This window comes from Chrysemys picta, chromosome 2 (assembly GCF_011386835.1).
Source record: "Chrysemys picta bellii isolate R12L10 chromosome 2, ASM1138683v2, whole genome shotgun sequence".
Classification (NCBI taxonomy): Eukaryota; Metazoa; Chordata; order Testudines; family Emydidae; genus Chrysemys; species Chrysemys picta.
In genome coordinates, this window is record NC_088792.1 from 110,866,047 (window position 1) to 110,938,135 (window position 72,089).

General features: G+C 46.6%; 1 long non-coding RNA gene across 2 annotated transcripts; it reads right to left on the minus strand.

Moving 5' to 3' along the window:
* Positions 1–4,459: 4,459 nt before the first annotated feature.
* On the minus strand, positions 4,460–34,337 carry LOC135981114 (uncharacterized). 2 transcript variants are annotated; one of them, XR_010598080.1, is made up of 5 exons: positions 34,110–34,337; positions 33,451–33,532; positions 11,715–11,845; positions 7,650–7,831; positions 4,460–5,248 (listed from the first exon to the last, which is right to left on the minus strand). It is a non-coding gene; the product is annotated as an uncharacterized LOC135981114 (long non-coding RNA). The 2 variants fall into 2 exon arrangements; XR_010598079.1 differs by lacking the exons at positions 11,715–11,845; positions 33,451–33,532; positions 34,110–34,337 and adding an exon at positions 11,460–11,540.
* Positions 34,338–72,089: the final 37,752 nt, after the last annotated feature.

The following is a 72,089-nucleotide window of genomic DNA, read 5'->3' on the forward strand; positions in this document are numbered from 1 at the left end:
GAATTTTTTGCACACGAAAATTTGAGATTTAGAGAGAGCCCCCGGAATAGCCAGTAGCTGTAGAGTCAATCTCTTTCAGTCTCTCCTGTTGGAGCTGTTCCACTTTGTATAAGTAATCAAATCCTCATTGGGCCAGAATGAATTAACTGTGAATAAAATATATTTCTGTTCACTAACATTTTACAAAAAAGAAAAAGGGGAGCAATTTGTTGAATAAGATATTCACTGTGAACTATTTATTAGGCTCTCCCTGACAGACATGACAACCAATAATAACATGACTGAATTGCCTATGCAACTAAGGGCAGAATTTGGCTCGTAATAGTTAAAAGAAAGTTTGAAATTCCCACATGATTTGCTTCTCTAGTCTTGTCATATATCCACTGGTACCGTCTGATAACTTGAATAAAAGTTCTTTTATTCTGAGACAAATGCACAATGCATGTTGAGTGATGTCCTAAATTAGGCTTTCTGAAATTACCCATGGTAGGAAGGCCATGCACATTCATAAGTGTTCACAGGATCAGGTATTTATATTTCAAGGGCTTGATCCAAAACCCACTGAAGATCATGGAAACAGGGCCGGCTCCAGGCACCAGCTTAACAAGCAGGTGCTTGGGGCGGCCAAGGGAGAGGGGCGGCACCTGCGGCAATTCGGGGGCGGCAGGTCCCTCACTCCCTCGAAGGACCTGCCGCTGAACTGCCACCGATCGCGACTTTTTTTGCTTGGGGCAGCAGAAATGCTGGAGCCGGCCCTGCATGGAAAGACATACATTGACTTCAGTGGGCTTTGGATCAGGACTAACCATGACATTGATAGAGACAAGGTGGATGAGGTAATATCTTTATTGGACCAACTTCTACTGGTGAAAGAGACAAGCTTGTGAGATCCACAGGGCTCTTCTTCAGCAACAGCAGTTGGTCCAGTAAAAGATATTTCCTTACCAACCTTGTCTCTCTCGCACAGCCTGGGACCAACACAATTACAACAACAATACAATAAACAAGGCATTGTAAGTTTTCATTTGGGGAATAAAACATAAGATGTCAGTGGAGCAATATATTAAATTACAGTTCAGTTCCTATCTTGCCAAAAAAAATAGTAGGACTTGGAAATCTTTTGGGTCTGGGGAGGAACAGATGCACATTGCTAACAACAAAAACATACGTAACATTCATAGTATAGTTGAACAATGTGAAGTGTTACTTGTTATTTTGTAATCAAAGGAACAGAAATAAATTACAGCCAAAGATCTCTAACACAGTGTAAACATTAATAAGCAAATACGGAGAGGAAGGAAAATATTACACATGCTATATAGTTGTTTTAAAAAAAACTAGTAGTCAGAAGCATTGAATTATGGAATTAAAAATAAATAAAAGGGCAAAGCTAATTCATGGACTACTCTTTGATAAATACTATAATTGTTTATCGGTGGGTTGGTGTCTAGTAGGACTCTGATTGGAAACAGCTTAAAACAGCTCCCTCAAACAAAAATGAAAGTTCAGGAAATTGCTGCAATTTTGATATACACATTATATTCATCATGCAAATTCCATTCTCAGAGTGCGAAAATCACATGAAGAATTGAATTTTTTTTAAAGAAGTACAAGCTCCAAATCATATAAGATTTGAAATGCAATAATAGGAATAAGTCCTTTGATTCTTCAAAATCAAAAGCAGAAAGGGTGAGCTTGTGGGTACTTCACAAAGAGCACCTAGAATTTCACTGTGTAATCTGGTAAGCAGGTAAGATAGGGTTATCATATTTAACAAATAAAAAAAGAGGACCCTCCACGGGGCCCTGGCCCCGCCCATTCCCCCAGCCCCACCCCATCTCCGCCCCTTCCCCGCCCCAACTCCGTCCCCTCCTCCCTCCCACTCCCAGCCACGCGAAAAGGGCTGCCTGAGAGCTACCGGCTTCACAGTTTGCCGGGCAGCCCCCAGACCCTGCGCCCCCGGCCGGCGCTTCCCCAGCGCAGCTGGAGCCCGGGAGGGGAAGCGCCCAGCCGGGGGCGCAGGGTCTGGAGGCTGCCCGGCAAACCGTGAAGCCGGTAGCGCTTGGGCTTCGGGCAGCTCCTATGCCTCCGGACCCTGCGCCCCTGGCCGGGCACTTCCCCTCCCGGGCTCCGGCAGCACAGGGTCCGGAGGCATGGGGGCTGCCCAAAGCCTGTAGCGCTCGGCTCTTAAACAGAGCCGAAGAGTCAGGGGAGGAGCACAGCCGCCACGGCCGGAGGCTCTGCTCCTCCCCTGACTCTTCGGCTCTGTTTAAGAGCCGAGCTGCCCGAGCGCTACCGGCTTCAGGCAGCCCCCATGCCTCCGGACCCTGCGCCGCCGGAGCCCAGGAGGGGAAGTGCCCGGCTGGGGGCGCAGGGTCCGGAGGCAAGGGGGCTGCCTGAAGCCCATAGCGCTCAGGCAGCTCGGCTCTTAAACGGAGCCGAAGAGTCAGGGGAGGAGAGCAGCCACGGGAGGGGAAGTGCCCGGCCGGCATTTTCCCGGACATATTCGGCTTTTTGGCAATTCCCCCCGGACGGGGGCTTGATTGCCGAAAAGCCGGACATGTCCGGGAAAAACCGGACGTATGGTAACCCTAGGTAAGATGTTCCACAAAGTTTCTGAATACAATCTTTCTCTGGGGTTAGCAAAGTAATAGGATCATATCACATCTAGAGGCACAATAGAGGACTTTAAGGTAGGTTTTGCCACCTGTGTTCTGAATGTGATACAGCATGATTTTTTGCCATTACTGTAAATTGGCTTGATTTACAGCATCTTTTGTGCCTCAGGGCATGTCTACACTACAAACTTTTGCAGACACAAGTTATATTAGAATAAAGCCATCACAATTAGCATATTGCTTATGTGGGTGCACACTTGCCTACTTTCATTGACACTGAATGCACTTACCAAAAGTGCTTGTTTCAATGCACAGTGCACCATGAGTAGGTATCCCAGTGTGCAACTCAGCACCGTACAGCATGCTGCTTTTTAGGAAGTTTAGGCAATGGTATGGGGCAGAAACAAGTCATGCAGGGGTGACTGGGACTGCAGGATTAAGTTCCAATCATGCTACTTTCTCCACCCGATAATGTCAATTCTGTCCCATAATTTTCACACCTATTTTGAAAATTCCACAAAGCCATGCGGCACTTGTCACTGTCACCATCTCTGACAGATTCATGGACCCTGCACAGCTCTGCACGATAGTCATGAGTATTGCAAGCAATCCTCCAGTATTTGCAGAGCCACAAGAACAGCCACATGGAACATGACAATTCCCTGGAGCGCAGATTGCTATGAGGCATAGCAAGAACCAATTCAAGATTGTTGGTAGCATTCACAGAATAGCTACATATGATGGAGCACTGCTTCTGGGCCTGAGAAACTAGCACTGACTGATAGAATCCTGGAAAGCTTGGAATGATGGGCAGTGGCTGCAGAACTTTCAGATGTGCAAAGCCACATTCCTGGATCTGTGTGCACCAGTCCTACAGTGCAGGGACACCAGAACGAGAGCCTCTCACTGACAGTGGGAGAAGAGAGTGGCAATTGCACTGTGGAAATTTGCAACACTGGATTGCTACTGGTCAGTGGGAAATCATTTTGGAGTTGTAAAATCCACTGTAGGGGCTGTGCAGATCCATTAATCATCTCCTGCTATGTAGCTCTGTGACTCTCAGCAATGTGCAGGACATAATGGATGGATTTTCAGCAATGGGGTTCCTGAATTGTGGTGGAGCAATAGATGTCATGCATATGCCTACTTTGGCACCAGACCACATTGCCATAGAGTACATCAACTGAAAGTGCTACCTTTCTATTGTTACAAAAACACTGGTAGATCACCAAGGGTGCTTCACTGATATCAGTGTTGGCTGGTCAGGGAAGGTGCATGACACACACATCTTTAAGAACACAGGATTGTTCAGAAAGCTACAAGCAGGGACTTTCTCTCCCTACTGACACTTATCATTGGTGATATTAAAATACCAATAGTGGTCCTAGGGGACTCAGCCTACCCTTTATTCTTCTGGTTCATAAAGATGTACCCCAGCCACCTCGACAGCACCAAGGAAAGATTCAGCTACCAGCTCAGCAGGTGGAGAATAACAGTTGAACTTATTTTTGGTAGATTGCTGAGACGCTGTCATTCTTTACTCACAAGATTGGACCTCAGTGAGAAAAATATCCCAATGGTTATAGCTGCCTGCTGTATCCTGCATAATGACTGTGAAGCAGAGGAGGAAAAGTTGCTGCCGGGGTGAAGGGAAGAGGTGGAGTGGCTGTCTGCCAAGTCTGAACAGCCGGTCACAAGGTTGTATCGAAGAGCTCAGTACGGAGGTCTTGAATAAGCACTTTAACAGCGAGCCACAGTAATGCGTTTTGGTGGACTGTGCTTTACCGGGGCCTAATAGGAACTTTGTGGTGCTTGGTGCACATCTATGAATATAACACTGATAATGTATCTATTAATTTTGTAGTGCTTACTGTACAGTTATGATTATTACACTGTTTGTCACTGATCCTGTGAGTTGTGTTACAGTGTACAATAACAAGTAAGTGGGTGCTTTCACTATTGCCAGGTATTCTGAAGCCTATACTGGGCCCTAATAAAGATTAATTATTTTTCTAACAGACTTTTATTCAGTAACAAAAATACTTCAAAAGTTCCGTGCAAATTAAAAGCAAATATATTAAAAACTTAATACATTTATGGGACACAGTTTAAAGAAGGGGATGGAACATTTGCATCCATTTTAGTTATACACACATCAACCACAGTTCTTCCAAGTCAGTATAGGTGAAGCTGTAGTTGTCTTTAATTTCCCCTGGTGTGGAGTGGCAGGGGTAGGGATGCAGCCCATGATGCTATGTTAAGGCGGGACATAAAGAGATGCTGCAGTGGAGTTCTCCATGGACTGCAAAGGGAAGTGAGCCCTGAACTCTTGAATCTGGAAGTCCACAAGAGTCTTGCAGCATCTGTGCACGCTGCCAGAGAAGCCCCATTTTGTCCTGTTGCATCTCCCTCTCCTTTTCCTGAACCTTTCTCCTATCTGTCTGTCCTCTCAATACAGTCTGCAGCATTCATCCTCCAGACCCTCTGCTCATGGTCTGATGTAGCACTGGCTTGCAGGATCTCACTGAGCATGTCATCCAAAGTCCTCTTCTTTCTCCTTCTAATCTGGTTTAGGCATACTACAGGTGTGGAGAGGGAACCCCTCACGGCTGCAATGACAGCAGCTACAGCTAAAACACACAGAAGTACCATTGTCAATATAGTCACAATTGAAAGTGAAAATTAAGGTTCAGAACTCCTTTTCCTTGCTCCCCTAAAGTTTTAAACAAGACATGCCTTTTGAAACTTCTGCCTCAGAATGTGCTTGTACAACACCTCTCACAGTACAAGCCATGGTGAGTATGACCCACCAGGGTTAAGGGAAATGAAAAGACAATTGCTCTGTTACATGAAGCTATGAGTATAGGGCATTGGCGCTGAATACTGGCACTATTTTCCATAGGCAGTGGTGATTTTGGCTGGTGTCTCGCTCCTGAGGGTAACAAAGGCACAGAGACCATGGCTGCAACTGGCATCCTGAAGCTGCCCACCTATGTGGGTAGTCTGTGTGCTGCAATGGTGCCTGCTGAAATTATCACTGACTGGTGTGGGAAAGTGTCCCACTGCGAGGAAGAAATAAAGCTGCCATCCCTAGAAAGCTATGCGAGAGAATTTCAGAGTACTTCCATGAAAGTTTCATTGAGATCTCACAGGAGGATTCAAGGGTCATACCCGTGTACATAAACAAACTACTCTGCATAGTCCCCACCCCACCCCCATTGCCTAATGCTACCTCTCTTTGTTGTACTACTACCTCTTCTACTACAAGTAAATTAATAAATAGTCGATAGCCATGACTGTTAATTCGGGGGTGTCATTGTTACATCATTGTAATGGGAAATAAAATTACACATTTACCCAATGTTCCTTTCCCAGCATCGGGCTCAGCTGTGTTCGACTGCTATGATTGACTGGACCATGGTGGAGTCTCAAACACATCCTGGTTTAAGACATAGCTGAATCCCCCAGTCATGTCCTCCTCCTCGTATTCACTGATCATACCAGAGGCCTGTGACTCGGGCTTCTCAGAGGTATCTATCGCACACTGAAGTTACAATCTTTGCCCAAGCAGGTTTCACACATATAGTCAGTTCCCTGTTTCCCTTGGTTGAAGGATCCACCTGTCTCAGATTTCAAGAGTTCTGGCCTCCTGTGTTCCTCCGTGACGGATGCCAAAATGGTTCTGTTTCTGATTATATTTTCCAAAGTCCATTGTCTCTGTTCCAAGAGCCAAAAAGACTTCATCCCTCCCTCCTCATTGTCATCGTTAAGTGGACATCTCCCCCAGTTGCTTGTTTGATAGCTTTGTTCACCTTCTGTGTACATGTACTTCCACTGTTTCTGGCTTCGCTTTGCTCAATTTACACTGGAGACACAGTCAAGCAGGTGAAACTATTTCTTTGTCTGGGACAGGTAGAGTTTCTGAACTGCTTGCCAAACACCTTTTCAGAACATATTTCCAGTACACATCTATAATTCCTTATACATCACCCAATAATTTTAATGTTACCAGTTTGCATATGATACCTTACAAGATAGCATGTAGATACAGGTTATGACAACAGTAAGTTAGGGCAATGAATGTGTCAGGCCTGATGTGAGTTATGGTATGGTATGCCCTCTGCAAGGTGGCCTTGAGGGACTCCCTGGGTCACAATCACAAGAGCCCAAGGAGCAACTCTGCCTCAAATCAGCTATATCAAAATGCTGATGTTATCTGTGAAACTTGAACCTACACCATCTTACATCTTTCTCTGGCTCCTTAAACTATCTTGGCCCTCCTGGAACATTGGGTACAAATAGGTCTATGGGAGTCCAACTTACATGTAAGTTGGTGAAAAATAGATCTCTTTCCACTACCTTGTACATTACTCCTGAATTTGAAATCATGGTAATGAAACCAGTGGGGAATTTAAAAATAAATGTGAATACTTTCTCTGGGAGCCTTTGTTATCCACTCTTCTTTTTTGAAGGAAGGAGAGGATTTTGTTTTTAGTGCCAGGAAGATTTAAATTGATATTAATATTCAAAAGGTGGACAGTTTTGTTTTGCTACTGTGTGGAGTTTTTTGTTGTTGTTGTTGTTGTTGTTTTTAAGAGGATGGTCCCAACTTGCAGGGTTACTTGTATTTTCAAAAGTCTGAGGGGCATATACTTTCCCCTCCCATCAACCCCCTTTAAAATTAATCAAAGTTAGATAGATGCACTGTAGGCAGTCACTGGTTTAAACTTGGGCATTCTAGTAATTTTCAAATTGGTGAAATTGTGTGGAAGGGAAGAAAATCTGGTTGGCTTTGAAAAGTTTTCCAGTCAGTAAATGTCAGACTCTGTAAGCCACACATTTGGCTCTGCCACAACTGCAGACTGTGGGAGCCCTGAAAAATGCAACAATTGTGGGGTTTCCACAGCCTTGCACAAAATCTAGCTGAATGTCACCAGGCTTTGCCATAATACATATGATACAGCTTTGTAAAGCCAGGGTTTCAGTTTGGATTTGCATTTCAGTGGATTTTTTTCGTGACAAAAAACAAACCTTAAGGAGTTTCCATTCTTTATTATTTTGTTGGGTACGATGGGTTTTTTTCCCCCTTTCCCCTCTCTCTCTGTCTCTCTATTTCTCTGCTGTTTTCCCTCCTGGCACTTGCATCTCTGCTGCAGAGCAAGCTTTTTCCTCCTACAGTGGATCTTGTTGTTCAGAGATAAGCAGAGATGTTCCTGTAAGGCAGGAAAAACAAATGTTTCTAGTGGATGAGGTCTATTATCTGCCAAATGGCCCTTGAAAATTAATGAGAAGTCCTCACACTGGATCATTTTCCTTAAATGTAAAATCATCTATAGAATTTTTATATCTGTTCAAACATAAATTTGATTTTATGACCTGAATTCTTTTTAGGTCCTTGAATTAAGGTTGCACATGATTTCATTGCTGCTTTTCCCACTGTAGTAAATTGTCACTTTAGCCTTGTAAAAAAAAAAAAAAAAAAAAAAAAAAAATCAGGGTTTTTATCTGTATTGCAGTAAACTACTGTAAGTTATTTCCTTTACTTTCAGTATGTACCACAGTAACAATAGAGTGTGATGGCTTGTGTATCTTCCTCAGGATCAGTGGAGATGCGTGGACTACTCTAAATAATTGTCAAGCTGGTTTCATGAACAGGCATGCTTTTCACTGTGTTTTTCAACTGTATCTGACTGGAGCAACAATGAAATTTAGTTACCAAATAAGCTAACAGTAGGTGAGTTTTCCTTATGGAAACACCTGACAATTCTAGCTAGCATTTGTTTCCTGTTCAAAGACCGCACCTGTCATACCTAAAAGTAGTGTTACTATGCATTCAGACAAAACAAAAGTGATGGGTCATCTTAGCCTCATTAACCTGGTAAAAGATTGTATTTACTCTCATTATATGACAATAGTGCTCTGATCACAAGGTTCCTCCAACTTACGGTGCACCTCTTCTTGCCTTCTTCTCTAAAGCTCTCCAAACCCTAACTTAATGATGAAAGACTCTTGTCTTAAAACTCTTACATTCAGACTTAGGGCACTAGAAGAAAGTGTACATTACACCAGTGTGCACCCTAGGCCATCATCACTAAAACATGATAATTCAGAAGAAAGCGGCACAGGAGTGGCAGCATTTTTCTCATCCGTTCAGGCTCAGCTATGCTTGCAGATACATTTGAGGGGGTGGAGCCAGGGCCTGACCCATATCTCACTCCTTTCTCCCAACTTTCAAAAGGAGGCGCCCAAAGCTCCTGCCCAAAGCTTGGGACCGTGATGCAGGAAATCCATACAGACTAGTGGGTGTGGGGGGGTCTTGCTCCCCAGTGCGTCCCTCTGCAGCTGTGGAGGAGCATGGTAAAACTCATATGAAGTGAGGTTGAAAAATATGGGGATTGTTTACCTTAGAAAGGAGACAAATAATAGGAAACATGATAAAGTATATAATGAATGGCATCAGGAAGATAGATTGGCAGCTTCTGTTCGTCCTATCTTTCTCATAACACAACAAGAGGTCATGCAATGAAATTAAAAAGGGGGTAAGATTTGATAAGAAATTTGATAAGAAATCCTTTTTGCACATACCATGTGGTGCTCATTGCCACAGGATGTCTTTAAGAATTTAGCAAGATTCAAAACAAGACTGGACATGGACAAATCTGAGGAACTGTCCCAGATTGAGGTATCATTAGAGGAGGCTTTGGAACAAACTGATAAATTAAACAGCAATAAGTCACCAGGACCAGATGGTATTCACCCAAGAGTTCTGAAGGAACTCAGATGTGAAGTTGCAGAACTACTAACTGTAGATCTTAGTCATTGTGGATAGTTCTCTGAAAACATCCACTCAATGTGCAGCGGCAGTCAAAAAGTGAAGAGAATGCTGGGAATAATTAAGGGATATATAATATACACAAAATATCATGTTGCCCCTATATAAATCCATGGTATGCCCACATCTTGAATACTGTGTGCAGATGTGGTCGCCCCATCTCAAAAAAGATATATTGGACTTGGAAAAGGTTCAGAAAAGAGCAACAAAAGAATGATTAGAGGTATGGAATGGCTTCCATATGAGGAGTGATTAATAAGACTGGGACTTTTCAGCTTAGAAAAGAGACAGCTAAGGGAAGATATGATTGAGGTCTATAAAATCATGACTGGTGTAGAGAAAGTAGATAAGGAAGTTCACTACTTCTCATAGCACAATAATTAGGGGTCACCAAATGAAATTAATAGACAGAAGGTTTAAAACAAATAAAAGGAAGTATTTCTTCACACAACGCACAGTCAACCTGTGGAACTCTTTGCCAGAGGATGTTGTGAAGGCCAAGACCATAACAGGGTTCAAAAAAGAACTAGATAAATTCATGGAGGATAGGTCCATCAATGGCTATTAGCCAGGATGGGCAGGAATGGTGTCCTTAGCCTTTGTTTGCCAGAAGCTGGGAATGAATGACAGAGAATGGATCACTTGATGATTACCGGTTCTGTTCATTCCCTCTGGGGTACCTGGCACTGGTCACTGTCAGAAGACAGAATACTGGGCTAGATGGACCTTTGATCTGACTCAGTAGGGGCATTCTTATTTTCTGATGGTCTTATGGATATGAAGAAAATCCAGAGTTATTATATTTAATGCTAATTTAAATTTGGAAGATATACTGAACTGCACACTTTTAAAGTAGCGTACCCTGCTCACACGGACTGTAGCCAGGTGTGGTACTGCAGGTGAGCCCACTTTACTTTCCCCTAACTGGACTTTAATAAATCTGCTTGAACAAATCAGGGCAATGAGAAATCAAAACAAACTAATCAAAGAAATGTCTCCTTTAATGAAGCTCCAGGAAAGGAACACTCAAAATAATGGTTCACAGGCCCTTACCTCAGGACCCCAGATCAGAGCTCCCAAACTTAAAGTCCAAAACAAAGTGTTTATCCCAGGTCAGGCTAACCTTCCAGAGCTGGAGAAGGATCTCACACGCCCACACACATGCCCCTGCCACCTGGCAAACTGGACAGCTTTTAGTCTCCTCCCTTCTGCTCAGCTAGCTTCCTGTTTACAATAGGTCAGTCCTAGGGCAGAACAAGGCATCCTCTTGATTATATGAGCTCCTGGCTGACCCTTAAAGGAATAGTTCATTCCTTCCCAATGCTTCCAGCTTTAAACCAGTCTCAAGGTTTTAGAAGAAAACTTAATCTGAAAGTCTGATTATCCCATATCCATCTAAAGCCTGCACCTTCCTCTGAAGAATCTGGTGTGTGCTACAGTCAGAGATAGCATACTTGACTAGATGGATCACTGGTCTGTTCCAGTATGGCATTCCTTATGTTTCCTATGTGTACAGCTATGCCTTAATATGTATCAAGTATTTTGGAGTGAGTAAGAGCAAGCCTCCCAGCCTGGGTCAACAGGCTCACGTTAGCAGGGCTTCAGCTTGCATTCTAAAAATAGCTGTTGTGACAAAGTTCTGTCCTTGACTCCATGGATCCTGCATTTCCTGACAGACTTTGCTAACCTCAGAGGCTCACTGTGACCCTCCACATAGCCCTTCTCTCTCTAGAGGCAAGGGTCACAGTCTACTGAGCCATTTTCATCATAAACCAGCAAGGGAGGTGAGGAGAAACAACCCTCCCTCTCACAGTCTCTGTTGTCTTCTAGTATCAGTGATTAATCAGGGAGGGGAGGGGGGAACCCAGGCCCACCCTTTACTCCAGGCTCCAGCCCAGGGACCCTAAAATTAGCAGCTATGGAAGCTGACTTTTTGGAAATAGGATGTGTACAATTCCCTGGGTTACTTCCCCACAGCAGCCCCCACTCAATATCTTCTTCACAATTACCTGAAGGTCTCCTTCCTTGCACCTGATATGGATTCATAGTACTTCAATCCTCCAACAGCACAACTCACTCCTGACACCCACACCACACTGACTAACTGGGAGGCTTTTAATTAGTTCCAGCCAGTCCTTGATTGGCTTCAGGTGTCCCAATCAATCTAGCTATCTTAATTGGCCCCAGGTGTCTTGATTAACCTGGAGCAACTGCCATTTGGTTACCATGCTACCAGGGATTTGTTTAGCCGGAAGCTAACATACCGGTTCCTCACTACTGTAGCCATCTGGCCTTGCCCCATCACACTGTATAGACAGCAATTTAAAGTTGCAACTCAGGTTGGAAGCCTTCAGAGAGGGCAAAAATCATTCCAATGGAAAATTCCCAATCAGCTCTAAAAAGAATAAAAATAATGAATAGGAAAGGAAAAGTCAAAACATTAAATTACAGGGGGATAAAGTATCTGTTGCAAGATTTTGTAAATGCAAAGTAAAGCATGATTAAATTACATAATTCACAGTCAATCTGGTACCTCTGATTCTAGAACAATCATGAGCACCACATTTTGCTTAGATATACACATTTGTGATCAAAGCCCAACACACAGCTTCATGTCAAAAAATATTGTGACCTGTAGTGCAGCTGTGCTGGCAAGGTCTGAATCCTGTGCCTACAACAGCACATTTTAGGTGTGTGAGAAAGTACTTGCTGTGCAAAATGCAATCACTCTGAATTCTTCCGCAGTTCTAATTTTCTCAGCAGGTATGAATATCAGTCAGTGCTTCATCAAGAAATGCTTTGGTTTAGGCTCAAAAGGAGGGGGGAAAAAACAGCCTAAGTGTGATTCACAGTTTTATATATGCCCAGACAATGTTTTCTTACTATCTTACTTTACAGGTAGTGTATGTGTGTGCATTGCCCAACAAACAAATAATTACAGTTAGATATGGGAAAACATAGCATATTTATACGTCATCAATCACGTGGAATGTTGTGCACTCTGATATGCTGTATGTATTGTCTCTGTTTCTTGCTATGCAAATAAGGTATTTGCTACCTACTTTTTATTATTTTAAATCATCAACTAAACCCATTTTCTCCTAAAAACCAACTGATTCTGTTAGTGAAGTGCAAATATTTCTGCCCCAAGTTCATTTAACCAAAGAACTAGGAGACGATATCTCGAGTATAACAACAGCTCCCAGTCTGTGGTCCCTTCCATTATGGAATATACATTAACCCTAAACTTCATTTTGCAGCTCAATCACTTCTATTACCTTGAGAGGCTATAAACCAGAAAATGGTAACCAGGGAAAACCCAGTTGAGACACAATAACAACCAATTCAAACTTTCACCTGGCAAACCTTGATATGAAGCTCAAAACATTTCAGCTTCATTTCTGCTTTCTTTCCCACTTCCCCCAATATTTGTGTGCATCTCACACTTCCTGGGTCTGCTTGAGACCAAAAGAAAATATGAAAATACCTCAGAAAGGCTTTTCTTGAAATAAAAACATCCTGACTAGAAGCTGGGAATCTTGTGGGGAAAGTTGGCATTATAAAAGAGACAACATACATCAAATTAACTATTTATTGGAAATGATTTGTGCAGCTTTAGATGCTCAGAAAAGATGCCATTTTCCCCATCAGTAATCACAAGCAGATTCAGGGGAAGCAGTTCAGTTGTATTTGCATAGGAACTTATTTCCTCAAAAGATCCTGTAAGTTCTTTTCTTTAATGTATGGCCAGAAAAGATATTGTAAAATATCATCATATTGGAGAGCTCAGAGAAGGATCCTCCCACCACCACCTTCAATTGACTAGCATCTAAAATTTGCCTGTTGTGTTGCTAAGCAACCTGTTCATAGTCAGAGACAGAGAAATGCAACTGTAGGTCAGGAGGCCCCTTTTTCTTAACCATCTTCCATTTTTACTGGACAAACACAAAACTGACCTGTTCCATTCCCCCTACTATTTAAATCTCAAAGGAATATCTTCACCAATGATCATGTCCTACGAATAACCAACAATAGTAATTCAAACATAATGAAGACAGGGAAACATGTATGCATTATTCATTCCCTGCACATAGTGTAGCGCCAGGTAACTTTGCCAAGTCCTTTAAGCTTTACTTATTACCCAATTAGGAAATATAACTCCTTCCTGGCTTGACAGAATTTCTCCTCACAGAACCTAAATAAAGACAAAAAGCTATTCTGTGTCAACCATATTTTGCTCTCTGTGGCCTAGATGTGACTTGAGCTATATGTCCCTTCAGGAAAGCAAGGGGAGGGGGGGGGAGAACCTCCCCCTCACACCTCTGGGAGGGAATACCTGACAGAAACAGAGGAATACATCTACAAATGACAGATAGGGACAGATTTTTCTCCTGCTCTTGGCAAAGCTGAGAAGTGGACTGGGAAAGAGGCAGAGCGTCATGAGTTCTGCCCTGCCTTCTCCTGCCCCTGGAATGCCTCCGCCCCCCCCCCCCCCCCCCACACACACACACACACACACCTTACCCCATATGTGGAAAAGACAAAGCAGATGACATAGTGCTGGGTAAGCCAGCTTTCTGCTACCAGAGGAATGCCCCCTTTATCAGGGGATCCCCAGCTAACCCTTTAAGGGCCACTTTCTTTCTGGTTTGCACTGCTGAGATGGCACAGAGTAGATGAAGGCATGACCAAGAACCTGGCCCATTGTATTTAAATCCTATCAAGCGGATCCTGAGGAAAAAACTAATATTTATTTCTTCATCAAGTCTCACAAAATTGTACCAGGAAAAAAAATCAAGTTGACTTTCGATGTATGGGTGCTTAGTGATAACTAATAATGTATTGCAATGGGGGAAGTCACTCATGTATAACACAAGGGTCAAGATGAATGTAAAGAACTGAAAAAATACAAGGCAATGCATCTAGGCAAAAACAACACAAAACAAACAATGGCGAAGCCATACTTGGAAAGCAATTATATGATGAGAACTAGAAGTGATGAGGCTAGATTGTGCTGTTAGGCAAAGCCCTGAGTAAGCAATGGTACATAAGCCACACCACCCCAGCAGTGGCTTTGAGAGTCACTGTGTCTTAGAGACACCTCTCTGAGATGCAATTACCTATCTGTTTTCCCCTTGCTCTTATAGGACAGGAGTGGTAGTTTGCTGCTGGTCTATACTACCAGGGAAGTATAACCCCTCCCTCTGCTCAATCTGCATTGCCTGGCACACTGTACGGCACAAGTCCCAGCTTTCTTCTCACCTCTACAAACCTACCAGTTCTAGGGGAGAGTAAGTGGGCAGCCCATGCACAGGTGTAAGGGGTGTTTTCACTGCCCCGTGTCGACATGTAGCACAAGCCACAATCATAGGCCTGAGCTATACCTACAACTAAAAATTCACACCCCTGAGAGATGTAATTAAACTGACCCAAGCCTCAGTGTAGCCAGCGCTAAGTTGACAGAAGAATTCTTCTGTTGACCTAGCTACTGCCTCTCCGAGAGGTGGATTTACTAAAGCAATGGAAGATGCCCTTCCATTGCTGTAATAAGTGTCTATGCTACAGCGGTGCAGCTGCACCACTGTAGCATTTCTATGGTAGACATACCCATAGTCACACCTAGTGTACAGCAAATAATTTCTCAGCTCATACAGCTATATGGCTGTAAAAAACCCACACTATGATTTGGGGCTGTGTGTGTGTTAAGGCATCACAACAGAAATCAAGATACAGATAGGAAACACTATATGGCACTGGTGAAGCTGCACCTAAACACTGTATACAGCTCTGGGCAAGGGTGAGGTCACCATTTTGAAATTTGTGTATCATTTGAAATTATATTGTCCAACTTTCTCTCTCTTCCTGGAGAGACAGATGTCGCAGCAGGGTCTGGTGGTATCAGAGGAAAATGCTTTGAAAATGCCACCATTTGGTGAATTCTGGTGCATTTCAAAGAACAACAAAACACTCTTCAAAAGTATAGTTGTGAGTCAGGTACTAAAGTCACCCTCACTGAGAAGAATTAACAACACTTAGATAAGAGGTTGGACTCCTTTGGAGGCAAGGAGATCTCTCTCCCACCCCTCTTCACTTTGCTTTGATCCATGAGTATTTGAAGTGAGTGGAACCTCATTATTTTACAACACATTCATTCTGATCACATTTTTAAAATTATAATTTTTAATTCCCATCGGGAAAAAACAAACAATCAAGAATTACCACATTACTGATTGCTTATATATATATATATATATATATATATATATATATATATAAAACCACCTTAAATCCATTCATCAATACCACCACATCACATGCACAGCTAGATTCTCCTTCCCATTCCCTTCCCTCAGGGCCCAATCAAAACTCCAGGTGACTTCAATGAGCTTTGAATCAGACCTTCAAAACTTCTCTTCCCCTCATCACCTGATATCTTCCATCACCTAGGCCTCGGGTTAAAAATTAGATCAACCTAGCTATGTCACTTGGGGTTGTGAAAAATGTCACACGCTACTGCAGTGGGGTGGTGTAATAGGTCCTAGCCGGGGCTCGACCCTTCCGGGCAGGAGGGGAGCCACACCGACTCACTACTGTGGGAACAAGCAGTCAGTTAGTCCCGAAGCTCCGGCTCTTTGGTGCAGGGGCGGAGCAACGCCGACAGTCAGCTCAGGGCTCAGGCCCTCAGGTGCAGGGACTGAGCAAGCAAACAGGTCAGGAGCCCAGGCCCTGGATCAGGGCGGGGCACACCCACAGGGGTAGCTCAGGCCCTTGACTGCAGGAGCGGAGCAAACACAGTAAAGCTCAGGCCCTTGTTTGCAGGGGGCTGAGCGAGCAAGCAGTTCAGGAGCCCAGGCCCTGGATCAGGGCGGGGCAAACACAGTTCAGGTAAGGCACGCCTAGGCTTTCTGTAGCTGAGTGTTGGGTGAGGGGGAAGCCTGCCACCCATGAGCGGGGGGGTGGCAGGGGGGAACGCAGGCCCACCCACTCCACTGCGTTCCAGCCCGGGGCCCTAGCAGCGGTTACTGCCACTGCTGGTCAGTGGGGTATCCAGACCACAACACACTGACATTGGCTCACACTCGGTTGCAGCCGGACAGGGGTCGGCTACCCCCGGGCTACTTCCACGATCCCCCTCAGAGCTTACCTCGTTCGCCGCGCCGGGCTCGGGCCAGTCCATCTGCATGGGCTCCTCTCGGCCAGGGCTCGGTGGCAGGTCCGGTAGCTCTGCCGGGAAGTCCGGCCAACGGTCCTCGGGCGGCTCCTCTGGGTAGCAGCAGGGGCAGAGGGGTTCGGGTGCAGTCTCACCCTCAGGGTTGGTGGGGTGGGGTTCCCAGGGATTCTCCCAGTGACGGGAGCAGACGGGCTCCGGCGGCTCCTCCTCGTAGCGTGCCCGGGGTAGCTCAGGCCAGCTAGGGTCCAGGCCTCGGTCTTCGGCGGTCTCCTGGCCGGGAGCTCCCGGCCGCACATCTGCTCCCTGTGGTGGCTGGCCGCAGACTGAGCTCTGGCGGCCGGCCTTTATACTTCCTGTCCTGCCCCTTGACTTCCGGGGGGCGGGGACAGGCGGTGGTGATCCCACCCACTCTGGTGCCTGCACGTGGGCTCCCTCTTCTGGGCAGGAGGGGAGCCACACCGACTCACTACACCCCCCCCCCCTTAAGACTGGCTCCCGCGCGTTGGGGCCAGGTCCTTCCATCTCCCCAATGCGGGATAGGAAGTCCGTGTTTGTATGGTCCTTGCCAGCCCGATGCTGAACCGTAAACGCGTAGGGCTGTAAGGCGAGGTACCACCGCATAATGCGGGCGTTATCTTTCATCCGCATTAGCCACCGGAGGGGGGCGTGGTCTGTGATGAGGGTGAACGGTGCCCAGAGGAGGTAGAAGCGAAGGGCATAGCAGGCCCACTTCACAGCGAGGGCCTCTTTTTCCACCACGGCGTAATTCCTCTCGCGGGGAAACAGTTTCCGGCTGAGATATAATATGGGGTGGTCTTTTCCCTCCACTTCTTGGGACAAGACTGCCCCTAACCCAACCGCGGAGGCGTCGGTCTGCAGGATGAATGGGCGTTTAAAGTCCGGGCTGTAGAGAACCGGCTCCTGGCAGAGGCACTTCTGCAGTGTCCGGAAGGCGGCTTCACACTCTGGGGACCACTGTATCTGCCGGGGACTGTCCTTCGTCAGAAGCCCAGTTAAGGGTGCGGCTATGGACGCGAACTGGGGGATGAACCGTCGGTAATACCCAACGAGGCCCAGGAACTGCCGAACGTGCCGTTTGGTTGATGGGGTGGGGCAGTCCAGGAGGGCCTGGACTTTTCCGACGAGGGGTTTGACCCGCCCGCCCCCGACGGTATAGCCGAGATAGGTGGTCTCTTGCCAGGCAATACGGCACTTTTTGGGGTTGGCGGTCAGGCCCGCCTGTCGTAGGGACCTTAGGACCGCCGCAACCCGGGGCAGATGGTCCTCCCAGCTGCGGCTATAGATGACCACGTCGTCTAGGTACATAGCTGCAAAGTCCTGATGGGGCTGCAGAAGATGGTCCATCAGTCGCTGGAAGGTGGCTGGGGCCCCATGGAGACCGAATGGCATTCGCGTGAATGGGTACAGCCCCATTCGGGTGGCAAAGGCGGTTTTCTCCTTCGAGGTCTCTTCGAGGGGGATCTGCCAATAGCCTTTGCTAAGGTCCAGGGTGGTGATATACTGGGCCTCCCGCAGGTGGCCCAGTAACTCGTCCACACGGGGCATCGGGTAGGCATCGAAGTGCGAGATGGCGTTTACCCTTCGAAAGTCGATGCAGAAGCGGCGGGTGCCGTCTGGCTTGGGCACCAGGACCACCGGACTACGCCACTCGCTCTGGGACGGCTCAATGACGCCCAGAGCCAGCATGGCTCTTACTTCCTCCTCGACCGCATCCCACATCCGATAGTGCAGGGGCCGGGTCGTCTCTCGAACCACTTTCCCCGGCTCGTTCTGGATTGAGTGTTTGACTAGGGACGTGTAGCCCGGTACGGCCGTGAAGGTTCTTTTGAAGGCCTGCAGAAGGCAGTTGGTTTGTTTACATTGCTCCTCCGTGAGCAATTTTCCTAACAGGGGTGCCGGGGGGTCATCCGTCGAGGGTACGCGGGGTCCCAATTCCGGCTCGGGCGGACACGGGTTAATTAAGAGGCCCTCCCGGTCCTGCCACCGTTTCAGCAGGTTTACATGATACCGTTGGGTCCCCTTCCGCTTGTCTGGTTGCCGCACCTCGTAGATGACAGGACCTACTTTACGCACGACGTCGTAAGGCCCCTGCCACCGGGCTAACAATTTTGACTCACTGGACGGGAGGAGGAGTAGGACACGGTCTCCTGGTTGGAACTCCCGGACTTGGGCTCCCTGATCGTAGGTTCGTTTCTGCCGCTCCTGCGCCGTCTTCAAATTTTCGCGTGCCAGGGCTCCGGCCTGGGCAAGGTATTCCTGTAACTGGATGACATATTTCAGGAGGCCCTGGGCTGGGGACTGTTCCCAGGTCTCTCTCATCAGGTCTAAGAGGCCCCGTGGTCTGTGTCCATACAGCAGCTCGAATGGGGAAAATTTCGTTGAGGTCTGCGGGACTTCTCAGATGGCTAACAGCAAGGGTGGAAGGAATTGGTCCCAGTGGCGGAGGTCCTCTGCTGGGAACTTCCGCAACATGCCTTTCAAAGTGCGGTTAAACCGCTCCACCAACCCGTCCGTCTGCGGGTGGTAAACGGACGTCCAGAGTTGTTTGATGCCTAAGAGGGCACAGACCTGTCACAACAATTGGGACGTGAAGTTCGTTCCTTGGTCGGTTAGGATCTCTCTAGGCAGTCCTACTCGGGCGAAGATTTTCAGCAATTCCCCCGCGATGGTCCGGGCGGTAATACTCCGCAAGGGGATGGCTTCCGGGAATCGAGAGGCATAGTCCACCAGAACCAGAATGTATTGAAACCCCGCGGCGCTTTTCGGGAGGGGGCCCACGAGGTCCATGGCGACCCGTTCAAAGGGCGTCTCCATCACTGGCATGGGGACCAGGGGTGCCTTGGAGATGCCGGGCGGGGCGACCAGCTGACAGTCTGGGCAGGAGGCGCAATACTCCTTCACCTCCTGAGAGATTCCCGGCCAAAAGAAGCGCGCCAGGATTCGAGCGAGGGTCTTCTCTTGCCCCAGGTGCCCGGGGCTGGCACATCGTGGGCCAGCTTCATTACCGTCCGCCGGTGACACAGGGGCACCAACAGTTGGGTTTGTGGTTCCCGGGTGCGGGGATCACGGTCCACGCGGTAGAGCCGGTCCCGGCGCAGCTCAAAGTGGGGCCATAGGGTGGCCCGCTGGGGGTCCACAACACTCCCGTCTACTGCTGCGAGCTGCTCGTAGAAGCGGCTGACGGTGGGGTCCTCTCGCTGGTCCCGACAGAAGTCGGTATCGAAGTGGGGCTGAGGGGCGGGCTCCGGCTGTGGCCCCGCTGCGTCCGTGTCGTCTATCTCAGTCGCCGGGCCCTGCTTGGGGGTCTCGGATGAGGACCCCAGCCGATCAGCCTCCAGGGCCGGCGTGGAACGTAGGACTTCCTCGAAGGCCGGCCAGTCCCGACCGAGGATCACAGGATATGCAAGATGGGGAGCTACCCCAACCACCAGGTGTCGGGTGACCCCCGCGATTGTTAGGGGGACCCGGGCGCTGGGGTATGGTCGGACATCCCCATGGATGCACTGTAGATGGATGCACCCGAGGCGGGTATCGCCCTGCGGGACCAGGTCCTTACGGACCAACGGCCACAGCCCGAGTCGATCAAGGCCCGCGTAGTCCTACCTCCGACGGCCACCGGGACGGTCAGCTTGGGGTTCATGGCTGGCCAGGCTCGAGTGTGGCCCGCCCACACTTGCCCATAGCTACAATCCATCTCCGGACAGTCTCGCTGGAGGTGCCCCATCTTCCCACAACCGAAGCAGGGACCGAGTTCAGGTTATCTGCTCCGGGGGCCCTCTCGGCTTGGGCTCCGGGGGGGGGCTTCGCCGAGCCCTTGGGGGCCCCTGGCCCGGGGCCATTGGTTCGGTCCGAGGAGCCGGGTCCGTGTGCCGGATCCGGGTCTCGCGGCGGGAGTCGGGCCTAGGTGCGGGGTGTCGTGGTCCGCTCGGGGGTTCCCCTTTCTTTTCGCCACGGGCTGGTTCGGGCCCGGGGCGTCGGAAGGTGGGCCCCACTGCATTTTCGGCGGCTAGGAAGTCCTCCATTAGCGACACTGCCTGGGCCAGCGTCGCCGGCCGGTGGCGAAGCACCCAGGCGCGCCCTCGGGAGGGTAGAGTGTGCACAAACTGTTCTAGCACAACCTGCTCGGTTACCTCCTCCGCCGTCCGGGTGTCGGGCTGTAGCCACCGTCGGCAAGCCTCTTTTAAGGTCTGGGCCACTACCCGCGGTCGGGCCCGGCGGGGTAAGTCTGGCTCCGGAACCTTTGTCGGAAGGTCTCGGGACTGACGTCAAGGGCGTCCAATATCGCGGCCTTCACCAGGTCGTAGTCCCGGGCTTACTCAGCCGCCAACCCACGATAGGCCACCTGGGCTGCCCCCGTCAGGTAGGGGGATAAGAGGGTAGCCCACTGGTCCCTGGGCCACCCGGCGACGAGGGCTACCCGCTCGAACGTGACCAGGAAGGCCTCAGGGTCGTCGTCTGGGCCCATCTTAGTCAACCGAAGGGGGCAGCTAACCGCGGCATCTCCGCACCTCCCCCGCCGGCCCCGGCGCGGGGCGAGGGAGCATAACCAGCAGCTGCTGCAGCTGGACCCCCAACTGCCGCACCAGCTGCTGCTGTTGCTCGAGCTGGGCCGTGTGCTGCTCCTGCTGTAACTGGAGTTGGGCGGCATCTCGCTGCTGCGTAAGCTGAGCGGCCTGCTGTTGCTGCTGCAACTGGGCCGTCTGCTGCCACTCCTGGCTCTTCGCGAGCAGCTGGAACAACCGCTCCATATCCATTCCTTAGAACGGGGGGGGGGGGGGGTGCAACGGCCACTCCCCCTCTAGCCCCTTCTCACAGGGGCAGGGGCTCGTGCCCCACGTTGGGCGCCAAATGTAATAGGTCCTAGCCGGGGCTCGACCCTTCCGGGCAGGAGGGGAGCCACACCGACTCACTACTGTGGGAACAAGCAGTCAGTTAGTCCCGAAGCTCCGGCTCTTTGGTGCAGGGGCGGAGCAACGCCGACAGTCAGCTCAGGGCTCAGGCCCTCAGGTGCAGGGACTGAGCAAGCAAACAGGTCAGGAGCCCAGGCCCTGGATCAGGGCGGGGCACACCCACAGGGGTAGCTCAGGCCCTTGGTTGCAGGGGCGGAGCAAACACAGTAAAGTTCAGGCCCTTGACTGCAGGGGCTGAGTGAGCAAACAGTTCAGAGCCCGGGCCCTGGATCAGGGCGGGGCAAACACAGTTAAGCTCAGGCCCTTGTTTGCAGGGGGCTGAGCGAGCAAGCAGTTCAGGAGCCCAGGCCCTGGATCAGGGCGGGGCAAACACAGTTCAGGTAAGGCACGCCTAGGCTTTCTGTAGCCGAGCGTTGGGTGAGGGGGAAGCCTGCCACCCGTGAGCGGGGGTGGCAGGGGGGAACGCAGGCCCACCCACTCCACTGCGTTCCAGCCCGGGGCCCTAGCAGCGGTTACTGCCGCTGCTGGTCAGTGGGGCATCCAGACCGCAACACACTGACATTGGCTCACACTCGGTTGCAGCCGGACCGAGGTCGGCTACCCCCGGGCTACTTCCACGATCCCCCTCAGAGCTTACCTCGTTCGCCGCGCCGGGCTCGGGCCAGTCCAACTGCATAGGCTCCTCTCGGCCAGGGCTCGGTGGCAGGTCCAGTAGCTCTGCCGGGAAGTCCGGCCAACGGTCCTCGGGCGGCTCCTCTGGGTAGCAGCAGGGGCGGAGGGGTTCGGGTGCAGTCTCACCCTCAGGGTTGGTGGGGTGGGGTTCCCAGGGATTCTCCCAGTGACGGGAGCAGACGGGCTCCGGCGGCTCCTCCTCGTAGCGTGCCCGGGGTAGCTCAGGCCAGCTAGGGTCCAGGCCTCGGTCTTCGGCGGTCTCCTGGCCGGGAGCTCCCGGCCGCACGTCTGCTCCCTGTGGTGGCTGGCCGCAGACTGAGCTCTGGCAGCCGGCCTTTATACTTCCTGCCCCGCCCCTTGACTTCCGGGGGGCGGGGACAGGCGGTGGTGGTCCCACCCACTCTGGTGCCTGCACGTGGGCTCCCTCTTCTGGGCAGGAGGGGAGCCACACCGACTCACTACAGGTGGTCACCCCGCTCCTGCCCTGAAGAGCTTAAAGCAGCCCTGGAGCGAGCTGTGGTGGAGAAATGCTAGGCTGATTGGGGGAAGCAGCCACAGGTGGAGCCATGCCCCAATCAGGCCACAGCTGGCTCTATAAGAGGGCTGAGGGCCTGAGACTGAAACTCTCTCTAGCTTCAGAAAGAGAAGGACCTGGCTGCCTAGGAAGCTGAGAAGGGTATCTAGGATGGAGCAGTTGCTGGGGAAGGGCAGAGGGAGCTGGGGAGCTCTAGCCTAGCAATGACCCAGGCTGCAGGCCAAGCTAAGGGCCCACAAAAGGGTACTAGGGCTACAGAGGGGCAGCCCAGATATAGGCAGAGGCAGCCGGTCCAACCCCCCTTGCCGATGATGAGTGGTTTACAAACTGCAGTCTGCCCCAGGGAGCAGGGGCTAGATGATGACTAGCAGTAGCCACTGAGGCAAGGTGGGGATAGTGGCTTGGGGGTTACCCTGGGAGGGGAGACCCAGAGCAAGGGGGTACTGTGGTGGGCAGAACCCTTGGGCAAAGGGTACTGGGGTCTGGGAGGGACACGGGGCAAGTGGCAGGCGAGACACCAGCTTGCAGAGGGTGCTCTGGGATAGAAAGAGGTAATTCCCTGGATGATCAGCAGGAGGTGCTGTGCCGGTGAGTCGTCGACCTACCACACGTATGTACAATACTTAGGCTGACCTAACCTGCAGTGTAAGAATTCTTGCATCAACCTAGTTACCACCTCTCAGCGAACTAGATTAATTATGTTGACAGACAAACCCTTTCTGTCATTGTAGGGAGAATCTACACTACAGCATTACAGTGGCATAGCTGCAGCACCGTAGCTGTACCACGGTAGCAGCTGTAGTGTAGACAATCTCAATGATGTGCTGCAAGAATATTTTAACAAGAGGCTCTCACAGAAATTTCCCCCTGTCGTCTGAGGTAAATATCAGAAAGTAACCAAGGGAGCACTTTCTAGAAGATAAGAAGGGGCAACTGATGGGAGAATGTATTTGTTTTCCCATTTCAGCAAAAACACTTTCCAAAACAATAACCCGGGAAGAAGATAGTTTAGTTGCCAAATTATGCTAATAACAACCAAATATGCTAGACAAAATTATTCTTTGTTTCTGAAAAATACACTGAGTAGAATGCAACATAGGCTAATGTTCAGGTTGTGTTATTTGGGGGGATGGTGTGTGTGCACACAGATCTATCTTCAGTCAGGGAACTTTTTTTTATTTAATACCTAACATTTTGTGGAATCTGGTTCATTCCAAAGGCAAAGAAAAACACTCTTCAGAAGTATTTTTATCAGCGCTAGGAATAAGTCATCTGAGGTAAGGATGATTTGACAGTATACAGAGAGGGGTGAATTCTATCAGAGGCAGGGAAACCATGTGATAAAATTTCATTATCCTTGCATTCAATACTAAGGTGAACTGTAACCCGAAACCAACCAAAATCAATCATTTTCGCAAAACCCCTCTGTTTGCTAAACACCTAGGCAGAGTAGATGTGTCTATGAAAATACAGTCTGCTCCTGAAGTCTTCTCCTTCAGTTTGAATCATGACTAGGTGTCAGGGGAAAGCTCATTCAAACCCTGCAATACATGTAGGCTAGATAGGAAGGAGAGAGAGAAAAGTGGGCGGGGGAGGGGAGGGAAGACACTGGAAGGGAGCTCAGTAGTTCATCTATTCCAGTCCCCTGCACTGAGGCAGGACTAAGTATCAACTAGAGACCATCCCTGACAGGTGTTTGACAAACATGTTCTTAAAAAACTCCAACGACAGATTCTGCAACCTCCCTAGGTAATTTGTTCCAGTGCTTAACTACCTTTACAGTTAGGAAGTTTTCCTAATGCATAACCTAAATCTCACTTGCAGCAATTTAATCCTATTATTTGATCTCCTGTCCTCAGTGGATGATGTGAACAATTTATCACCATCCACTTTATAACAACCTTTTACATACTTGAAGACCGTTATCATGTCTCTCCTCAGTCTTCTCTTCTCCAGACTAAACAAACCCAATTTTTTCAATCTTTTCTCATAGGTCATGTTTTCTAGACCTTTATTCATTTTTGTTGCTCTTCTCTGAACTGTCTCCAATTTGTCCACATCTTTCCCAAAGCATAGTGCCCAGAACTGGACTCAGTACTCCACCTGAGGCCTGATCAGTGCTGAGAAGAGCGGAAGAATTACTTCTCGTGTCTTGCTAATAACACTCCCACTAATATATCCCAGAATGATGTTTGCTTTTTTTGCAACTCTATTACATTGTTGGCTCATATTTACTTTGTGATCCACTGTGACTCCCAGATTCTTTTCCTCAGTACTTCTCCCCAGGCAGTCATAGTAATTTCATTCCCTTCAGTATACTGCCTACCTCAGAACTGACCTCACAAGCTGAAAACCTCATATCATGCTCAAACCTCCACGTGCATTTCTAAAATATGCAGCCATATTAACAGCAAGGTGAATTTCAATAACAAGGCAAAAGCACCTATTTAAACAAAACTATTTCATTCTGCTCCATTACACAAACACACCATGTTATTATGCATGAGATGTTTGGCTGATTATCATCTAGTGCAAGAAGAGACTACCATATGGCCACAATGTATACAAAAGCATGCAGCATTCTCCCCAATACTTAAATGATGGGTTCCCGATATATTAAATGCCCATTATCTTCCCTCATTCAAAAAAATGCTGTTGCAAAAGATGACTCATTTTTGTGCAGACTAAGTGAATAAGCTTGTAAATTGTTGTTTTTCAAAAGCTGGAACTAGTTCCAACTCTGTGTATGCATGACTTATTCCTTCACTGCTAAATTATGACAATATTTGTATGTAAAGTACAGCTATACTCATTAGAGTCTAATAGTCTGATGTGGAAAAGCTTTCAGGAACAAGGTATTATTTAGTCTGAGCTGGCAAGAATGTGTCATTTTTACGATAGAAAATACCATGAAGTTAGTCTAAGATTGCATCCTGTATGTTTCAATGCATTCTTGCTCTGCGTTTGAATAAACGATATGGGGATTTACCATAAACAAACAGGTCTTTAATATGTTTTGTACTTTAAAGATTTTGTTCACTCTACTCAGCAGAAGGCACAATAGCTGGGGGATAGTTCTTTCCTCTTGAAATTAATATGAGATACTGTAAAACTTGGATTAGGATGCATATTTCTAACTTCATTACTTTTCAGATCTGTTTGGGCCTCTCTCTAATAGGGAGAAGTAGTACTAATAAAAAGGGTGAGAAGAGGAGCCACTCTGCAGTGGGGACTTCAACCTACACAGTTGCTGATCATCATCTTCACATACTGAGCACCCTCAACAACTCCTACTGACTTTCACTGGAAGATGAGGGCTTTCACACATCACAGTAAAGTGTCTCTGAGGGGATGTTCAGCACCTCTCAACATTAGGTCCTTTGTTAACTGTAATACTGTAAAAAAGCCTGCAGACAAAACCCAGAGCATCCACACTTCAGATGTTTGGGCCCATACAACCAGAGATCAAATACAATAGATGCTAAGATACTGCCAAAGCAGAGTTGTATGAAATGTTAGCCATCAAATTGAAAGAACAAATATTTTAAGTGTGCCCCTTTTTCATATAATCAATTAGGATTCTATGAAAATGGAGCAGTATGTATAAGATTTTCCCTGCACAAAAATAAATAAAGAAATATCCCTGGTTGACTGAGGGTCAGCAGTTTGCTCTGAGCCAGGTAGAGCAGTGAGATTTCTGTCTGCTAAGAATGCCATGATAATATGCCCTTTCCACACTATATAATTAGTATTAGCCATACTGGTTTGAAAATCCACAGGTCTGCAAGTGTGATTACTTCCAATTTTACAAAAGGAGAACACAGGCAGACCATGGTCTGAGAAAGATCAGAGATATCTGGAAACATCAAGCTTAATACCCTAACATATGCAACATAGAAATCAGTTATTTATTCCTCTATTTGCCATTATTTTAAATTACCTAAACCAAATGATAGAAATACTACATCCAAAGGGCAATGGAGAATCTGTTCCATGGTGCCTGTGTCACTATTACAGACCTAATGTCTCCATTATATGATCAAGATCTAAATCATAAATGAAACCAGCATGTGTTTACATCACTGCCTTGTTTAATCTTCCCTTCCATACTCAGCCGCAGAAGTGACTGCTATTTATTGTCATATTTAAACCTCCTGATTTAAGCAGCTAGGTAAGTGGATGAATTTCAGTCAGTTTGTGGCCTGCACTTATATATTTACAACATAACCCTGTTAAATCCTCCTAGCTACCCATGTTCTTTACAGATTTATATTTGAAAAACAGCACCCTAACAAAGATCACTCAGTATTTTTGTTTTACTGAAGCATCCGAAAAATTCCACATACAGAAAATGGTCCTGAAGAAGTAGCAGCAGAGGTTATTGTTGTATATACAGAAGAGAGACATGTCTCCAAAAGAGCCATTGTGACCAAGGGCCAACAGCCAGATGTGAAAATCGAAGCCTAGTAACTATACTATTGTTTCTTCAATACTGTCATGCACACAATAGACTGTTTGCTGCTTTAATTGCTTTGAAAAGCTCCGGTAATATCATCAGGAAAAAATACAAAATAATTTGTTACCTGACATCATGGAGCTTCTGTCAGTTTTCAGAAGCCCCCTTGGTCCATATGTGAGAACAGAAATGAGTTTCCTTCCCAACATTTAAGTCTATCATACTTCCCAGTTTTCTACTATGCATGCAGTCTCATCATTTCTCAGCATCCCAGCTGCAAGTGAGCTCATGATATTTCCCCAGCTTCATGTGGAATTTACTGTCATTCATAAAGTAAGCTTAAACTGGCATCTCATAGCCTAGTGCCATACATTACTCAGGGATGTCTTTTTTGGTATTTTTTCCTGCCAGGGCCTGATGCAAATCTCACTGAAGTAAATGCAAGTTTTTCCATTAATTTCAATGAGCTTTGGACTAGGTCCTAAACCAGCAGCTCTAACATATGCAGGATGCTGCTGCAGCAGCTGCCACTGGCAAGAGTAGTAGGAAAATCAGAAGAGGAAGAGAAGTGGGGACATGCCACAAAATTCATCAGCCACTTTGATTTAGATTTAGATTTTTAAGAAATTTCTTAGTAACCGAGATGACTGTATGTCAGCAGGATATGTCACAACCTTGATGTCCTCTACTCTCCCCCAAATCATTAATAAATATGCAGAACATCCTCTGTTCCCATACCAGCCTATGTAACTCAACTGCTTTTTTACTTTAGATCCCTTTTTGTCCACCCAGCTTTGCTCTCCCTCCAGCTCTCCTGAGCCTGTCAGTCTATTATCATTATTAATAGTTCTTTGTCTATTTCTCAACATCAGCCAGTCACCATCCAGACCCAGTATAATAGGCGAGAGCAGGCTAAGCCTCCCCCGGCATAGCTACGCTGCCGGCTGCAGATCCCGGGAAGTTTTTGCTTATTATGCACCATGCAGGTTCTGGGATGGCTAAGGAGGCAGTATGTGTTACGCAGCTTCCTGGGTTCATCAGTAATTTCCCGGAGATTACTGATGAACCCAGGAAGCTGAGTAGCACATGCCGCCTCCTCAGCCACCCCAGAACCTCCATGGGGCATATAAAAAGCTGAAGGTCTTCTGGAAGAGACAGGAGTTTTCCCCATGGAGCGGCATGGGGTCTCAGGAGGGGAAGTGCAGCGTGGCTGGGGGGGGGGGGCCTCCGGCTGGCCCAGGGCTCCTCCAGCAGCGGGGGAAGGCGGGGGGGGAGGGACTTGGACAGAACGGGTGGGGTGGCTAGCCTCCCCAAAGTGGGGCTCCACCCACCACCACCCATGCCTGGAATGCTGTGCAATCTATGGCTCTGACCACAGAAGTAAATGGAAGCTATGATGCTGGCTTCAACTGGCACAGAATCAAGTTCAATCTTAGTAGGAGTGGTGCTTCAGTGCAGTCACTGGGTTATGTCTAAGTTAAGTGTTTTTGCAAAGTTTAAGTTCATTTTAAAAGTTCATAGGATTTGAATTCGACACAGCTGTTGAAGAGAGAGATAAGAGTGGAACCCTCTCAAACTAGTACTAAATCAGGAGCTGGCATATCGTAAAATAACAGCAATCAACCCTAATTAAGCTCTGCTGAAACATGAAAGTCCTCAAAAGTTATTTGACAGTTTTTGATTGTTTGTTTGTTTGTGTTTTTAAGATTGGTTTCGTTTCCCAACAGGGAGTCTGCTTGCCACAGAAATATGCCCCCAGTGAAGGTCAGATTGTTGAAGAAAAACTGTACTGGCATCTTATGTTTAAAATATGTAAAAAGTCATCTTTGGGGCTAAAGATAGCCAGCAACAAGAGCTGGAATAGATCCAGCACATCCAAAGACATTAAATTCCTTCCTGGCACTAAAAAAGTTCTTGTCATATTTTCAGAATTAAAACAGCCTACTAGGGATGTTTTGGCTCTGTTGGCCTTTTTCTCCTCAATCAGATTAGCCTCTCTCAGCCATATAAGGTCAATCTAGTTCCCCTTTCCTTCCAAACCCCAAAGCTACCTCCCTCTCTGTGGTGGTTCTCAAGGATTCAGACAAGCACAGCATGAGGACCTAATCTGATTTTTCTCTTTAATATCCACCTATCTACCGATATGGATCTCAGCACTATAGAATCTGAGTGTCTCTCAATCATTAATCACAACACCCATGTGGGGTAAGGAAGTACGACCCCCATTTTACAGATGGGGACTGAAGCACAAGGCAAATTAAGTGAGTTGTCCAATGATATATTGATGGGCTGAATATGAAGACAAAGGGGTTGCACAAATGTCACTAAGGGCATGGCTACACTTGCAGATGTAGAGCGCTTTGAGTTAAAGCAGCCTTCGTAGAGCGCAGTAGGGAAAGCTGTAGTCTGTCCACACTGACCGCTGCAAGCGCACTGGCGTGGCCACGTTAGAAGCTCTTGCATCGGCCACAGAGAGCAGTACATTGTGGTAGATATCCCAGGATGCAAGTGGCTGCAACGTGCTTTTCAAATGGGGGGTGGGTGGAGAGGAGTGTGACAGGGAGTGTGTTGTGTGTATGTGGGGAGGGGAGAGAGAGTGGACTTTTTGGGGGGCTGAGAGCATGTCAGCATGCTGTCTTGTAAGTTCAGACAGCAGCAGACCTTCCCCCTCCCTCACCTCTCTCTCTCACACACAGCATTCCACAGTAATGGTTGCTTTGTCTGAGTAGATAAGCATGCAGGCTGTCAAACTGAGCTTTCAAAGGGCATATCGGCATGCCTGCAGTGATTCCAAAACAATGACAAGAGTGGCCACTTGACTTAAGGGGATTATGCGATGTTTCCGGAGGCTGATCAGAGCACAGTAATGCAACACCTCATTCACACTGATGCCCAGGCGTTTCAGCCAATGCGCACCAAGCGTTAATCTTCTCTCTGAGGTGGAGTATCAGGATCACTCTAGCCCTGGAGAGAGAGTGCTCTAAGTGCCTTGCCAGTGTGGACAGGTAGTGAGCTAGGGTGCCCGGGGCTGCTTTAATGTGCTCTAACTCACAAGTGTAGCCAAGCCCTTAGAGTATATCTACACGTTAAACTGGGAGTTACATCTCCAATTTAAGGAAACATACCCTGCTAGCTCTGATCAAATTAGCATGCTTAAGACAGGGTGTGGCTACAATGGTGTGAGCAGTGGGAGGAACTAGCCCCTCTGAACATGAGCCTAGTGTCTTGGATGGGCATGTACTTGGCATGGCTAGCCATTCCCACCACTGAAACTACACTCTATTTTTAGCAAGCTAGCTTGATCAAAGCTAACACAGATATGTTTCCTCAAGCTGCAGTTTACATCTCCAGGTTGAACTGTAGACATACCCTAAGGAAGGACATACTAAAGCTTACACAGATAAAAAATAAGATCAGAACCTCTATTACTAGTGATAACGCAGGAGATGGAAAGAAACCGGGTTGAGGTTCCAGGGCTGGTACTTAGAAAAAAAATCTCTTAACCTGCAAGCAGAACAAATCTGATATTGAATTGCTAGAAAGAAAAATAATAACTTATCAATTTCGTATTATAAAGTCATTTTCAGGGTAGAATCATACAATAATGGGTACAGAATGAATTGTAAAGGACACTCTTTGCTCTATTGAAACTTGTGTGGGAAAGGTCCCAATTTTTTTAATGGACTGAAAGAAAACCTCAAATCTGAATACCTCCAAACTTACAGAATGTTTGTTACTAAAAGAAAAAATTACTACTCAGTTCCTTTTCAATCCATAATTATATTAAATGGACACATTTGGCCCAAGACTCCTCCAAGACCAAAACCCTCACATGCTCAGTATTGTACAAACACTGATGAATTCCTGTCCTTTAAATGGGGGAGGCCGCATACCTGAGTACCTTCAGGGTAGCAGAGTTCAAACTGCTGACCAGAGCACTCATAATAGGCCTTGTGGGACACCTCCTGGAGGACAATTAGGGTGACATAATCAAGTGCAGTGTCTACAGTGATGCTGCATCACACTAAATACATCGCAAAAAGCCCTATGACTCTTGTCGAGGTGGTTTTATTATGTAGCAGGGGATTACATTGGAAGGAGGAGCATTTGAGTGTGTACACCGCCACTGTGTTGTCGACAAAAGGTGACTTTTGTCCACAGAACTGTGTAGTGTAGACAAGGCCTTGGTTTGTAGTTTGCTACAACAGCAGGTAAGACTCTGGTACTCAATAAGGGCTAGATCAAGCAATTTTCAAACTGCTCATGTAGAAGACTGCTGCCCCAGAGGAAGCATTGGGAGAGAGACTGTGCTTTAGTAGACCTGATCACTCTCATGGGGGGAATCTATCTGCACCATTCATTAGGATGGCCCAGATTTCTGGCTGTATTGCACCAGCCCAACACCAGGGGCCAGTGGGGAGGGACCAGGGCCATGGCCCCACTTCCTACCTCACTCATGTCGGGCAGTTTGCTCACTGTGCGCAAGATGGGCTGAGCAGTTCCTGTTCATAGGGGCAGCTATTGAAATTGACCTTTGCACAGGCCATGCAGTGAGTAGGAATTTTCTTGCATCCTCATACTCCCTGTGCAGCTGCACAAATACTGATCACAGTCTGATGCTTAAGGCCTTTTTTTGCTGAATGTTAATTAACTAAACCTAGGCAGTTTCCCTCTGTTTCAACAAAGATCACCAAAGATGTTACTTTTCATGTTGCTTACAACTGGAGAGGGCTGTATCTATTGATCTGGGAACATTCCGAGGCTTTTTGTCAGAAACACTTTCAATTAGCCCTTGTTCATAGCTTCAGTTCAGCAAGGAAGGCCAATATACAGTACTGTGGAAAGTAATAGTGGATTCCCAACTGAATAGGTCTGTACATTCCATATCTTAAATTTGTATACATTACTAGCTACAGAGTATCATTTCTAGGGACCCAGTTATTTGGTGCCTATTTTCTTCTACAAGCAAAAAAAGAATCAGCAGCAAATCCTTCTAAGGATTTCTACAAGTCTCCATAGTTAATGCCATTACACAGAGAAATCTGTAGTAGTTGACTCTATGTAACTGACAAGTATTAAAATGCTGACAAAAATGACACCAAATTCCCATATCTATCTACAGATGAGTTGGAATTAAGACTGTGAAGCTGTGATATTTAAGAACTATTTCTCTAGAAAGCATTACTCTTGGGAGTGATTTAATTGCATCAGCTACTCAGTATTTTTAAAGTGAAAAATAAAATTACATTACCATATCTTACAGCATTACAAACACTTTTTAAACTGTACAAGCAACAGTTACATACAAATGAAAAGATGAGCCTATATAACAACACATACATTACATTTTATTGTATAGATAATGCCCCCTTGGAGAGCGCTCAGAGTATGAAATGCTTGAAGGGCTAAAAAGATTAGAAATAAAAGATGAAAATAAATGAGAACATGGAGCTTAGAAAAAAGAACTAGCGGAAGAAGAGTTCCACAGAGTGCAAATAGACTTGGAGGCAAATTTTGCAATCCTTAAGCCAAAATCCCATTGGCTTTAATGGGAGTTCTGCTGGAAAGGTCTGATCCTGAGAAGTGCTGAGTGCCTCTTGTGAGATACTCAGCATCCTCAACAGCAGTTGACCCATTTGAATAAGCAGTTCTCAGTCTACTGAAGAAAATATTGAATGTGTGTGTGTCTTGAGGGTGAATGGGCAGATTTCTCACCGTCCCCTGTTGACAGCCACTTTTGATAATCTGGCTCGGAAAGTATATCACTGCTTGAATATAGCACTATCCTGCAGACATAGCAGGCTTTACTACATTGACTACACAATACACATCTACATGCAGTGTTTTGGTTTTTTTTATTTGCCCAGAAGATTAGTGCTAATTCTTCACACCTTCATTTTATACTCACTTATCACATCTTATTTGCAGAGTTTAGTCATTGGCTTTATATGTTATCATGCTGTAAGCTTTGAAAAAACAATGATCTCATTACCACCTACATTATATCATCACATTCACTTGTGTACTTTTCTTGGCTTTACTCAGAACTGTAATGTATGCTGAGACCACACTGCTTGGGTGGGTTTTTTTGCTGTTGTTTGCTTGTTTGTTTTTTATTTCCCCCAAGTCACTATTACTTTGGAAAAGACATACCATAAAATGCAAACAGATTTGAATACAGTTATAACAATGTTTTGCAAGCAACCTGTTCTAACTTATCTACTTGTGTACATACCTTTGTGTAATGTCTCTTCAGGCAGCAGTAGGCCTCTGACAGATGGTGAGTCTGACATACAGTGCTGAGAGTAAAAGCTTAGCTTTGGCAAAGAGAAGAAAGGCAGAATTGAAGGGTGATGAACTGGAATACAGTTGTCAACTCTGACTGGCATGTGACATCTTTTTCTGTCCTAAATTAACTGCCTCATTATTAGGGATCTCTGATAAATTGATTTGGAATTTATTCCCCAGGGTATTCATCTTTGCATGGTGAGACGCACATTATCAAAGCTATCTGCTAACTTTTAATTTCAGTGTTTTATTTTAATATGCACGGCAGAGAACAGTTGCATAGGAAACAAATTGAAATTTTAGAAATTCCATGGAGGCTGTTATAGACCAATTATAATAATTAAGTAGGACACTGGATTGCCCAATTTCTGTATGCTCCTATGGGGTCCCCAGCAATGCCCACATAGCATATCTAGAATTTGTCAATTTTTAAATATTGTTGAAAAAGCCACTGTAGACTGGTGGATCCAGTCACCAGCCTGGGACAAACAATCAGCCAAGCCCAGTTCAGTATGTAGCCATTACCTCAGAGTCCTGCATATTCTTCAGCACACACACACAAAAAGGAGGGGGAGACATGGAACAATAAATAGTCCAGTTCCCAACCTGTGTGGGGCCTTCTGGCCCCTGGCAGCTTGAAAGTTGCAGTCTTTCTGAGGACAGGGTGGTCCACAAGGCCTGTTTGCCACTGAGTTATGAAGCCTTCTCATGCAGACACAGGAGAACATAATCCCAGCCATGTCCCAGGCCCCCTCATGAAGCTGAAGCCTTCCATGCTTCCCATTGGGTCAGATGATTAGCTAGCTGGGAATCATCTGACCCAATCACTTGATATTGTCCAGCTGGGTCAAATGACTCCCAGTGCCTTCTTGACAGGCTACTCTCCAGAACCAGGCTTCCCATCTGCCCTTGCTTTTAAAGGGGAAGCCTGCCCTGTTACACACCACCTTCCCCCCCAAGTGGCAGTAAAATTTCCTGGCATGTCCCTTCAGAACTAGAGAAAAAGTACTTGCAGCAATAAAACATTTCCATATGTACCATGTTAATGTACCACACACTACAGAGGGAGGCTTTAATGAAATCAACATTTATCTCAGTTACAAATTTGACTTCACCAAAATATTTTCACTATTTCCCTAGTGTCTAGAGTCTACCACAGATACCTTCATACTTTTAACTACCTACTTCTGAGGAACAGAAGTATCAGAATCCTATAAATGCAGGTAGGAAATCTAAGGCAGGGGTTAAGCGATTTGCCCCAGGCCATAGAGCTGGGACTAGAACCCACGGTTGCTGAGCCCCAAGTCTGCGGTCAGTTTTAGAGTTTAGGTCATGCAACTATCTCTCGTGTAAGCAGGGATAAAGATAACAAAACTATAGAATGTAACAGTATCTTTAAGAGATACACACATATTTACAAGCTACATTTCTAATTCATTGCTTTGTCTCTTATGAAAAGTAATATGTTTCCTTTTTTTAAAATTCAGCTACCTTATATCTAAAATTAGCTAGACAATAATACAATAACAGTAATTACACTTAGAGTTGGGCAAATGTTTTTGGTTGAATAGGAATTTTGCTGAGAAATACAGTCTCAGAGCAACTGAATATATTCACAAATTTTGGTTGGATTTGGCAAGTAGTTTGGCAGAATAAAAAAATAAGGGAAAATCATTGCAAAAAAGTCAAAATGGTTCAAAAATATCGTTTTAATGTTGTTTTGAAACTATGTTCAAAATTTTTCCTTTGACCCAAACAATTTTTTTCATTTCAAAAGAAAATATGGAAAAAATCAGTTTTGGTTCAAAATGAACTAATTTTTTTTCCTCATTTTTTAGTTCAGTCACTGATTGAAAACCCAGTTATTTGCTCAGCTCTAATTACTCTTTAATTTCACTAAAGTAATAAGGCACTAACATTTTTGTGATGCTGTCTAAGAATTTATTACTACTGATTCATATAACCTATAGGTTAATTATATGATTGTATAATTTAATATTACCCTTTGGTTTCATAATTACTATATTGATTTTTAGAATTAAGGTTCAACCACTACATTAAAAATTCTCTAGGTCATGCAACATATATATATTGCAATCGCTTCTACATGGATAATCACATCAAGTGTGTTAGACAGTGGCCAGGTCTACACAACAGACCTATATTGGTATAAATACATCACTCAGGGTGTGAAAAATCCACATCCCTGAGTGGCATAATCATACCAAGCTAGCCCCTGTTTAGACAGCGCTATGTCAACGGGAGAGCTTCTCCTGTTGATATAGATACCACCTCTCAGGGAAGTGGATTAACTACGCTGACTGGAGAAGCTCTCTCATCGGCATAGAAATGTCTTCATTTAAGCACTACAGTGGCGCAACTGCAGCATTTTAAGCGTACTGCCCTAAGTGTCTTAACCATTCAATAGCTGAGGGAAGGTTATTATGCAGGTCCATGAGAGAAGCAGGCTGATGGATAAAACCTTCAAGTAAGCGGCCTACATTTTCTAATTGGCCACATCAGCAATGTAGGGATTCATGAAGGCCCCATGTATAGTCATTAGCTCATATGATCACTTCCACATCTTTACCCAACGATGATGTGTAAGGTCAAAACCAGGGGGATGGACTGTTGGATCTGTCATGAGATAGGCATTGGCTGTATCTGACGCTTATTCTTGCCACCTAGTATGACACCTGGAGAGGATATTGAGGTTCCTTAGGGTAATGTCCAAACAGGGTGCCTTGAGCTGAGACAATGGCTTGGTGGGTTAAACAGGGGCAAGTGGGGCATGTCTTACACATTAAGGAGCAGATTCTGCATGGTGACTTGTTGCCTGATGTCCAGAGGGGCAGTGTTGGTCAGGACCAGCAGCCAGGCCACATTGGTTGGTCTCATAGTACCTGTCATTATATGTATGGTTTCATTCAGCTGAGTATCTACAGCTGTGTGAAAAAAGCTGAGCCACACCGGCAGACAGTGTTCTGTGACACAACAGCACAAGGCAAACCCAGAATTTCTTAGTGTCTTCACATTGAGTCCCCAGGAAGACCAGCTAATGTGCTGATTATGCTGAAAATAAAGACAACAAACAATATGGTCTTGGTAAGGTGTTCCTTGAAAGTCCTGGTAAGGTCCAGTGTAACACCTAGGTATACAGGCTTTGGGTCGTGGTCCAGTCTGTATCCATTCAGGAAGAGGTTGAGTTGTTTGTTGGCCTTTGTGTAGTACAGGTAGTAGTAGCTGGAAACTGTCTTTTTGATGCTTAGTTTAAGGCTCTGTGTGACAAGGCCACTCACCTCTTGTGAGCACCTTCCATCAGATATGTACTCGCCTGCTCTTTGGTGTGAATCAATATGAGCTTTCAGTGAGCCATATTTTCTTCCTGAATGTAATAGCTAGTGTGGTGGCATGGCATAGCTCTACACAATTCAATAGCACCACCGGGGGGCGGGGGGAAGGGGTATGAGAGGTTGCTCCTATCTTCCCAGCTTCCCTCTCAGCTGGGCCCGCAGGAAGTCCCTCTCCTTGCGCCCACTCTCCCTTCAGTTTTCTGTGGTGATTATGCATGTTGATAACTGAAACAGTTGTTGACACTTTACACATGCATTTCCTTCAGGGTTGCATGTTGCCAATCAATAAAAAAATGTAGAGTGCCAAATTAATATGATTTTTTTTTATATCAGAGACAAGTACAATCTCTTTAAGATGTAATTGTTACATTATTTATGTGATTCAACCTATGATGTTCCTGACTAACAAAATGTGTGATCTGTTTATAATAAAACTTCAGTACAAATAAATTTTAAAATAAGAGACTACTCCCCTAGCAGACATTATTGATCTATAGTTGGTATTCACTTCCTATTTACAGTGATTTATTTCATGTTTTGCTGCCCATTCATTTAAAATGAGAACGACTACAGGTTCTATTCAGTGAAAATCAGAATTGTGCCATGTAAGAGTGTGGACTCACCCCTGTGGCGCCTCCTGCTGGTCGTCTTCTGAATTAGCTCATTTCCAGACTTGAGTCTCTCCACCATTTATCCCTGGTGTAGCTCTTCCTTCAGGGCTCGTCTGGGCCCTGTGAGTTCCATGGGGGCACTCCCTCTTCATGTGCCCTGGTTCCCCACAGACCCAACAGGTTTGGAGCCCCCCTGTTGGCTACATGGGTGGCACTCTAGTCTGTCCACGGTCTGTCTCTGGCATAGCCCATCCTTCAGGGCTCACCTGGGTCCTGCGAGTTCCGTGGGGGCACTCCTTTTTCAAGTGCCCTGGTCCCCCACAGGCCCAACAGTTCCTTGGCCTTGGCACCAGCCTCCTGCCCCAGGTGCCTGGGCCCCAATGAGGTCCTTGTGCCCTCCCGCACAGCAGCTGAAGCAGCCCCGCTTGCTGCTCAGCAAGACGGGCCACACAGGGTCTCCAATAGTAGTCTCTCATCATTTTCTCCACCATCTGTTCCTCAACTTCCCAATTCAGGCAACTGTCCCACAGTCCTTGCCCTGCCCCTTGTGTCAGGGGCGGACCGCTTCTGCCCACATTCTCCACCACTTGTAAGCATGCGGACTCACCCTTGCGGCACCTCCTGCTGGTCGTCTCAGGAATTAACTCGTTTCCAGCCTTGGAGCACCCTCTGCAGGCCGGTGCCCCGCTGCTGCTTGGCCCCCGAGTCCCTCCTGGACCCGGTGCCCCTGTTGTCTGGGGTGCTGCCCCCTGGCAATATCCCCTCACAGCTCTGGGTCTCCCCTTCCCAGGGGAACCCCCCACCCACTATCCCCACTTCGCCTCAGTGTTAGGCTACTGCTCAGTCTCTATCTAGCCCCCATTCACTGAGGCAGACTGCAATATAAGCCACTCATCACAGGCAAAGGGGTTTGAACCTTCTGCCTACCCATGGGCTGCCTCCTGCAACCCAAGTGCCCCTTTGGCCTTACCCTAGACCTCCAGCTTGGGGGTTTCCTAGGCCGGAGCTCCCCGGCTTCCTTGGCCTTTCCCCAGCCCTGCTCTACTCTACTCTAGGCACTTGGTTAAGCTCCCTGCAGCCAAGCCCTTCTCTCCCTGAATACAGAGAGAGATTCTTAAGCTCCTGGCTCCCAGCCTTTTTATACAGGCCAGCTGTGGCCTGATTGGGGTGTGGCCCAGCTGCGGCAACTTCCCCAATCAGCCCAGCTTTTAGAGCTGCAGCCCTCTCCAGGACTGCTTTCAAGCCCTTCTAGGCAGGAGTGGGGTAATCACCCCTCTACAGAGCGTGCTCAGTGTCCTCAGGCTGCCCTACTGGCTGGAGCTCTCCCTTCTACTCCTCTCCACCTGCCTTGCTGGCTGGAGCTCCTTCTCCCTTCCTTCCCTGGGTGGCTGCTGCTGGCTAGAGTTCCCTCCCTGGACGACTACTGCTGCGTCACTGCTACTGAGCGAGGGGTGGGGGGGCCTTGCCGGCCAGCCCCCCATCCCCGCCATCTCTGGAGGGAGAAGCCAAGACTCCACCTTCACCATCACCACTACCACTTGTGGGGGTCCTTCCTGCCTGGCTGCCAGGGTTGCCGGAGCTGCTGCTGCTGCTGCCGCCGCTGCTGCGTGTGTCCTGGGGAGCTGCTGGAGCCTGGAGGTGGAGGACGAGGACTACGTAGACCATTGGCTGCTGAGGGAGCACACAAGACTCTGGAGACCACTGTGGATGGGGCCATTCAGGACTGAATAATTTTCGAACTGTGCTCTAGTGGTGGGGGTCTAGACTGTGTCTGTGGGGACACAGGGGGTGTGGCGTGGAGCCTGCCACCTGGTCCATCTGTGCCCCCCCCAAGCCCCCACCACCACTGTTGCCCCCTCCACCACCCCCACAGCCCATTTACCATCTGCCTCCGCTCCTGCCTCTGGGACTCTGCTGCTCTCCTGGCCTGCCACACCCTATTGACATCGTTCGGGCCTGCAGCGGTGGGCAGCCGCACATTGACTTTCCGCGAGCGCTCATGGGCGCACCTACCCCCCTGGACTGACCCCTTCCCCTTCGCAACAGACCTCCCAGCTTTGCCCCTTGCTGCCTACCCCATTTGCCCTCTGTAGCCTTTTGCCCCTCCCCAGCTTCAGTTTGTTTGCTTGCCCCGTCCTTTTCCCTCTGCAGTTTAGTTCGGTTGTCCCACCCCAGCCCTGCGGTTAGCCCCTTGGCTCCTCTGCCCCATTCCCAGCCTAGTTGCTCCCCTTCCTTTGCGCTCCCCCCTTGCCCTGATTGACCCCTCCCCTTGTGTGCCCATGCCCCCTTCCGTGCGCTTGTGCCCCTCATCACATTTTGGTTAATCACTGCACCCCCTGATGTTAGTGTGACCTTCCCTCCCCTAGTGCAACTAGAAGAGCCACTGTCGGTGACTGTCCCCCCTCGCCCCCAAGCCCTTGATATCCCCCCCATCTCCTCCCGTTTCGGTGCCCTCCTCCCCTGTCTGCAGCCTAGCGGGGAGGAGTGGTTGACCTGCTTTCCCTTCAGCCGCCCCCCCCTTTTTCTCCAGTGTGTTTTCCCCTCCCTCCCTGCTTGTTATGGAGGGGAAGACGGCGGGCGAGCCCCCCCCGAGTAGGCCCCGCCGCCCCTCCCCCACCTGCTCCCTTGGCCTCTTCCTCAACCTCCGCTGCCGAACCACCTGCCACCGCCCCCGCTGCGGTATCGGCAGCGGCGGGTGATGGGGTGACCTCCGCTGCTGCCACGTCCCTCGCTCCCTCCGATTCTGGGGGAGCCGCCCCAGCCGGCAGGAAAGGCCAGGGCAAGAAAAAGGGAAAGGGCCCTGCTAGGAAGACTGGGCCCTCCATGGCAGGGGCTGCCCCCACTGCCACGGCCCCGCCACCGGCCGCGGCGTCCTTTCAAGCTGCTCCCTCCACCAGCTCTGCGGGTGCCCCTCCCCCAGCCCCCAGGGCATATGCCCAGGTGGCGGCGACCCCTCCGCCTGCCGCTACGTCATCTCGCCCATCCACCGCCTCTGCTTCCATCTATAGCGGCCTGGGCCCCTTCCCCACCTTGACTAGGAGGCATCGCATCCGTTGCCTCTAGGTGCCCGCCTCGCCACACGTGGAGACCTACGTGCGGGCGTTGGCGAGGGTGGTGGGGCCCACGGCCATCGTGGCAGCCTCCAAAATGTATAGCAAGGTTGTCTTCTTTCTTGCCTCGGAGGCCACCACCCAAGAGGCGGTGGAGAAGGGCCTGGTGATGGGGGGCGTGTTCGTCCCACTGGAGCCGCTAGAGGACCTGGGTGTCCGTGTGGTCCTCACCTCCGTTCCTCCTTTCCTCGCCAATGTCGCCTTGCTGCCCGCCCTTTCTACCCTGGGGAAACCTATTACCATCATTAGCCCTCTCTCACTGGGCTGCAAAGACCCCGCCCTCCGTCACGTCCTCTCGTTCCGCCGGCACGTGCAGCTCCAACTGCCGCCGGCGACACCCCTCGAGCGCCTCTCCGGCACGTCTTTCCTGGTCCCCTATCAGGGGGCCCATTACCGGCTGCACTATTCCACGGGGGAGGCCCGGTGCTACCTCTGCTGGGCGATAGGGCACGTCCGGAGGGACTGCCCCTTGGCCCGGCACGGAGGAGCGTCCGGGACCCCCGAGCCCCGGCAGGGCACCAGCCCCACCATTTCTGGCACCCCTGGTTGCCCGGTACCCGGAGTCGCCCCTCCTCCTTCTCGGACCACCACTGCTCCCGCTCGGACCCACGGGGTACCTCCCCCACCATTCCCAGATGAGCGGGAGAGCCCCGCCTCTGCTACGTGCACTGTGGCAGGGCCCGTAGAGGAGGGTGCGGTGGGGGTGTTGCCGGGCATGGGAGAGGGCCCTCCCCAGGGGGAATCTGCCCCCCCTCCTGCTGCCCCATTGTTACCTCCTCAGGTCCTCGAGTCATCATCTCTGCCCCCCGACCCAATCCCTGTCGCCCAGCCCGCAGACCATGCCATGGAGGGCTGGACCCTAGCACAGGGTAAGCGGGGCAAGCGGAAGGCTCGAGCTCCGCTCCTGCCATCTGGTGTGGAGGCCCCCCGAAAAACCAGGAAGGGGGGCACCGCTGCCGAGCCTTCCGCCTTGCCCGCGGGTACATTACATCAACCGTTGCCAGCTGGGGAAGGTGTGGCAGCACCGGAGGATCCCACCATCGGTCCTCCGCGGTCCCTCCTTGCGGAGGCCCCCGTTGAAGCCCCTCCTGCCCCCTTGCCACCTGTACCTCCTGTGATGCCCAAGGAAAGTGTCGCCTCGGGTGCTAGCGGAGAAGACCCCGGGGTGGTGGGAGGTGAGCTCCCTTCTATCTATGAGATCGAGGCCCTGAGTCTCACCGCGGTCACCCAGGGGGAGGACGACCCTCTGCCAGCGGGCCTCGATCTGGCTGACCTCACCCCAGCCCCCCCTTCTTCGTCTTCTGTTCCCCTACCTGCTGCTCCTGCTCCTACCTCAGAGGAACCCCTGGACTCTTTGACCTGCCCGGCTGCAGGTACCACCCCGCTGACAGCCGCCTAGCCTGTTGAGGCGACGGCCGGTGCCTTGCGGCCGGGACCCGAGTTACCAGGGGTATCCCTCGTTGGTATGGGGCAACCGAGTTCCTGCCCGGGTGGGGGCCCCGTTGACGATTGTTCACCTCCTGTTGCCGTGACTGTTCCATCTGCCATAGAGCCTGAGCCCGGCATCACTGGGGACCCCCTCCCTAACCCTCAGACCTCTGAGCCCGACCAAGAGGAGCTACCGTCCAGCAGTCCAGCTCCTGGGGCCCAGGATCCCACCTCTGTCCCTCTTCCCGACCCTACTCCTGCCCCTGACCCTGCCCTTACTCCTGACCCGCTTCCTATCCCCTCCACCTCCCATGCTGTTATTGCCGCCTCTGGGGATGTCTCCTTCTCTTTCCCAGAGGATGACCCCCAGGGAGCGGCCTTTGTGTTCCCCAGTCCCGACCCACTAGGGGCTGCTATCTTCCCTCCGCCGCCGCCCCCCATTGAGCCGGGGTCTGAGGCGGACCGTGTGGCGCCGGTCCATCAGGTGCCACGTCGAGGGTCCGCCCCTTGCCTGCCCGTCTCGGTGGGCCATGGGGCCGTGCCAGGGGCCCCAACGGGGGATGATCAGAAGCCAGTGACCCCACCCCCCCATATGCTGCGAGAAGAGCTGCGGGAGTTTTTAGAAGATGTGCGTGGCTCCCGCAATAAGGTGCCGCTCGCTCTCCAGCGATGGGGGGATTTCCACCAGATCCTCCGGGCTGCGAGGGCCCTCATGGGGGAGGGTAAAAGGACCGGGAAGCAGGGTGCTGCGGCTTACCAATAGGTCTGCAGCTTCCGTGACTCCTTGCTCACCTTCGGGGTGGGTCATGGTTTGCTGCGCAGCCCAATGGGGGCCGTGAGCGTCCCTGCCAGCGAGGATCCCCTCCAGCCCTCCTCATGCCACCTATCACCTTTGCTACATTGAACACCCGGGGCTGTAGGGTGGGTCTCCGCAGGTGCCAGGTGCTCTCCTTCCTTCAGGAGGGGGGTACTCTGTGGTTTTCCTGCAGGAGACCCACACGGATCCGGCCGCCGAAGACAGCTGGCGGCTGGAGTGGGGGGACTGGGTCTATTTTAGCCATCTCACAGTTTGTACGGCTGGAGTGGCTACCCTGTTCTCCCCCGACCTACAGCCCAAGGTGCTGGGGGTTGCCGAGGCTGTGCCAGGCCGCCTGCTGCATCTCCGGGTCCACATGGAGGGGCTTGTGGTCAATCTTGTCAATGTCTATGCCCCGACATCGGGCCCAGAGCGGCTGCCTTTTTATCAGCAGGTGTCCGCCTTCCTCGGCTCCTTGGATCCTCGTGAGTGCCTGGTCCTGGGCGGGGACTTCAACACTACCCTTGAGAAGCGGGACCGCTCGGGGACCGAGCAGTGCCCAGCTGCCGCGGACGTCCTCTGGGAGATTGTGGAACATCACTCCCTGGTGGACGTCTGGCGCGACCACCACCCAGACGATGTCTCCACGTTCACCTATGTCCGGGTGGAAGCCCATTGGTCGTGCCACTCCCGGTTGGACCGCATTTACTTGTCACGCTTCCATCTTTCACGGGCCCACTCCTCTGACGTGCGGCCGGCCCCCATTTCAGATCACCATCTAGTCACCGTGACGGCCTCTCTCTGTGTGGAGAGGCCAGGGCCGGCCTATTGGCACTTTAACAATAGCTTGCTGGAGGATGTGGGCTTTGTGGCGTCCTTCCGGGAGTTCTGGCTGGTCTGGCGAGGGCAGCGGCGTGCCTTTCCCTCGGCGTGACGATGGTGGGACCTAGGAAAGGTGCGCGCCCGGCTCTTCTGCCGCGACTGCACCCGGGGCACCAGCCGTCGGAGGGATGCGGCGATAGAGCAGTTGGAACGGTAGGTCTTAGAGCTAGAGAGGCGTCTGGCCGCCAGCCCTGAGGATCCATCCCTTTGCGGAGCATGCCAGGAGAAGCGGGAGGAGCGCCGGGCCCTTGACGATCATCGGACCCGGGGTGTTTTTGTTCGATCCCGCATTCGCCTCCTTCGGGAGATGGATCGCAGCTCCCGCTTCTTCTACGCCCTGGAGAAAAGGAGGGGGGCCAAGAGGCACGTCACCTGCCTCCTCGCGGAGGATTGCACCCCCATCACGGATCCGGTGGAGATGTACGAGAGGGCCAGGGCCTTCTACGCACACCTTTTCTCCCCGGATCCGACCGACCCTACCGCTTGCAGAGTGCTCTGGGATGGACTCCCGACGGTCAGCACGGGTGACCGGGACCGGCTAGAGTCGCCTCTCTCTCTGGCTGAGTTCTCGAAGCCCTCCGCCTCATGCCCACCCGGGCATGGATGGGCTGACCGTGGAGTTCTACCGCGTGTTCTGGGACATCCTCGGCCCGGACCTAGTCACCGTCTGGGCCGAGGCCTTGCGGAGCGGGGTCCTCCTTCTTTCGTGCAGGCGAGCCGTGCTCGCCTTATTGCCGAAGGGGGACCTCCACGACTTATGGAATTGGCGTCCCGTCTCGCTCCTCAGCACGGACTACAAAATCGTAGCCAAGGCCATCTCGCTGAGGCTGGGGTCCGTGCTGGAGGACGTGATCCACCCAGACCAGACCTACACCGTCCCGGGCCGTAACATATTTGATAACCTCTACCTGGTCCGGGATCTTTTGGAACTTGGGTGTAGGGATGGTCTGTTGTTCGCCCTTCTGTCCCTGGATCAGGAGAAGACGTTCGACAGGGTGGACCACGGGGTATCTCCTGGGCACTCTGCAAGCGTTAGGCTTCGGACCCCAGTTTGTGGGTTTTCTCCAGGTGCTGTACGCCTCTGCAGAGTGTCTGGTCAGGCTCAACTGGACCCTGACCGAGCCGGTCAGCTTCGGGCGGGGAGTGCGGCAGGGGTGCCCCCTCTCGGGCCAGCTGTACCCTCTGGCGATCGAGCCCTTCCTCTGTCTCCTCTGCAGGAGGTTGATGGGGTTGGTGCTTCAGGAGCCGGAGCTGCGGCTGGTCCTGTCGGCGTACGCCAACGATGTGCTCCTCGTGGTCCAGGACCCGGGCGACTTGGCGCGGGTGGAGGCTTGCCAGACCGTGTACTCGGCGGCCTCCTCCACCCAGGCCAACTGGGTCAAGAGCTCTGGCCTGGTGGTAGGGGCCGGGTGGCAGGTGAGCTCCCTCCCACCCGCACTTCAGGCCATCCGGTGGAGCGCGGGTCTGCTGCTCTATCTCGGCGTTTACCTTTCTGCCACGCATCCATCTCCGCCGGAGAACTGGCACGGTTTACAGGGCAGGGTGACGGAGCAGCTCCAGAAATGGACAGGACTAGGGAGGGCACTGGTACTCAATCCACTAGTCCTGTCCATGCTCTGGTACCGGCTCACCCTGGTCCCAGCCCCGGGCTTCCTGGCCGACCTATGGAGGGCAATTCTGGATTTCTTTTGGCCAGGACTGCACTGGGTCTCTGCAGGAGTCCTCCACCTGCCCCTGGAGGAGGGAGGGCAGGGCCTGAAGTGCCTACGCACTCAGGTCCATGTCTTTTGCCTCCAGGCCCTGCAGAGGCTCCTTTATGGTGCGGGTAGTCCGGCGTGGAGAGTACTGGCACACGCCTTCCTGCGCCGCTTCCAAGGGCTCCGATACGACCGGCAGCTCCTTTATCTCAATCCGAGAGGTCTTCCGCGAGACATCTCTGGGCTGTCGGTCTTCTATCAGGACCTCCTCCGGACCTTGAAACTGTTCTCAGTGACCAGGTCCATGGCGGCCACTGAGGGGGGCAGAGCTCCTCGTGGAGCCCCTGCTACACAACCCCCAGCTCAGTGTGCAGCTGGCCAAGTCCCCCTCGGTGCACCAGAGGTTGGTCCTGGCAGAAGTCACCAGAGTTGGAGACTTCCTGGTCAACTTCCTCTTGTGCCTGGCTAAAACGGCCATCTATAAAACCAGGGAGAGGAGGTTGGCCGATGGAGACTCCTGTGACTGTGGGGCCTGTTTCTGATCCTCTGTCCATTCACATATCCAGGCAGAGTTCCTCTGGGTGGTGTCCACTGGATCCCTTGACACCTTTGAGGAGCAGTGGGCGCTGTCTGGGGTTCTCTGCTTGGTGTCCCCGTCGGGTTCCCTTCTTTTGACCCTCTGACCGCACACCTATCCCTGTTATTTCATTAGTTGTTCCCCGAAATCAGTTGATTTCCAGGTCCTGTAGATCCTCCCCTTAGGCTGGGGGGGGGGTCCTTCAGCAGTGGACGGGCTTCCACCTGGAACCCCATAGGTACATGCCGTTTGGGCACTGAAGTTGTGTGGCTGCCACACAGACTAAGTATGAACCATTAAAAACATATTTTTCCACATGACACATGCCAATATGTTGTACTGGCTTTGGGAAATATCATCCCAAATAAAGGCAATCCTATCTTGACCTGCTTTGTGCCCATCATTGAAAATGGCTAGATTTAATAATGCACTAATGAGAATAACGAGAGAACAACTTACCACTGATCTACAATATGTCTTTGGGAAAGTTACTTCATCGCTTTGTGCCTGTTTACCTTTCCATCCTTTCTCTGACTTGTCTATTTAGATTGTAAGCTTTTGGGGCCAAAGAATGTCAATTACTACTTTTCTGTATACCCAAATAACTCAATAGGGCTGCCGTCTCATTTGGGATCCATAGGCACTTCCATATAAATAGCTATAACAACAACAATATTTATATGCAGAGAGTATTTATTGACAAATAACATCTCACCTGCAAATGACTGATCTTACAGATCTTTAAGCTCTAGCTACTCAGGGGTATACATACACAATATATTTCACTCATTAGAATCATAGAATATCAGGGTTGGAAGGGACCTCAGGAGGTCATCTAGTCCAACCCCCTGCTCAAAGCAGGACCAATTCCCAACTAAATCATTGTTATGTCAATCTTCTTCTACAGAAGGCATAATTAAACTGGAAGACAGATTATCAATTTTCTGATCTCTTATCTTTTCCCATGCTCTTTAGAGTCTGGGACACTTTTTTTCAAATCAAATATCTTTCCAAAACAAATGTAACAGTTACAGAATCAAGAAAGGGAAAAGACCTATAAGGTTATCTAGTTCATCTCTGTGCCAGGGCAGGATAGTTCTCTAGTTTTTTTTTAAGTGTTTTGTACATTCTAGTTTTAAATGTGTCTAATGATGGGGCTTCCACCACTTCCCATTGCTAATTCCACATTTTAATAGCTCTCATGGTTCAAATAATTTTCTTGACAGTCTAAATATTCCCTTTCTTAACTTCATCTCATTATTCTTACCTATTTCCCATTTTGGTATGCTAAATAATTCCTTTCCTTGCTCTGTGTTTAACCATTCAAATATGTGACTTTTGTTACTTAGCCAGCCTATATTTAACACCTATAATCTTTCAGTGGAATCCAGTCTTTCCAGCTCTCTAACCAAGGTATAATTAGACCCTTAGTTACAATTAAATATAACTGATATACCCTTAATCAAAGTCTAAACAGACAATAACTGTTATTGATAAACTGTATAGTCAATTGCTTAACCACACGTTGGTTCATTATGAAATATAGTCAACAGACCAAATAATCAATATCAGTCAGTATTATTGCAAAAAGCCACCAACAACATAGTACAGGGAAAAGGATCAATATGATACCGGGAAGCCATCTTGAGCAGCATTGTTACCTTTACCTTATACAGAAGGTGTGCTCCCGCAGTTACACATTTCAGCTAGGAGTAGTTATAGGATGATTTTACAAGTTACAAAATTGTTTACACATCACCAAATTCCAATCCATCAATTTGTCCAAGTTCCTTAACTTGTAGTGCTGTACGTTTACCTTCCTTATCTTTGTTCTGAATACTAGCATCCCAGGTACTGGTCTATGTTAAGAGAGAGAATGAATGGATCTTGATTTTGACAAGTTTCCTATATTAGGGATGCCAACTTTCTAATTGCAGAAAACAGAACAGCCCTGCCCTGCCCCCTCCCTGATGCCCTGCCCCTTCTCACTCCATCCCCCCTCCCTCTGTCACTTGCCCTCCCCCACCCTCACTCACTTACTCATTTTCACGGTGCTGGGGCAGGGAGTTGAGGTACGGGAGGGGATGAGGGCTCTGGCTGGCAGTGCAGGCTCTGGGGTGGGGCTGGGGATGAGGGCTTTGGGATGCAGGAGGGGGCTCCGGGATGGGGGGTGGAGCCAAGGGATTCAGAGTGTGGGAGGGGGCTCTGGGCTGGGGCAGGGAGTTAGGGTGTGGGGGGGGGGCTGAGGGCTCCGGCTTGGCGCGTGGGCTCTGGGGTGGGGTTGGGGATGAGGGGTTTGGGATGCAGGAGGGGGCTCCAGGCTGGGTCGGGGGGTTGGGAATGTGGGAGGGGGAAGGGGTGCAGGTGGAGCTTACCTCAGGTGGCTCCCAGGAACCAGCCAGCATGTCCCTCCATCTCCTAGGTCGAAAGGGGGCTCTGCATGCTGCCTCCACCCACAGGCGCCACCCCCACAGCTCCCATTGGCCAGAGTTCCCAGCCAATGGGATCTGCGGAGCCAGCGCTTGGGGAGCAGGCAGCGTGCAGAGCCCCCATGGCTGCCCGCAGAGCCCCTGTGGCCGCCCCTATGCCAAGGAGCCAGAGGGACATGTTGCTGCTTCCCAGGAGTCGTGCAGAGCTGGGTAGGGAGCCTGCCAGCCCTACGCCAACCAGACTTCTAATGGCCCGGTCAGCAGTGCTAACTGGAGCTGCCAGGGTCCCTTTTTGACCATGTGTTCCAATCGAAAACCAGACACCTGGCAACCCTATCCTATATGCTTATGTCAAATGCTGAGTTGTACTATGTGACCAGGTGCCTACACCCCACAAGGTCAGAATAGAGATAAAGGGCCAATTAACGTAATAGGCTGCACCTGCAGGAGAATCAAGGCTGATGAACATTTAATTCATGATGAAGCCCAGCTGGGCAAGGGGCAGTCTAAGCTAAAATTAGGAAGTAGAGAGTCAGATGGGGGCTGCAGTAGAGGAGGCATGCAGTCACTCTCTGGCTGAGAGGGAAAGGAAGAAACCCAGTGGGAGAATAGTAGCTCAGGGAGCCTGGCCCTGAGGGAAGCATGTACCCAGAAGAGGGTGGAGAAGAAGCCTGATAGACGTGAAGTAGGAAGTAGTCCAGGGAAAAAGTAGCAAGGTTTGACGTATACTGGACAGCAAGTGGTAGTGAAAACTTCTTCCATTTAGCCCTACACTTACAGATTCACATGTAGAAGTAAGAGTATCCATTCAATCCTTATTTTATCTGTTGCTGCCAACAATAAGAATGTTACTTAGTGCCAATCATACTGGTGTTTTCTGTGAAGTGGACATTTGTCCACTAGGTACTGGACAGAGACTATCAACAATCTCATACAGAGCACAAACAGCCCTTGAGCCACATTTGAATTAGCAACCTGGATGTGAAAGGTTCTGTATCCTCTGAGCCATCAAGTCCCCACACCGGCTTGCTTTTATGCCTAGTGTGACTTTATTTTGCTCCAAACACTCATTCAAACACTGTCTTGCCAATTTAAACTTTCAGAACCAAGTCAGATGGAATAAAGTCTATTATTTTTGATAGGATCTTTAATTAACAAAGAATATTACACATTTTCCTAGGCCTAAGGATATAACCCAACCAATATTTGGACTTTTTATCACACAATCACACAAACTGATAAAAGTTATATTGCTTCCTTGCATGCCAGCCTTATTAAACTTTTATTGCTTCCTACACTATGCCCATGTAAATTTTGCAAGCTGTTGAGAAAAGGCATGTTTCATCTTCTGTATGAATCCAAGAGCAGTACCTTAAACTTCCACTGACTTAAGAAAAGAGCGGGTTCCCACTTTACTTTAAAAAGGTGAATCTGTTTCCAGGTGGTTCAGGAAATCAATCAAATTGTCCATCACAATATATAAAAAAGAGATTCTTTCACATTTTGTAGACCACAAATAATCACTAAATACCATATTTATAGTTATCAACAAATCTTGTCTTCCCAGCATGTGAATATTTTCAAGAGTTTGAAATTTTTCACTGTCCCAAATTGGAATGAAAATGTTCAAGAATTGAAAACATAAAAATGTGTTTGGTTCATAGGTCATGTTTTCTAAACCTTTAATCATTTTTTTGCCCTTCTCTGGACTTTCTCCAATTTGTCCACATCTTTCCTGAAATGTGGCGCCGAGAACTGGACACAATACTCCAGCTGAGACCTAATGAGCGCAGAGTAGAGCGGAAGAATTACTTCTTGTGTCTTGCTTACAACACTCCTACTAATAAATCCCAGAATGCTATTGAATCATATTCAGCTTGTGATCCACTATGACTCCCAGATCCCTTTCCGCAGTACTCCTTCCTAGGCAGTCATTTCCCATTTTGTGGGACTGTGCGCAACTGATTGTTCCTTCCTAAGTGGAGTACTTTGCATTTGTCCGTATTGAATTTCAACCTATTTACTTCAGACCATTTCTCCAGTTTGTTCAGATCATTTTGAATTATAATCCTATCCTCCAAAGCATGTGCAACCTCTCCCAGCCTGCTATCATCCACAAACTTTATAAGTGTATTCTCTATGCCATTATCTAAATCATTGATGAAGATATTGAATAGAACTGGACCCAGAACTGATCCCTGCGGGACCCCACTCGTTATGACCTTCCAGCATGACTGTCAAGCACTGATAACTACTCTCTGGGAACTATTTTCCAACCAGTTATTGACCCACCTTATAGTAGCTCCACTGAGCTCCAGCTGTACGTCAACTGAAATGTTTTATTTAGATCATTCCAAAAAGTTTTGATTTTAACCTCCCCCCGCACCCGTTTTAAGCTTTTATTTCCAGTCTAACTAGCTTAGATTTCTAAATAAAAATTCATTTCAAACTCAAAAAATGGAACTTTTTGTTTTGAAAATGTCAAAATGAAACTTTTTGACAATATCTAAACTTTTTTTCAAGTTGGGAGATTTGTCAAAAAAGTTCCGATTTAGACATTTTTTCAATGGAAAAAAGATTTGCTGGAAAATTCCCAAAGGACTCTAGTTAGCAGTGATGACATAGCAACCTCAAATATCAGCTTTAGTTATTTTAGGGTTGCCAGGTGTCCAGTTTTCAACCAGAAAGTCCATTCAAAAGGGGACCTATGCAGTGTCTGGTCAGATGTACTGACTGGACACCAAAAGTCTGGTTACCGTGGGCGGGGGTTGGGGAGGAGGCACCAGTCATCAACCTATGCCATCCCCTGCTCATCCAGGGATGCCTCCTCCTACTTGCATCTCATGGGCAGGCAGGCTCTGTGTCAGGGGCTGCAGGTCCCATTCCAGCCCTGTAGCAAAGGGGACCCAGATGCGGGGGGGGGTGGGAGTGTAGAGGATCCAGCAATGAGGAATGGGGAGGAGGGAGAGCAGCAAGCGATGGGGCAGGGGGTAGTGCCTGGGAATAGGCAGAGTGGGGTGGCGGCATGGACGTAGGCGGGGTCTCAGGGGAAAAGGCAGAGCTTGGGGTAGGGGTAGGTTCCTGCACTCCTGCTGTAGTGTCCAGTTTTCAGACATTAGAAAGTTGGCAACCCTAACTACCATTAATGGTGGACAAAAAGGGAATTCTTCAGAATGGAAGAAAGCAGATTCTCCTGCAGGTTTGGTTTGAGGAAATAGCTTCCTATTGAAAAAGCAATTTACTCTAACCAGAATGAACATAAAAGTAACCTCAATGACCATTCTCTCTTTTTTGGAATCTTTTGCAGAAGCTTCTATCCATTTTTGTTTAAACTTTTTCTTAAGGAAAACTGGATCCTTGTTGAGAAAAACTTTCTTAGCATAAACTGAACCGGAGACATAGGCTCAGATTGTGCCATTAAGAAATAGACCTCCCAGAACACCCAGCTGCAGAGGAGTGTGCACTTCTCCATACCATTCCTTAGAGGGATGTGGCACCATCTTCCTGACAGGAGGTGAGGCCATGGCCCTGTTTACTTCCTCCCCCATGTATTTGGCTACTTTCCCAAGAAGTACTAGCAGAGAAGAGTTCTTGTATTCAAGACAGCACAGGGATCGTAACTGTACCTGTCTTTGCACAGTGGTGAATGGCTCCTTGCACAGTCTTCTGGCCTTGTGCACTCAGGCCATGCCTGTATTGAGGAATGGAGGGAAGAATGGCTAAACTTACATATCTACAGTCCATATGCTAGAGGATGACACATTTTGTTGCTTCTGTAAGTTGAGCTCATTACGCACACCAGGAACTTCGTGCATCCCTCCATGCACCTTCCCCACTTTGTTGCTCATGTAGGCTGAGCCCTGGATGTTACCCATCTTTTTCAGAGCAAACGTCTGTTAATTTTTTTTTTAACTAACACATACAATGAGAATCTGTGAATTCGATGGTTGGAGTATAGCCCTTAGCAATTTGAGGGTTTTATTTCAAAAACATAGTACACCTCCATATGACAAATATAGCTAGGAACTTATTTCAAAGTCCATTGTTTTGTGCAGTGTAGATATAGTCATGTCAGTCCCAGGATATTAGAGAGACAAGCTGGGTGAGGTAATATCTTCTATTGGACCAACTTCTGTTGGTGAGAAAGACAAACTTTCAAGCCATACAGAGCTCTTCTTCATGTCTGGGCCATTCTACCTTGAACAGTACCTTAGAATAGTGGTTTTCAACCTGTTGGCCACAGACACCTGAGGGTTTTCAACTACTTCTAAGATTTCCAAAGCAGTCCACACCTCCATTCAAAATTTGTTAAGGGTCTGCAAATGAAAAAAGCTTGAAAACCACTGCTTTACAATATGTGCTAACCACTTACGCTAACCAATCTGTTCCACCTTGCATTTAGCTGTGATGTTCAATGTTCTTCCTAGACCTGAAGAAGAGCTCTGTGTAGCTCAAAAGATTGTCTCTCTCACCAACAGAAGTTGGTCCAATAAAAAGTATTACCTCACCCACCATGTCTTTCAAATTCCATGACACCTGTAGGAAGGAGTATTGAATAACCAATATGTTTAAAGCAGGAGTATTTTCCATTCATTTTACACATTCCCTATCTCATGGCAGGGGATCTGTGTGTACCTCAATTTCTCCTTTACCTCCAATACCAGACATCTAACCTCTCCCCATACCAGGGGTTCTGTGTGTCAACATTCAGCAAAACTCCACTGGGACACGGTCAGAACGGAGATAGAGGGTGTTGTTATGCTGGAATGTGTTAATGGCTGCCATCAACCAGTTTTTAAATCTATCGACAATTACAGCTGGTTAAAGTTGCTAAGCAGACACAAGGAACTCTTTATATGTCCCATTTCAAGTTTTCCCCAAAATCTATAGGATTCTGCATATGGATGCTTAGAACATTCCCTGAAATACCAGTATTGTTTGGATCTGGTGTTCCAAAGTTGTTGAGACACATGGAGAAAAGCTATCAAGCTGAGGGTAGGGTCTCAGATCACTCAGCTTGTCTTTGTGATAAAATTATTTAAAAGTCCATGTTCTGTACTTTTGCTTTCATGACTGAGCTTCTGAGATCCCTCCCATAGAGACGGGGGAAGCAGGCTTCTTTAACAAACTTAAATATATCAGTCATGTCCTAGCAAAACCCCCTTGATGATCATACTTTCTTTTTCTGTTCCCTGCAAACTAAGGGTTAAAGCCAGTCTAATTTGGTGCAAGGGAGTGATGGTGGGGTTTGGGTTTCTTTTTTAAAAGTTAATCCAGCATTGGTGTGAGATAGCAATACTGTGGTTTTTTGACATTCTCATAAGAGGTTCTGACAGCTAGACTTGGTATTGTTTTAACCCCTCCAGTTTCATCTCTTGAAATGATCTCTGGTAAAAACAAAAGCAATTCAAATTAATGTCCTTTGTACTTGTTTTAATTGCACAAGCAGAGCTCAAAACCAGTTTAGCTCTTTCTTTAGCCTACCAGGCATATAAAGTAGATTTTAAAACATGTATTAACATTGCTTCAGCTAAAGGAAAAGGGGAAAAATCATTTGTACTGAAATGTATATATGAAAGTAGGATCTCTGGAGAAATAGCTTTAGATTTGGAAGCAGTATAAAAAAATACTACTTAAGGATTATGCCTCTTGCACTGTTAATTCAAGGAGAAATTGGCAGGAATTCTATTGCTGAGACCTTTTCCATCACCAACATTCAATTCTTTCAAAGGACACAAGATTGACCTTATTCTCGGCTCGCTAATTACAGGTGTCTCACACAGGAATTGTTCATATGTATTCTACACCCAATTACATAGTGTTTCAGCTTTCTGTAATGTTCGTCTTTCTTGTAAAATATGCTGTATACATATATTATATGGGATGCTCAGACTTATCAGAATTCCTGTGTGTCGCACACTTATCACAATAGTCTCATGTTGAACTTCTGTATCTGCTCCTGCTGACTGTGATAATACAAGTAACAATAAACAATTTGTTTTCATTTTGACAATTAAAAATGCCTTCCTTGAGCCAGCCAGAAAAAAAACATAATGAAAAGACACCTTGTGTTTATGATACTTTACAACGTAATATCTGTGCATCAAAGCCCTTGTCCTGGAGTGTCTATTGGCTGCCAACAGAAAAATGTATTGCTTGAGTACATTAAGTCCTGTTCTTCTATACACCAAATGAAACGAAGTAATCCAAAGTTCAATTTAGCTCAGCTAAATGTCATTTCATGGTGGTCTTGATTTTTCTGAGAAGTAAATTGAATCATTTTCAGGGGAAAAGTCACTTTTAAGTCTGATAATCATGTCTGGGGTCAGGATTATAAAAGAACCTCTATCACAAGGTAGCAGTTGTTAGCCTTTGGAGGTAGCAGTAGAAACATCTGGGTTGGAAGTCAGTTGTCAGTAATAGCTGCCATCTGTGAACCTTGATGGCTTTTTGATGACACTGATGCAACTTCTCAGGACAGTTCCTCCTACTATGCCTTCCTCAGCAACTGAGGAGGTTTCACCACTTGGAGCCTCTGATTGCTACGCTTGGTATTTTTCATTGCCAGTGACCGGATGAGTATGGGTTACTTCTGTCAGTAGCATTGTGGATGACCTCAAAAAAAGGATAGCCAGTGTCCTCCCCTTGGTTTTGTTTAAATGTTCTCTGTTCCTCCTCCAAGAATGACCCTCAGGAGAGATTATGGTGCATGTCCTTTGTTCAGATGATATATCTGTTACTTTGGCAAGTGACCAGCTAATTTCTGTTTGAAATTAAGAGTCTCTCACATATTCAATAGAAATATTGGTAATTCTTCTATCCTATATTCCAGGACCCAAGGAGGGGAAAAGTGGCATTCTATCACTGTGGTGCTTTCTGATCCAGGAGATATTTTGGGTCTCAGCACATATTAAATTAGCCTCAGGGATTTTCTAACCTACAGCCAGTTGTGACAAACCCCAAGGGGCTTTGGGGACAAACAGGGATTGCTGGGGTGCAATGGTAGTCTAGCCCTTCACATGCCCTTAGTATACTCTCCACACTGCTGCAAGTTGAGAACCCTAACAAATGGCCACTTAGCCCAGCTTTAAATCTGCTTTGCACAACCAAAGAAGTGCACATGAAATTTAGGATGTAGCAGGATCTGATCAAATGAGGTAACCTTTGCATATAGCTGGTGTTGTTCAATATACAGTATGTGTGGCTGTTGTTGAATTACTCACCTCTCACTTGTTTCCAAGTACTTGCTTGCATGTGACAAAGGCCAGGTAAACTGTCTCCACTGGTAGGTGAAACCAAGTGAGGGCACCTACTAACTAGTTTCTGGTGCCACATTGTGTCTATCATAGCTTTGTATACAAAGACTCCCAGAATAGTGGAAACCACCGGAAAAAAAGCCTTTAGTGAAATGTACTTAGTATTTAGCAAATGAGGGCCAACTCACTGAAGATGGTTCTGGTTATTTTTCCTTTTGGAAAATGCATTAAGGCAAAAGGAGACATGAGGCCAGGATCATTATTACTTCCTAAAATTCACAAACAATAAAACTGTAAATCTACTGATTGATCGGTATAAGGAAGCAGTTAATGGTTGTTCAGACACCACTTAAGAACAAAGGCTATATAGCATTTGCAAAAGCATACACCTGTAAAGAGATGGACAGCAATGAGACTAAAGGACAGTTTTATGAAGAATTAGAGAAACTTCTCTGTGAAATGTCGCCACAGGTTCATCCTATATGATTTTAATGTATAAGTTGGTCACCATACCAGCACCTGGAAATAATGGAATTGGGCACCTTACAGTTGGCAGTCAGTATCCAGGCAGATTTTTACCAAATATTTGCAAAATATGCAGTACATAGTTTAGAACTAAAAATACGTTATTTCAGCAACAGCACAGTGAAGCTGGTTAGAAAATATCAAGGAAAGTGGGATTTCAATGAAAAACAAAAAATAAAATATGTTTGAAAACTTTCACTCCCCCCTTATTTTCTGATGAGCTTTACAGGACAATTATACAACCATACAATTAACCATGTTCTAAAGAGTAATATATGCTAAATTACATGCAAATCTAGTAATGAGATCTTAAACATGTACAAGTCAAATACTGAAGATACTATAACCAACTTGTGAATAAACACGGTATCCATTAAAAACACTTTGGTGAATAAATTTCTTCTTAATCTTACATATGCCAAGACAAAAAAGCATTTTGGAAAGCAATATTCTCATGGCTGAGCAGAAATAGACTATGGCTCAGGAACAAGTACCCTGACTGAAGTCATACACTTTGTTTCAAGCAGCACCAAAAACTAAACATGGTTTGGTGAAAATGATTTGGCCATTAGAAAGCTTCAAGACATGCAAATTTGTCCTGGATAACAAACAATCTGCAGGTGAGTAGGGAACTCTAGAGAACTTTGAAGAAAGAACAGCATATGCAGTAAACTTGATGAATAATAAAGTAGATGAACTACAGTCACATGGAGACCAATCAGAAAAACATGTTCTATCAAACTGTCAATCCACCAAGAATGCTAACTGCACTTTTGTGTATGGTGGATGGAAATGAATTGTTTACCGAGAAATTATCCAACATCTGTCATGTGTCCATGACACAAATTTCATCAACTTTCTTAATCATAAAATGTATCTTCACAGAGCTTTCACTAGACCATGGGAAGAAACAGAAGTGATACAGAATACCATTAGCTTACTATCTACTTATGATGATATTTTCGAAGCAATGACCACACTGAAAAATGGTAACATTCATTAACCTAATGGGGCTTAATATATCAATTTGATGCACTAACTGATGATATAACTTTATTTAGCTACAGAATCCAGGAACAAGAAACACTACTTGAATAGATAAAAGATGCCAAACTAATCATTGCCTACATGGGACTGTCGCCATTTCAGAGCTATCTTTTCACTGTCAACTGCTGGCAAAATATTGACCTGGTTTTCTCAAGTGACAGCTGGACAATGCCACAGGATAGAGTCATCTCAGAGTTACAGTGTGGTTTTCAATCACAAAGAAATGCTATTGATGTAATTGTTAATGCTTGGCAATTGAAGGAAAACTCTTGGAACAAATGTGCAAACTTTACAATATTGCATTTTATTGACCCAGAAAAAGCCTTTCATGACATCAGTTGTCTTAATGTTTGGAGGAATCTGAGAAAAATGTGGATGCCTACTTGAGATGGTCAACATTGTCTGCTAATTCCATAATGTTGTGGTCTGACAAACTGGGGAGAAAGGCAATGGAATATGGTTCTTTGGGCATAACAAATGGTATTAGTCACACTTCGATTTGTGATTCAGGATGTCACAATTCTTCCCAGGCTCTCCATGTGTTTTTGGATGGCAGTATATTGGAGGGCTAAAGGAAAGCAAGTTACTGCGGCCTTGAATAGGCTGCAATCTTACCTTGTTCCTCATACCCAGCCAGTGCCACTGACGAGCACATTAGGAACATGGAACCAGCAACTGATCATTCCCAGCCCCTTTCCCATCTCTCTACCTACTTGATCATAGGGAGAAACAGATTAGGGAGCCGAGAGCCACAACCCTAATGAAACTATGCAGGATGGAAGTGGGAGGGGAGCCTTATTCATTTTCAAATGGCCATGGAATTTAAGCCCAGAAGGGACCACCATGATCATCTAGTCTGATCTCCTGCACATCACAGGCCACAGAACCTCACCTACCTGTTCCTGTAATAGATCCCTAACCTCTGGCTGAGTTACTGAAGCCCCCCAGTCTTGAGTAAAGGACTTCAAGTGACTCTACTTCAAACCAGCTAGTGACCTGCACTTCACATCACAGAAGAAAGTGACTCCTCCCCCGGGTCTCTGCCAATCTGACCTCAGCAAAAATACATTCCCAAATTCAAATATGGTGATCAGTTAGACCCTGAACATCTGAGTGAGACCCACCAGTCAGACATCCTGGGAAAGAATTCTCTAATAACACAAAGCCATCCCCCTCTAGCATTCTATCTCTGGCCATTGCAGATATTTGCTAATAGCAGTCAAGGTAGGCCATATGCCAATGTAAGCAATCTCATTATGCCATAAACATATCAAGCTCAGTGTAATGGGGTCTAAAAACCCTATACTGAGCATAGACACGGGGGAGGAGAGTCTCCTATTTACAAACAAGCAGCTTGATCACAAACCCAAACAGTTGCCAATCATGGAAGCAGGCACCCGCAACTGCAACCAATACAGGAAAAAGGCTTGATATAATGGGGAGAGTGAAGAGAAGGAAAAGGAGCCAGAATGGCCTAGGATAGCAAAGGGATGGCAGACCTGCACCAGGCTGCCTCCAAGAAAACAGCGAGGAGACTGCTACTCCAAAAAGTGAAGGGCTGACAGACTTAATTGGAGATGAGGTCCAGGAACTGACCTGACTGAGAGAAATCTAAGGAAGATCAGTTAGGAGAAGTTGAAGCCCCTTTAGAGACCTCACTAAGACAATGACACAGTCTTGAAAGAAGTTAGTTTTTTTGCCCCTATTACTTCCCTTGGAAGGCTGTTCCAGAACTTCACTCTACTGATGGTTAGAAACCTTCATCTAATTTCAAGTCTAAACTCATTGATGGCCAGTTTATATCTATTTTTTAGTGTGCCAGCATTGGCCCTTAACTTAGATAATTCCTTTTCCTCCCTGGAGTTAACCCTTCTAATGTATTCATAGAGAGCAATCATATCTCCCCACAAGCCAAGTTTGTTAAGGTAGGTTTTCCTCTCATAAGGTAGGTTTTCCATTCCTCTAATCATCCTAGCAGACCTTCTCTGCACTTGTTCCAGTTTGAATTCATCTTTCTTAAACATGGGAGACCAGAACTGCACACAGTATTCCAGATGAGATCTCACCAAAGTCTTGTCTGATGGTAATGACACATCCCTCTGTCTACTGGAAATACCTCAGGTTCAGCACAAGACTGATCTTTGGTGCTAGATAATGGGCCCCAATTTTGGTGCCCCCCTCCTCAAAAAAGGGTGAGGTAGGCTAGTCGGAATCCTTTCCTTCAGGCTACTGAAACCATAGCATGTATGCATGTGTGAGCACAGACCAAAGGATTGAAGGATCTTTGTAATGGTTGATCCTATGACCTAACCCTGTCCCTGCCTCAGTCTGAGCACTGCCCCACAGAAAGTGTCCTTCAGAGCTGGGGCCAGAATCTGCTCTCAGTTACTCTGGTGTCAGTCAGAAGTAACTGTTGCTTTAAGTATATCCAACATCCATCAAGTTACTCCAGATTTATATCAGTGTAAATGAGGACAGAATTTGGCTTATGGTCAGTGTTTAAGCATATTTTTACATGCTCTAGTGCCAGACACAAAACGGTGCTGTAGTCAATTTAGTATCTAGAATTCTGATGACCAACTACCTAACTTGGGCCCTCATACTCTCCTATGCACACACACATAGAGGGAGGCCTTCATCTATGGATCCCATCTTAGAAAGAAGAGGCTCCATGAGGTTCTGGCTTCGGGGAGGGCCAAAAGAGGAAGGGGAGAGGATAAAGTAAAGCAGTTGGAATCTGTCACTCAGTACTGCAGAGTCTTCAAAAACATGCTGCTCTTCTCTTGAATAGTATTTCAGAGGAAGCTATGGGTTAAAGGAGTCTTGGCAGCATGGTTCCTGCTGGATTACCTCTTATGGGCTAACATCTCAAAAGATTCCCAGTTATTGTACATTTATATTTTATAATTTATTCATGATAAATAGTGAGTCTTATATTTTGAAGTGTCATACTGATGACCAGATGCAAAAGTTAACTGTTTCTTTATACATAGATTATTCATGTGCAAATAATCACTGTTTAAACATGCAGTAAATATTATAGTGCATGCCTGTTATGCCATTTTTTAAAGCTCTGTGGCAGCAGGGACTAGTGTGAAACAAATGTTTTAGTGCTGTAAATAAAGGTGAAACTGATAAAATCATCCAATGGATTTAGGATGCTAAAACTATATATAATGAATGTCATAATGAAAACAGAAGAAAAATAAAGAAATGTAGTAGAACTACTAATTGAAAGGCTAGGAGACATACAGGATTATAATGGTGCAATGGCTATAAAAATGTGAGCTTGCTAGTGCTGCCTATTACTTTCTTCACAGCAGTGGACAATATCAAATCAAAATGAAGTGAAGTTACGTATTTAACATTGATGAGAGCTGCTTAACAAAACAGACACACCACCCTGAACCTGAAAGAAATGTTCTTCCTTTGGTGCTTGATCTCAAGTATATGAACAAATAGGATTTGGTTCAGGTGAATTGTTTGACTAAGGTTAATCAGCTCTTGATATTTACATCAATATATTTCCTCGGCAGATTTATTAATCCGTATGCAGCACCACCAACTCCATCTGCTTGCTCAGAGATGTGTATGAGTCATGAGTAATCAAACCCCTGATATGCAACATGCTTAAAGATTGTTTCCTGGACTGATTTACAACGAAATCTCAGAAATCATTACCGATAGCATAAAAATGCAGGAACTTACCTGTATAGCTAGTCATCTTCCGTTTAAGAATGCATCAAAATTATGTCTGGATTTAGTTGCTTTATGCAGGTCATGGAGTTTCAACAATGCTATTTTCTCTAACAAGAGTTAACATGCAGCACCACTTTATTCTAATAGCTATGAGACAGCTGAGAGTCATACCACTGATGCCTATGTATCCTATATTAAATGCTGTTTAAATCAATGGTGTGAGAAATCTCATGATTTTACCTTGATTGAAATTTCATCTGTGAAGTCTTCATAGGCTACTTTTGTAAAAACCTGAAACTTTTTAAAGTATTTTAGATAATGGATAAGAAAGGAAAATGTTACGATACAGAGAAATGATCCTCAAAATCTGCCTAAGGATTCCAGCATAAATGCATTAGCAATGAAGATACAAAATTGTAGTAGGGCTAACAAATGCAGATTATTTTAGTTCTGCTGGATAATCACTAGAAAAATCTCAGGCAGTCTCTGTCAATCTAGGAAAAACAAATATCTATTCATGTAGTACGTGGTCAAGGAAGTGATATGAAAATCAGGGAACTATGACAGATGTACTGATGAATGAACATAGCCTTATAGTCTCAGCATGGTAGCAAATAATATTGCCTCATATGCATCTTGTAAGCATTATCAGAGTGCAGTGGAATCCCTTCTGCTTATTTAACCTAGGCACCGTATGAATTATTCACATCTCATCACAAACCCGCTCAAACTGAGTCTTGGATCCAAGGTTCAATGTATTCATAAGCCTTCCACAATGCTTGAGAAAGTTTAGTGAATACGGATTGAGGCTGATGGCACAGTTGGAAGTGTGACAACTTATCTTCCAGCTTTCCTTGGGAAAAGCTGTCCCTGCCCCAAACTCTCTTCCCAAAGGTGGAGGAAATCCCAGCACTTGCTGAGGAAAAGAAAATGAGATAGGAAGGGGAACAGCTCTCAGTGTTTCTCTCTCAGGAGGTTTTAGGTAATTGAATCTGAACCTTCAGGCAAACCTACAATACTTAGTTTCCAAGGCCAGCAAACTAAATTGCAAAATGTTGTTCATGAGCCCCTTTGTTAATTGAACTTCACAGGGTTCACACAGCCCTATTTCTCATTTCCTCATACCTCTACTGACTACAGTGAAAATGACAACAATACCTATTTCTTATATAGGGTTTTTCATCAGCAGATCTCAAAGTGTTTCACAATCTTTAATCATAGAATCATAGAAATGTAGAACTGGAAAGGACTTCCAGATGTCATCAAGTCCAGACCGCTGCGCTGAGGCAGGATCAAGTATACCAAGACCATCCCTGACAGATGTTTATCTAACCTGTTATTAAAAACCTCCAATGATGGGGATTCCATCACTTCCCTTGGAAGTCTCTACAAAAATTTAACTACCTAATAGTTAGAAATTTTTTCCTATAATCTAACCTATGTCTCCCTCGCTACAGATTAAGCCCATTACTTCTTGTCCTTCCTTCAGTGACATAGAGAACAATAGATCTTCATCTTCTTTATAACAGCCATTAACATATTTGAAGATTGTCTTCAGGTCCCTCCTTTGTCTTCTTTTCTCAAGACTAAACATGCCCAGTTTTGTTAAACTTCCCTCATAGGTCAGGTTTTCTAAACCTTTACCATTTTTGTTGCTTTCTTCTGGACTGTGTGCAATTTACTGACAGCTTTCCTAAAGTGTGGGCCCCAGAATTGGACACAGTACTCCAGCTGTGGCCCCCCCAGTGCCAAGTAGACAGGAACAATTACCTACTGTGTCTTACATACAACACCCCTGTTAATACGCCCAAGAATGATATTAGCCTTTTTTGTCATTGTGTCACATTATTGACTCATTCAATTTGTGTTCCATTAAACCCCCAAGATCTGTGGGCTTTTGTTGTTTGCCCCCCTTTGAACTTAGTTTAAACCCTTCCTAACTAAGTTGGTGAACAAAGATGCTCTTCCAACTGTGAGAAAAAATGGGGTCTACCTTACCAAGAAGAGCATCCCATGGTTGAAGAAGCCAAAACTCTCCTATTGACAACATCTGTGCAGCCATGCTTTCATCTCTAAGATACAAAGATCTCTGCCTGTGCCCTTACCTTCAACAGGGAGGCTGGGTGAGAACACAACTTGTATCCCCAACTCCTTCACCCTTCCTCCCAGAGCCCTCACTCCTTATCTGCTTAGGGTCTTACCTGGCAGTATCATTAATGCCCATTATGAGCCTTGGCAACCTTTCTGCAACATCTCAGGCGTGGGCTCTGGGTAGGCATCACACCTCCAGAGCATCATGTTAGGTTGGCAGATGAATGCCTCCATTCCCCTCAAAAGGGAGTCCTTGACCACCAGTACCCTACTCCTCTTCCTCTTTGGTGTGATGGCCATGAACCTCCTAGCCTTCGGGGGGGATTGCTATTGGGGTCTGCTCCTCTCCTCCTGTTGCCAGTACAGAATACTGGTTCTTGACTGCAATGGACTTGGGTGTTGTGTAGGGCATTGTCTACTGTCCAAGGAGGCCAGCAGCCAATCTCCTACCTGTAGAGCAGCTGGTCCTCCTTTCTCTTCTGACGTCAACATAGTCATCAGTAGTCAGCTATCATCCTATGTCCCAGATGTTTCCATATGGGTCCTGTTGATGAAGTGCTTGTGCTCCCAGATCCTACACAGATGAGCCACCTCCTCCTGCAGCTCTTACTTGCTTCTGGAAGGACTCCACCTACAGACATCTTACACCAGATCATTCCCCCATGCCTGGCTTTCATCAGCAGGGATATGCAGGTGACATTCCCAGAAAGTGAAGACCCAGGCCTGGGTAGAAGCCTCCAGGGTCCAGGTGCCTGTCTCTCAGGGACCCCCCTCAGATGCAGGCAGAAGAAGAGCTAGCAGTTGGCGACATTCTTTTTTCCCCCCATCGTGGTCTCTCCCTTGTAGAGTACCTGAAAGTTAAGGAAAGAAAATCAGTATCAAATGGAGTAGTCATATAAACTGTGACAGATATAACAATGTCCTGCAATATCCTTGTGAGACCCTTACTGAATTCAATTTAAGTATCTGTGGGATCCATCGTATTAAATGAATGGTTTATGTATTATTGTGGGCTGGGATTGAAGGTAACCTCTCTGGGAGGGGATGACACATATGGGAGACCTTGGGGTTTAAAAGACTATATTGAACAATGTGCCAGACAAAAATGGACTTTTGGAACAAAATATGTTAAGTGATTTTATTGGGGAATATTTAGGGGAAGGTGACTGCATTTCCCACCTTCAATTATGCCAAAACCCAGCCTTTTGATGGGACGTAAGCTATTGTCTACTTATCACCTGATCAAAGGTCCAAGCTGTATAAAGGAAAGACTGAATTATTCTGGTCCTGAATCTGAGACAGTTATGAACTGTAAGCACAGAGAAAACCCAGTTTTGTGTTATGAAGGAATGATGCCTACCAGAATCCAAGGCTGTAGTTGGGGTGACATCTGGTAAGATTTTTAGTATGCATATAGGTTCTTTTATTTTGTTAATGTTTTATCTGTAATGTTTCATCTTATGAATAAATGTGTTTGCTAATAAAGACTTGTGTGTTCACTTATAACTTCAGTTATAACTCCAATACACTGTACATAACATCTGGCGAGAAAGCAAAGTACAGAAAGCAAAGCAAAATAACATGAGGGGGAAAGGAGTCCAGGAGAGCTCGCTGTATTTTAAAGAATCCTTATTGAGGTTGCAGGAAAAAATCATCCCAATGTGTAGAAAGAACAGTAAATATGGCAGGCGACCAGCTTGGCTTAACAGTGAAATCCTTGCTGACCTTAAACGCAAAAAAGAAGCTTACAAGAAGTGGAAGATTGGACAAATGACCAGGGAGGAATATAAAAATATTGCTCAGGCATGCAGGAGTGAAATCAGGAAGGCCAAATCACACTTGGAGTTGCAGCTAGCAAGAGATGTTAAGAGTAACAAGAAGGGTTTCTTCAGGTATGTTAGCAACAAGAAGAAAGTCAAGGAAAGTGTGGGCCCCTTACTGAATGAGGGAGGCAACCTAGTAATAGAGGATGTGGAAAAAGCTAATGTACTCAATGATTTTTTTTGCCTCTGTCTTCACAAACAAGGTCAGCTCCCAGACTGCTGCACTGGGCAGCACAGTATGGGGAGAAGGTGACCAGCCCTCTGTGGAGAAAGAAGTGGTTTGGGACTATTTAGAAAAACTGGATGAGCACAAGCCCATGGGGCCAGATGCGCTGCATCTGAGGGTGCTAAAGGAGTTGGCGGATGTGATTGCAGAGCCATTGGCCATTATTTTTGAAAACTCATGGCGATTGGGAGAGGTCCCAGATGACTGGAAAAAGGCTAATGTAGTGCCCATCTTTAAAAAAGGGAAGAAGGAGCATCCGGGGAACTACAGGCCAGTCAGCCTCACCTCAGACCCTGGAAAAAGCATGGAGCAGGTCCTCAAGGAATCAATTATGAAGCACTTAGAGGAGAGGAAAGTGATCAGGAACAGTCAACATGGATTCACCCAGGGCAAGTCATGCCTGACTAACCTAATTGCCTTCTATGAGGAGATAATTGACTCTGTGGTTGAGGGGAAAGCAGTGGATGTGTTATTCCTTGACTTTAGCAAAGCTTTTGATACAGTCTCCCACAGTATTCTTGCCAGCAAGTTAAAGAAGTATGGGCTGGATGAATGGACTATAAGGTGGATAGAAAGCAGGCTAGATTGTCGGGCTCAACGGGTAGTGATCAACGGCTCCATGTCTAGTTGGCAGCTGGTTTCAAGTGGAGTGCCCAAGGGGTCGGTTCAGGGGCTGGTTTTGTTCAATATCTTCATTAATGATCTGGAGGATGGCGTGGACTGCACTCTCAACAAGTTTGCAGATGACACTAAACTGGGAGGAATGGTAGATACGCTGGAGGGTAGGGATAGGATACAGAGGGACCTAGACAAATTAGAGCATTGGGCCAAAAGAAATCGGATGAGGTTCAACAAGGACAAGTGCAGAGTCCTGCACTTAGGACGGAAGAATCCCATTCACTGTTACAGACTAGGGACCAAATGACTAGCAAGCAGTTCTGCAGAAAAGGACCTAGGGGTTACAGTGGACGAGAAGCTGGATATGAGTCAACAGTGTGCCCTTGTTGCCAAGAAGGCTAACAGCATTTTGGGCTGTATAAGTAGGGGCATTGTCAGCAGATCAAGGGACGTGATCATTCCCCTCTATTCGACATTGGTGAGGCATCATCTGGAGTACTGTGTCCAGTTTTGGGCCCCACACTACAAGAAGGATGTGGAAAAATTGGAAAGAGTCCTGCGGAGGGCAACAAAAATGATTAGGGGGCTGGAGCACATGACTTATGAGGAGAGGCTGAGGGAACTGGGATTATTTAGTCTGCAGAAGAGAAGAATGAGGAGGGATTTGATAGCTGCTTTCAACTACCTGAAAGGGGGTTCCAAAGAGGATGGATCTAGACTGTTCTCAGTGGTACCTGATGACAGAACAAGAAATAATGGTCTCAAGTTGCAGTTGGGGAGGTTTAGGTTGGATATTAGGAAAAACGTTTTCACTAGGAGGGTGGTGAAGCACTGGAATGGGTTACATAGGGAGGTGGTGGAATTTCCTTCCTTAGAGGTTTTTAAGGTCAGGCTTGACAAAGCTCTGGCTGGGATGATTTAGTTGGGGATTGGTCCTGCTTTGAGCAGGGGGTTGGACTAGATGACCTCCTGAGGTCCCTTCCAACCCTGATATTCTGTGATTCTATGATTCTACAGGTGCTGGCCTGGTAAGGTAGTCCGGCTTGCTGGGAATATCACAGAGTGTGCAGGGAACTGTGCAGCCTGGAGGGGGGGGAGGGGAATCTGTTTAGGAGAAGAGAAACATAGAATCATAGAATATCAGGATTGGAAGGGACCTCAGGAGATCATCTAGTCCAACCCCCTGCTCAAAGCAGGACCAATCCCCAGACAGATTTTTGCCCCAGATCCCTAAATGGCCCCCTCAAGGATTGAACTCACAACCCTGGGTTTAACAGGCCAATGCTCAAACCACTGAGGTCTTGGTCCAAGAGAGATGGTGGCTGAGGGGCCAGGAGCCTAGAGGGGGTGCTCTTATAACGGGAGAATGCAGGTGCAGTTGTCCTGAATTTTGGATGAAAAACAATTTATTCTTTTTTCTATTCACAAATTATCTGTAAACCAGCTCATGATTTCCACAATGCATTTGTTGTTCCAATCAATTCATGTTTTGTTCTAGTGTATGTTAGCTGATGTATTGCTTAAAAGTTTCACTGTGAATAATTATTGTACATAATTTGATATTCAAGCAATTTGATTCATCACCTATATTAAAGATATTGCTTCTGTTGACTGAATGACTAAATTTAATAACAGATGAAGGTTTGAATAAGCTCACCAGAACTCTCAGACAGAGGGTCAAGAGTACAGAAAGGTATCAGGAGAAAAGCAGGTTAGGAAACTTTAAGCGATGTCCTTTCCTTATTTTCCACTCAAGCATTATATTCTGGCTATGCAGTCATTCTCAGCTTTTAAAAATAGCTGAGTTCCTTCCTGTCTGAGGGAGAGAGAAAGACATAAACCAAGATTTATTGGCTATTTACAGCAAACTTTACATTCAAACTTTCATCATATTCACACAAAGAAATTTGAGTTTGTGTGTAAATGCAAAATCTTATTTGAAAGGGTGGGGTCTCATATCCTTTTCCGTCTTATCTGATCATTTCAGTGCAGGATTCCATAGACAATTCCAGCACAAGTACATGTTGCACATAAAGACATACTTATATACAGCTACACAGATCTGCATGAATAAAGACAAGCATGCAGACAATACCTCGGTTCCATGAAGTGGCCCTAAATATAGTAAGCTGAACTAAGAAATGCATAAAGGCTCCTAATTCCAAGTTTAGTGGGAAGGTGGCACAAGGCCACACAGAGGGGAGAGAAGGGCTCAGAGAGATAAGTATGTGGAGAAAGTAGTGGTGGGGCTATGCATGGGGGAAGTTACAGGCCTTTGCAGTTAAAGCCTGTAACATTTGAGAAAAAGAAAATCCCTTCTTAAACTTATTATATTAAATGGATAATAAACAAACAGAGAAAGAAATAGAAAGGGGCTCTAAAACAGATTCTCCTATTCCCTTAATAATAATAATAATAATAATAAAAAAGAGCATTATGGGCATAAAGACTTTTTTTTTTCAGTCAGCCAACAATGATGGTTGTGGAAGAATGTCTCCACTTCACAAAATGACATAGGACTATATTAGGTATTTCTTCTTATGCTTCAAGATTTAATTAATGCTCTGAGCACCTGAAGACACATATCTGAGGTGTAGGATGATCACACCTGAGAAGTGCTCTCTATTGTTCAATTTATTTTCATTGAGTAAATCATATAGACTTCCTTGTCTTCATCTCTCCATTTTGGATGTCATCATCAGCAACATGGATACCCAGATAATAAAGAGACTCAGATATTTGGTGACTGGGGCACTTTTAAGTGCAAAGGAGTTGCACTTAAAAGTTTCTTCCATTTTAAAAGATTTTGAATAAGAGGCCCTATACTTGAAATGTGGGAAGGTCGTATCATTGAATAACATCTCTAAATCATTGGCAATTTCTCTAAGAATTCAACTACTCTGGTTAACAATTTTCTGTTTTCTCTTTTCCATTCTGATTTTCTATCCACTCCTATCTTCAATCACTAAAATTGCCTTCAAAGTTTCCAGCCACCCTTTTGCATGCTTATATTCTGCATACCTTCTAGCTGTTGAAGTTCCTGGTTGTTCTACCTGTTTATTGATCCAGTTCTCTTATCTTTTGGTTTCCTTATCTATTGCTTTATAATGCTGTTTCAGTCAATCATTGGCCTTTACAATGTTATCTTTTTGTTTCAGGGTTCTGAATAGCTTTTCATTTTTTATTCATTTTCAAGGTCTCTTTTGCAAGCTTATTTTACCTTCTTTTTGCAGTTTCCTATACTGCATTCCTAATGTGGTTCCATTCTTCATCTATATCTGTTCTTTATTCAATGCTTCAAATAAAGGGCACTTAAAGTTGAAAATCCGGTCTGATTTCTTCTTGCTTCAATTTTGTTATGTCTAAAAATGAAAGGGGCTTGTTTTGATCCCCTTCCAATTTTTCCAGAATGGGTCCAGACTGATCTCTACACCCATGTCTGTGCACAGTAGAGCTGGGCAAAATTTTTCAGACAAATATTTTATTTGCCAAAAAAGACAGTTTCAACCAACCTAAAACTATTTTGAAATTCAATATGAATTGGTTGAATAGTTTTGGCCCCAAATTTTTTTGACCTAGATTCACAAGGGGATTTAGATGCCATTCACAAAACCATCATGAAAAAAAGTGGTGCCCCACAACCTTTAATACCCAATAGCCCAGTGGTTAGGGCACTTGTGACCCAGAGACCCCTGGGTGTCAATGGGCAGAGTGGGCAGGGGGTGTATAAGATTTTACAGGGATCCCTGTTGTGAAATAGATGAATAGTAATTCACCAAATGGTAGCATATGAGATTTCTACTGAGAGCCGGTCATGATAATCATAGCAAAATGTATATACAGATAATATTTAAGCACTTATGTATCTATACTGAAAATTATGTTCTTAAGGCCTTGATGTTAAGGCTGTTACCCAGGGTTCTTTCAACCCAAAGCTCTTGGTAACTTTTACTCTGTGTGAGGTGGTGTCAGGAAATAAATCAGGGGAGACATGGCCATCCGACCGATAGATGGCTGGCACAAATAGGACAACACAAGAGTGCTTTCACTTAAAGCTAAACTTTACTTAGTCTCAAGCACTTACACACATCCACAACAAGTTAGTAAAACACCCCCAACCCTTGATAATTATCAAAGCTGAGTGTGGCTCTCGAGTGACACAGCGGCAGGCTTCCGGTGGCCAAATCTTCCATCTGCCGGTGGGGACCCGCAAGATGTAACCAGAGGGAGAGTCCAAAAAGAGTCCAAAAGAGTCCCCAGACGAGTCTAACTACCTCAAACTTTCCCCCCATATTTATACATTAGTAATCGAATGACATGTCCCTTAAAGAAAACTTGTTAAGTAAGCAGTTTCAATGGTCAAGCAAGAGGTTCCTTCTGATTATTTATTAACCAGGTGTGGGTTTTTCCAGAGTTTGCAGCCTTGAGACCCCAATAGACATTCCTGGGACACATCCTGCTCTTTTAAAATGCATGTATCAGCAACTTCGACACAATTCTTATCAGGAAGGATGCAGGGTCAAGATTCTGTGGCACCCCAAACCCCCCCTCCCCTCCTGCCTTGGTCAAGCTGAGACTGCTGAATAGGCTGCTTTTAACATTAAGTCGTAGTGGTTTCAGGCACTTTACTGGTTTGCCAAAATCTCCCCGTACAAGACAGGTCACCAGAAGGTGACATACCTCTGAAATGTTCCTTTCAGGCATGAGGTAACAGACACCTAACTCCCTATCTGGCCATTTGTGTACTGTGTATTGCAGTGGCTCTCAACCTTTCCAGACTACTGCTCCCCTTTTAGGAGTCTGATTTGTCTTGTGTAGTCCCAAGTTTCACTTCACTTAAAAACTACTTGCTTACAAAATCAGATATAAAAATACAAACATGTCAAGCACACTATTACTGAAAAATTGCTGACTTTCTCATTTTACCATAAAATTATAAAATAAATTGACTGGAATATAAACAATGTACTTACATTTCCATGTATAGTATATAACACAGTATAAACAAGTCATTGTCTGTATGAAATTTTAGTTTGTACTGACTTTGCTAGTGCTTTTTATGTAGCCTGTTGTAAAACTTGGCAAATATTTAAATGAGTTGGTGTACCCCCGGAAGACCTCTGCACCCCCAGGGATATGAGTACCACTGGTTGAGAAGCACGGGTGTATTGCATGCCTCACAATGTATGCCTATTTGCATAGTAAGTCAGCTGCGAAATGAGAGGTTGCAAAATCTACAAAAAAAGAAATCTGTCCTGTTTTATGAATAAAGACAAAGGATGGGACTGATATATCTTGGGCAGCAAAAAGACATACCGAATCCTTCCCTAGGGGGCAAGCTGACAGAGTGTCTGTCTCATGATAGGAGGATCAGAGCCAACGTAGCTGTAAAGTGCTGCAAGAATTTGAGGTGAGCATTACTCTACAAAACATGAGAGAAGTCTAGTCAATTAAGTCTAAGCCGTAGAAAGCATGTTATGATTTTATTTCATATGTAACTATTTGTTTCCGGTACTTCAACTTGCTACTATTTGAATTCTTTGTTAAATAAACTTGTATTTTATTTCATGGTAAACATAGCTAAGAGCTATGTGTTAGGTGAGCAGTGATCTTAGGTGGAATGGGTAAGCTGGGGTGTGCTGCTTCTTTCAAAGCAGTGAACCTATGAATACTACAAGTGTCTAGTGGAATGGGGCTGGACACTCGATGGAGATACTCGAGGACTGAGGTGTGCCAATTGCTAATCTGAAGTGTGACAGTGGGGCCTGCAAGGCCTGGAGAGGAGTGTTTGTGTTGCTTGTGGAGATGAAGAGCTGACCCACATCAGGCACATAAAAGGCTTCCTAACACTAAAGGTAGGTAGTAATGAAGTGCCTCACAACCTGGGAAGCATCCCATTATTCACCTGGGAAATGGGAGACCTAAGTTCAAGTCCTTGCTCCAGAGGTCTCCCATATCCTGTGCTATTGGCTATTCTGGGACAGGTCACTCTGAATCTCTCCCATTGAAATTCTTCCACTTTGTGTAAATAATTAAATATGCATTGAGTCAGAGGGTCAGAATGACTCTATAGCTGGAGTGGTTAGGGCTCTAACTTGGGAAGGGGAACACCTGAGTTCCAGTCCCTGCTCCAGTGAATTATTTATACAAAGTGGAACAGTGTGACGTTATTGACATAAACTGGGACCATATAGATCATTGTTGCAACCAAGGTCCTGTAGTGGCACCCAAATCTTGTATAAAGGGGGTCAAATGGGGTGTCTAGGACAAGGTTATGGTTTACTGGTTATGATTATGCTGTCTATATGTATGTATCAGTTTTGTAGTCGAAGTTATGAATATTGGCTCTATACTGTCTGTATGGCAAACTTATGCTATGCTTCTGGGTGACATCCCAGACAAGCTGAGATTAGCTCTG